Here is a 60,948-nt window from a genome sequence, read left to right as displayed (position 1 = left end):
CGGAACAGAGTCAATGTGGAGGCTATATACAGGTGTACCGGAACAGAGTCAATGTGGAGGCTATATACAGGAAGTACCGGAACAGAGTCAATGTGGAGGCTATATACAGGTGTACCGGTACAGTCAATGTGGAGGCTATATACAGGAGGTACCGGTACAGCGTCAATGTGGAGGCTGTATACAGGAAGTACCGGAACAGAGTCAATGTGGAGGCTATATACAGGAGGTACCGGAACAGAGTCAATGTGCGGGGACACAGGTGAGTCGAGGGATTCATTTTAAGCTTCTACGTCTGTGTACAGGAAAGTATTATTTGTAAGACGTAAGAGAAAATATATCTGCTTATTGTTAAATTATTATGACGTTCTTTCCAACACAAAAAGTGTAGTACCTATTGTTTCCAAACTGCGTTACCCACTCCAGCCAGCAGATGGCGATGTGCGTCTTTCAGGTGATGGTTCTTGCGTGACGTGTAATGGACTGGACGGGACGCTTCTTCAGGAACAACAAGACGCCAACTCTTTCAACCACCTCGGTAGCCTGCTAGACAACATAAAACTGAAAGATTGATTCTTTAGACCATGTTATTGTACATTAGCTAATCTCAGTGTTTTAGACAAATTTCGGTTGACGTATCTACTGGTGAACTTTAACCTAATGTGCTTGTTCAATTTGCAAACTTGTTAAAGATTGATACTGAGGTTAGCACTAGGCTAGTCGCTAATGCTAGCTAGCTAGCTAGCTAACATCCCTGACCATGAGCTCACTGAACTACTCCTCCCTTGCTAATGAAGAGGTCTGCTTTACGGAGAAAGAATCTTTCAGAATGAAAAAGGAGGAAGAGGAGGCTGTTATAGTGAAAGAAGAGAAAGAACCCTTTAGAGAGGAAGAGGGTGCTATCTCAATAAACGTGAAGGAGGAAGACGTTTTGAGAGTGAAAAAGGAGGAGACAGAAGATCCGATTGACACCAGTGAGTACTGTCTTAAAAACAGGGACACAAACTGTGCAGTTGTTGAACTAATGTGGGGTTTTTAATGGGCATTCTTACTGTAGGAATTGTTAAATGGTCAATCTGCCCATGGTTCATATACTTTTGCGACTTTTCAGTTAGATGTATTGAATTCTCCATGTGGTCGACATTAAAGTTCCCCTCATCTAGTATAACAGTCTTAAAATTCAATATTGCTGCGTATGTTCTACTTAAAATATAAAAAAGGCACCCATTTTGTGGAACAACCCTTTTACATTTGCATCACAAATATGTTTTTAGGAAATCATGATGAAAGTGGCCATTTTAGGCCCTTTTTAGACATATTCATGCCTCTTGTAAGACTCTGTGATTGTAATAGTAGATCATAAGTTTACCATCTGTTTGATGTTCTCATTCACACAGGAGAGAGACATGACTATGGTGGATCCTCTGCGGAGCCTCAACAACATCCTGATGCTGACGAGGCAGAGAAGAGTCTCTCCAGACCAGAACACCAGATGGTACAGCTTGGTCTGGTCTAGCATACAGCTTGCTCTATTGGGGTCTGGGCTGGGTTTCTGTAGAGCACTTTATGACAACAGTGACATCAGCATCCATAATGATGTGCATCTGTGTCCCCTCTTTATGGTTACTAGGACAACGCTAGCCCTTCCACCCTCCCGGAGTCCATGTGTCGTGCCTCTCCCAGTCGCACCTTACTGCTGGGTATGAAGAGGTTGTCTGTGCTGCTGGTGGACTTCAGGAAAACAACGGGGCTGAGTGGAACTGTGAGGGGAGGAGAAGAGATGAAAGGATCAGATTTGACTCATCAAAGTAAGTGCTGTAGTTTAGTTTGAACAAATACAACAGATCTGCCCATAGGTATCTGTTACCAGGACAACCAGTGGAGTTCTGTTAGTTGACAGGAAGATAGACTGGTGGATATGGATGTTATGAATATCATAACACTGAAAAAGGATTCTGCCAATGAAAAGAGAGAAACCAATAGACCATATAAAACCTTGATGAAAGTTAGCTTTAGAGAGAGAATTTCAAGATGATCCAATGTAAGGTGCTTGTTTTACAAAAACTTATCCTTAAAACATTATGGATATTACATTGCCTGTCCCAGTCAACCCCCCTATCTTTACAAGACTGTTGAACAGGCAAACTAAACTCTAGACACTGTTAATTAATTAACTAATACTGAGGAAAGCTGTGATCAGGTTTATAGGGAAGGACATTCAATAAACACAGCACTTAAAAATGACTGTTTGGCTGAGAGAAATTGATGATGATAAAAATATTGTTTGGACTGTTTTGTTAGACTTCAGTGCGACTTTTGACATTATCGATCGTAGTCTGCTGCTGAAAAAACGTATGGCTTTACACCCCCAGTTATGAAAACTTAGGACACTAAAGAGGCCTTTCTACTGAATCTGGAAACACCAAAAGAAAGATGCCCAGGGTCCCGTATGGCTTTACACCCCCTGCTATATTGTGGATAAAGTGTTAAATAAAAAAAAGCTAACCTTTATTTAACTAGGCAAGTCGGTTAAGAACAAATTCTTATTTTCAATGACGGCCTAGGACTGCCTTGTTCAGGGGCAGAACGACAGAGTTTTACCTTGTCATCTCGGGGATAAGATCCAGCAACCTTTTGGTTACTGGCCTACCGCTCTAACCACTAGGCTACCTGCCGCCCCAGAGCTACCTGTCTAACAGAACACAGAGAATGTTATTTAATGGAAGCCTGTACAACACAATCAAGGTAGAATCAGGAATTCCCCAGGGCAGCTGTTTGGCACCTACCTTTTTCAATCTTTACCAACGACATGCCAACGACATTTGAGTAAAGCCAGTGTGTGTCTGTATGCGGATGACTCAACACTGTACACGTCAGCTACCACGGAAACTGAAATGACAGCAACACTTAACAAAGAGCTGCAGTGAGTTTCAGAATGGGTGGCAAGGAATAAGTTAGTCCTAAATATTTCAGATTACCTTAAATTACATGGCCTACTATGCTAATTCTGTAGCGGTATTGTTAGAGGGGGGTAAAGAAATATTTTGTTGGAGCGCCAGGCAGGTATTGACCCTAGTTATTAAAGTTAGTTATTACCTGTTATAACATGATTATTATTAAATATTATTAAAACTGAAAGGATGAGAGTAGAATAGAGTAGCGCTTCCAGACACATTCTAAACATGGAGTCTTAAAGGAGGACTGTAGCATCTAATGATGAAACATTATGGAGTCTTAAAGGAGGACTGTAACATCTAATGATGAAACATTATGGAGTCTTAAAGGAGGACTGTAACACCTAATGATGAAACATTATGGAGTCTTAAAGGAGGACTGTAGCATCTAATGATGAAACATTATGGAGTCTTAAAGGAGGACTGTAGCATCTAATGATGAATTACTATGGAGTCTGATGCTTTAAAGGAGAAGTTTACCCAAAATCCAGAAACTCCTAGGTGATTCCATACATTGAAACTAGTCATGTGGATTTTTTCCCTCTCTCTCCCTGTAGTGCTGTACTGAAACAGCTGCTCTCCCTCTCTCTCCCTGTAGTGTTGTACTGAAACAGCTGCAAAACGTGTCTCGTGGCGTTGCTGCATGCGGGCCTCGCTCTGCTGCTTTGCCAGTTAATTTGTTATTTTATTACAGCTATGGCTTTTGTCTTTCACCTGTAGTTGTTTATTTATGTCTGAGAAAAAAAACACCTTTCAACTCATAAAACATATACAAAATAAACTCAGCAAAAATATTTACGGATCTTTTTCAGGACCCTGTCTTTCAAAGAAAATTCATAAAAATCCAATTAACATCACAGATCTTCATTGTAAAGGGTTTAAACACTGTTTCCCATGCTTGTTCAATGAGCCATGAACAATTAATGAACATGCACCTGTGGAACGGTCGTTAACCTGATGGGAAAGGTGTTCCGCTAGCGGAACCCCACGACAACATTCCGCTGAAAAGGCAGCGAGCGAAATTCAAAAATATTTTTTAGAAATATGTAACTTATGTAATATGTAATACAGCAAATGAAAGATAAACATCTTGTTAATCTACCCATGGTGTCCAGATTTCAAAAATGATTTACAGCGAAAGCACAACATATGATTATGTTAACTCATAGCCAAGTCCTAAAAACACACAGCCATTTTTCCAGCCAAAGTTAGCAGTCACAAAAAGCAGAAATATAGATAAAATGAATCACTAACCTTTGAGGATCTTCATCAGATGACACTCATAGGACATCATGTTACACAATACATGTATGTTTTGTTCGATAATGTGCATATTTATATCCAAAATCTCAGTTTGCATTGGCGCGTTACGTGCAGAAATGTTTTGATTCCAAAACATCTGGTGAATTTCCCAGAAATACTCATAAACATTGATAAAAGATGCAAGTGTTATTCACAGAATTAAAGATGAACTTATCCTCTATGCATCCGCGGTGTCAGATTTTAAAAAAAACTTTACGGAAAAAGCATAATCTGAGAACGGCGCTCAGTACCCAAAAACAGCCAAAGACAACTCCGCCATCTTGGAGTCAACATTAGTTTGAAAAAACACTAAAAATATTCACTTACCTTTGATGATCTTCATCAGAAGGCACTCCTAGGAATCCCAGTTCGACAATAAATGACTAATTTGTTCCATAAAGCCCATTTAGCCACTTGTTGTTAGCGTGTTCAGCCCAGTAATCCATCTTCATGAGGCGCGACCATTTCCTCCATGACAAAAACTCAAAAAAGTTCCGTTACAGGTCGTAGAAACAAGTCTGCAAAACATGTCTGCAATCAATCTTTAGGATGTTTTTAACATATCACCTATAAGGTTCCAACTGGAGAATTTCATTGTCTGAAGAAAAGCATTGGAACGGGAGCTAACTCTCTCGGGAGCGCGCGTCATGAGACCCAGGCTCTCTGCCAGACCACTCACTCAAATAGCTCCTATGAGCCCCTCCTTTATAGTTGAATCCTCAAAACAGGTTCTAAAGACGGTGACATCTAGTGGAAGCCATAGGAAGTGCAAGCACATCCATAACTATCAGGGATTTAAATAGGCACTGTTTTGAAATTCGACTTCTCACTTTCTGTTTGGATTTCTTCTCATGGCCTGCCATATGAGTTATGTTATACTCACAGGCATCATTCAAACAGTTTTAGAAACTTCAGTGTTTTCTATCCTGGTCTGGCGTCGTTATATGTGGTCTGTGGTTGTGAGGCCAGTTGGATATACTTCCAAATTCTCTAAAACGACATTGGAGACGGCTTCTGGTAGAGAATTGAACATTCAATTATCTGGTAACCGCTCTAGTGGATATTCCTGCAGTCAGCATGCCAATTGCACGCTCCCTCAAAACTTGAGACATCTGTGGCATTGTGTTGTGTGACAAAGCTGCACATTTTAGAGTGGCCTTTTAATATCCCCAGCACAAGGTGCACCTGTGTAATAATCAAGCTGTTCAATCAGCTTCTTGATATGCCACACCTGTCAGGTGGATGGATTATCTTGGCAGAGAATAAATGTTAACTAACAGGGATGTAAAAAATTCTGCAATCTTTTGTTTCAGCTCATGAAACATCCAACACTTTACATGTTGTGTTTATAATTTTGTTTATTGTAGTTACTATCAGTTTTAGGAACATCTTTCCAAATATTTCACCTTATTTTTTACTTTACCCAAAATATGACATCAGCGATAGTCAAAATGTTGAAAACCTGTGAACGTCTAAAACAAGAAATCGGGCCATTTAAACATTGTGTCGAACCCTTTCGACAAAGGGGAGATGTTACTGATGTGCTTTGTGTCTTCGAATTAAAAATTAGTTTTTGACTATCACACAAAATTACTTCTTTAGTTATTTTATGTTTAAGGAAGTGTGTAGGTCACATTCTGTATCATACAGCCATGAAAGTTATATATTTAGAACCACCTGTTCAATTGGAATATAGCAAACTCTGTGTCTTCAGTGTGCTAGAACTGTTTAGTTTTTTGTGTTCTGACTTGTAAAACAGGATGAATAAAATAAGTAGTGTAAACATATAAGTAATTACCAGGAAGCTCTACATGTGTTTTGCCTCAGGTTATTGAGAGATCTGGGATTTACTCTCGTAGCACTGTTGTTTTATGATGTGGAGATTTCATTTGGGTCTCTATTTAAAAAAAACACTGTCTTTGGCAGGAGAAAGACCAGACTCAGAGGAACCAGAGCCAGGGACGTCCAAACCAGCAAGACGACACCAGTGCTCCCACTGTGGAAAGGGTTGGAACAAGTTAAGTGAGCTTAAACGACATGAGATAATACACACAGGGGAAAAGCCTTATGACTGCTTCCAGTGTGGAAAGAGTTTTAAAGATTTAGGGAACCTGAAACGACACGAGAGAATTCACACAGGGGAGAAGCCTTACCACTGCTCCCAGTGTGGCAAGTTTTTCAACCAGTCAGGGGAGCTGAAACGGCACGAGAGAATTCACACAGGGGAGAAGCCTTACCACTGCTCCCAGTGTGGCAAGTTTTTCAACCAGTCAGGGGAGCTGAAACGGCACGAGAGAATTCACACAGGGGAGAAGCCTTACCACTGCTCCCAGTGTGGAAAGAGTTTTAACCTTTTAGGGAACCTGATACGGCATGAGAGAATACACACAGGGGAGAATCCTTTCTACTGCTCCCAGTGTGGAAAGTGTTTCAACTGGTTAGAGGATCTGAAAGAGCATGAGAGAATACACACAGGGGAGAAGCCTTTTTACTGCTCCCAGTGTGGAAAGTTTTTCAGCCAGTCAGGGGGGCTGAAACATCATGAGAGAATTCACACAGGGGAGAAGCCTTACCACTGCTCCCAGTGTGGAAGGAGTTTTAGCCAGAAAAACAACCTGAACCAACACAAGAAAATACACAGAGGGGAAATGCATTACCACTCCTCCCAAGGTGCAAAGCATTTGCCCATTAAGGAAGCCTGAAAGAACATGACACAGAGGAGAAGGCTTTACAGAAGCTCAGACTTTGGGAAAACATATTACTCATAACAATCACTTAAACGTCATTAGAGAATCCACACAGGAAAGAGAAATTACTTCTCTTAGCATGTATATTTCACATCTCATTGACCTACAATTCATCAGAGAACATACACAGTGCACCTGTTGTCTTATATTGTTGCCTTATAATGTGTTTACCTGTTTTTACCAGATGAAATTGCTTCTTCCAATTATTGATAAACATGTACCTGTTAAGAAACTGACTGTTAGAACTGTTAAGGCTCAGAAGCCAAAGAAATTCCCCTACCCAAGAGTGGTAAAGCGGCCTTTACTGGTTCTAACAGCAGACCTATAAACTTGCTGCCAGCTCTTAGCAACCTGTTGGAAATTGTGTTTGAACAAATACAATGCTATTTCTCTGTAAACAACTGAACAACAGACTTTCAGCATGCTTATAGAGAAGGGCACTCAACATGTACTGCACTGACACAAATGACTGATGATTGGTTGAGTGAAATTGATAAGAAGATTGTGGGAGCTCTATTGTTAGATTTCAGTGCAGCCTTTGATATTATTGACCATAACCTGTTGTTTAGGAATGTTTTTGCTATGGCTTTTCAACCTCTGCCATAATGTGGATTCAGAGCTATCTATCTAATAGAACTCAGAGGGTTTTTAATGGAAGCTTCTCTAATGTCAAACATATGAAGTGTGATGTACCGCAGGGCAGCTCTCTAGGCCCTCTACTCTTTTCTATTTTTACCAATGGCCTGCCACTGGCATTAAACAAAGCATGTGTGTCCATGTATGCTGATGATTCAACGATATAAGCACCAGCAACTTGAGGAGACTAAATTACTTGGCATTACTTAGATTGTAAACTGATATTATCTGTTTGATACTGCTGTACTGTTGGACTTAGAAGCACAAGCATTTCACTACACTCACAATAACATCTGCTAACCATGTGTATGTGACCAATAACACCTGCTAAACATCTGTATGTGACCAATAACATCTGATAACCATGTGTATGTGACCAATAACATCTGCTAACCATGTGTATTTGACCAGTAACATCTGCTAACCATGTGTATGTGACCAATAACATCTGATAACATCTGCTAACCATGTGTATGTGACCAATAACATCTGCTAACCATGTGTATTTGACCAATAACGAAGAAGACCTTAAAAATGTATTGGAAAGGAGCATCAAGCTCAACACATGCACTTTCACCACCCTGTGAAGTTCATCATTTATTTCATCTGTAGCCTAATAAACTGCATGGTTTCCCAAGTTGTAGTGGGAGGACCACACAATATATAATCACGTGACTCCAAGTTAACTAAGATATGATCGTTATTAAATCAATATTTCTGCATAAAGGATTAATGCCGCCATTTCTCATTTATACATTTTTACTGACACAAAAAGACCTCACCATGTCAAACGAAGTAACAAATCGTCTGTCGGCATTTAGAAAAGTATACAGTCATATCCTGTTTCCATCAGCCCGGTCATTACTTTGGAAATGGTTGGATCAATATCCACCTTCATGATATGGATGAAGCCTGATTTGGAATGTCTGAGTAGTTCTATCTGATGTCATAATACACCCCTCCGATAATCAAGTGATGTTCAGATGTGATGCATTTGCTCCATTGTTTACATTTAAGTTGGAGGCCCACTCTGATGATGTATGTCTTACATAGTGGGGCTTTAAATTAAAAGTATGGTGACATGTTAGTGTGGCTTATAATGAATAGGATTATTAATCATAAACTCCTATAGCAACAATACACTGTGGCTTTGACTTCAAGAAGAGAATGGGCTGATGGGTGGTGGTGCTACTCTATAGGTTAGGCTGTCCAATATGAATGTTCAATACACACAATAGGTTGATCAGTAGCCAGCTAGCTGCTACGTCTTTAGCCGGACAGCTAGCTAACATGGCTAGCTATCAACAAAGTCAAAATGGACTCCAGGCCTGGTGGTGGCAGTAGTGCAAATACAACCACTGTTTACCGGAGCTTCCTGAGTGAAAAATAATTTGGCTATATAAAGAGGGCACGACAAACCCTAATCCCCCTCAGGAGACTGAAAAGGTTTGGCATGGGTCCTCAGATCACAACGCAGGGCCAGACGGATTACCAGGACGTGTACTCCGAGCATGCGCTGACCAACTGGCAAATGTCTTCACTGACATGTTCAACCTCTCCCTGTCTGTAATACCAACATGTTTCAAGCAGACCACCATAGTCCCTGTGCCCTAGGACACCAAGGTAACCTACCTAAATGACTACCGACCCATGTCACTCACGTATGTAGCCATGAAGTGCTTTGAAAGGCTGGTCATCTCTGTGAAGATGGGAGAACCTTCCAGAAGGACAACCACCTCTGCAGCACTCTGCCAGTCTGGCCTTTATGGTAGAGTGGCCAGACGGAAGCCACTCCTCAGTAAAAGGCACATGACAGCCCACTTAGAGTTTGCCAAAAGGCACCCAAAAGATTCTCAGACCATGAGAAACAGGATTCTCTGTTCTGATGAAATCAAGATTGTACAATGGCCTGAATGCCAAGCGTGACGTCTGGAGGAAACCTGGCACCCTCCCTACGGTGAAGCATGGTGGTGGCAGAATTATGCTGTGAGGATGTTTTTCAGCGGCAGGGACTGGAAGGCTAGTCACAATTGAGGCAAAGATGAACAGAGTAAAGGACAGAGAGATCCTTGATGAAAACCTGCTCCAGAGATCTCAGGACCTCAAACTGGGGCGAAGGTTCACCTTCCAACAGGACAACGACCCTAAGCACACAGCCAAGATAACACAGGAGTGACTTCAGGACAAGTCTCTGAATGTCCTTGAGTGGCCCAGCCAGAGCCCGGACTTAAACCTGATCGAACATCTCTGGAGAGACCTGAAAATAGCTGTGCAGCAACATTCCCAATCCAACCTGACAGAGTTTGAGAGGATCTGCAGAGAAGAATGGGAGAAGCTACCCAAATACAGGTGTGCCAAGCTTGTGTTGTCATACCCAAGAAGGCTTGAGGCTGTAATCACTGCCAAACGTGCTTCAACAAAGTACAGAGTAAAGGGTCTGACGTCGGTGTAACGTAACAAAATCTGGATTTCCGAATGCTGTCCTCTCCAAATTTAGCTGTATTTTATTGGTTGGAATTGTTTTAAGATGGCCATACTGTGGATTATTTAGCTGTTTGATGTTTAATTCTAGGACCCCTTTAGGTATATATATATATATATATATATATATATGTGTAATACCAGTCAAAAGTTTGGACACTTCAAAACCTTAGTCCTTAAAAAAAAAGAAAAATCCAGTTATTAAATGTGTTTTCAATGCATTTCTATGGGCAATATTAGTAAAGCCCAAATTCAATATTTAATTTATTTATTTATATATATATATATACAGTACCAGTCAAAAGTTTGGACACACCTACTCATTCCAGAGATTTTATTTTATAGAATCATGTAGTAACAAAAAAAGTGTTAAACAAATCTGAATATATTTGATGTTTGAGAGTCTTCAAAGTAGCCACCCTTTGCCTTGATGACAGCTTTACACTCTTGGTAATGTAGAGAAAAGTTAAAATAAAGAAAAACCCTGCAATGAGTTGGTGTGTCCAAACTTCTGACTGGTACTGAATATATATTTATATAGATATATTTAAATCAAATATTGAATTTGGGCTTTACTAATATTGCCCATAGAAATGCATTGAAAAACACATTTAATAACTGGAAAAAAATACATAAATTTGTTTTAAGTAATAAGGTTTTGAAGTGTCTGTCCTATATCTAGGCGATATAAGAAAGCTCAGGTAATATTTTATATTGTTTTACATATATTTAACCCCTTATTTTGAGGGGCACAAAACTACCTCCGTACTTCCATTTGTGTGTATAGGTTACCTTCAAATGAGTTCCGATGATCAACATAGAGAACACACTTTCACAACCCTCCCAAACCTCTCTACAACATCCCCAACAAACACCTTCACAACCCTCCCAAACCTCTCTACAACATCCCCAACAAACACCTTCACAACCCTCCCAAACCTCTCTACAACATCCCCAACAAACACCTTCCAAAACCTCTCTACAACATCCCCAACAAACACCTTCACAACCCTCCCAAACCTCTCTACAACATCCCCAACAAACACCTTCACAACCCTCCCAAACCTCTCTACAACATCCCCAACAAACACCTTCCAAAACCTCTCTACAACATCCCCAACAAACACCTTCACAACCCTCCCAAACCTCTCTACAACATCCCCAACAAACACCTTCCAAAACCTCTCTACAACATCCCCAACAAACACCTTCACAACCCTCTCTACAACATCCCCAACAAACACCTTCCAAAACCTCTCTACAACATCCCCAACAAACACTTTCACAACCCTCCCAAACCTCTACAACATCCCCAACAAACACCTTCACAACCTTCCCAAACCTCTCTACAACATCCCCAACAAACACCTTCACAACCCTCCCAAACCTCTCTACAACATCCCCAACAAACACCTTCACAACCCTCTCTACAACATCCCCTACAAACACCTTCCCAAACCTCTCTACAACATCCCCAACAAACACCTTCACAACCCTCCCAAACCTCTACAACATCCACAAACACCTTCACAACCCTCCCAAACCTCTCTACAACATCCCCTACAAACACCTTCCCAAACCTCTCTACAACATCCCCTACAAACACCTTCACAACCCTCCCAAACCTCTCTACAACATCCCCAAACACCTTCACAACCCTCCCAAACCTCTCTACAACATCCCCTACAAACACCTTCACAACCCTCCCAAACCTCTCTACAACATCCCCAACAAACACCTTCACAACCCTCCCAAACCGCTCTACAACATCCCCAACAAACACCTTCACAACCCTCCCAAACCTCTCTACAACATCCCCAACAAACACCTTCACAACCCTCCCAAACCTCTCTACAACATTCCCAACAAACACCTTCACAACCCTCCCAAACCTCTCTACAACATCCCCTACAAACACCTTCCCAAACCTCTCTACAACATCCCCAACAAACAACTTCACAACCCTCCCAAACCTCTCTACAACATCCCCAAACACCGCCACAACCCTCACAAACGTCTCTACAACATCCTGACATCTGAAGATATCAGTGGTCACTCTTCATCAAGAGCAGGTATGATGAATCTCTCATCTCAGACATTACAACTAATGTGCTGTGAGATTAAATGCTGTAATGTTGGAGGAAATCAATTGTAACTGTTCATGCAATGGACAAATCTTTCTCTCTCTAGATTGTCCTGGTGCAGGACAGAGTCAGAGTGCTGGTAATTTTCATGTCTACTGATTTCAATGGTGTCAGAAGTGAGAAGTGATGCGTAGCACCAGATTTAGCCAACAGCTCATTTACATCTGTCCAAGGGAAGATTTGAGGCCATCTAGATGTGTCTCTCTGAGGCCCACCGGAAGTGATGCAACATTTGAGGTTTTGTAGAGAGCTGCTGCTGACACCATGTCCTCTGTTGCTATGACCTCTGATCACTTTCTTACTCAGTCTCTCCTTTATTATGTATCTTCTGTCTGTCAGCTGACAGACCCTACCAACCAACTGACAGACCCTACCAACCAACTGACAGACCCTACCAACCAACTGACAGACCCTACCAACCAACTGACAGACCCTACCAACCAACTGACAGACCCTACCAACCAACTGACAGACCCTACCAACCAATTGACAGAACCTACCAACCAACTGACAGACCCTACCAACCAACTGACAGACCCTACCAACCAGCTGACCAACCTTTCAACCTACCTTACCTTATTAAAATCCTTTTCGGGTTACTTTGTGCAATTTCCACCTGAAGACATACCCTAATCTAACAGCCTGTAGCTCAGGCCCAGAAGCAAGGATATGCAAATTCTTGGTACCAAAGAAAACACTCTGAAGTTTGTGTAAATGTGAATTGAATGTAGGAGAATATAACACAATAGATCTGGTAGAAGAAAATACACAGGTGTTTCTCTGTTCTTTTAATGTTGTCGCATCTTTAAAATAAACAAGAACAGCCAAACATTCAGTTATGATACTGGGGCTAATTTCAAATAAGAACATAAGTAGGCAACAGTATTTGACCAAAGTTTCAGACAGATACTTTCAGGAATGAGTGAGGTACATGCCATTGAGCATGAAGTCACCCAGGTGTCCCTCACAATGTACCCAAGTGGCCGAATTGGAACATCGAAACATTGATGCAAATAACTATATACAAAATACAAAAAATGATTCAAACATACCCGGAAAATAACAAGGGTAACTATTTACACTCAATGTTCAATAATGTGAAGACCCTCTACACAATATTGTGCTGCTGATGCCATAGCCCATAGCAGTCTCTTTCTGCTGTGAAGCAGAGGGTCACTGAACAGGTGGCGCAGCCGACAGAGGATTTCTTTTTGCAAAGAGCACAACGAAGCCTCCTTACTAAGCCCCTTTTGCACTCATTCCTGCCTGCAATAAGGAATTTAAGCATGTGCACACCACTGGTTGAAGGAGCAGAAGGGACAGAGGTAGAGGGGAATGAAGGTGCTACAGTGCTGTAGCTAGCAAGCTCCTGGATGAGCTGCTCCCTGAATGCTAGCTGTGAGATGGGGGGCTGTCCACAGCTCTTGGCCATTTCCTTCTGGAGGATGAAGGCATTCACCACAGCAATGTCAATGAAATGATAAAACAATGTCTTGTACCATTTCATGTTTTTGTGGAGAACATTATAGTATCCTATCAGCGCATATGATAGGCCCACACCTCCCCCCATGCTCTTGTTGTAGTCCTTTACTGCAGTTGGAATGGAGACATTTTTGGTGGTCCATGCCCCTGAAGCGTCCTTCACACGCCTGACGACGTGATCACCACTGAAGGACTTGTGGATAGTGGAGCACATCGCCATCTCTCTGGTGTCCATCCACTTCACAAACAGCAGGCCATCTTCACGGATCCATCTCATGGTACCCCGCTCAGCCTGCTTAGGCATGTCGTTCACCCTGGTTTTCGGAAAGCCCACTCTGTTGGTCTGAATGGTGCCACAGGCCCACATCTCCAGCTTCCTCAGGTCTGTGAACAGGGTAGGGCTTGTGTAAAAGTTATTCACAAACAGTTTGTAGCCCTTCCCTAGCAGCTGAAAATCTAATAACTGCATAACGGAGTCATAGCTAAATCCCTTACCGGTCGCACAACTGTTCTTACCCTCATAGACAAAAAAATTGCACGTGTATGCACACGCAGAATCGGCCAAAACAAACAGTTTGTAACCCAATTTAGTCGGTTTGTTACGCATGTAGTGTTTTAGGCCATTTCTGGCATTTGAGGCTACCATCCTCTCATCTATGGAAAGGTTCTGGGCAGGCTGAAAATAAGTATTACAGGCCTCAATGATGTCGAGGTAGAGAGGTTTAATTTTGCAGAGCTTATCAAACCTTGCCGTGCCTCGTTTCGTCTCGTTGTCCTTATCAACTTCTGGGTCACTGATATGAAGCGCCCCTGAGATTGTCAGAAACCTTTTGCACGACATGACCGTGGTGGGGAAAGGCAGTTGATAGAGGGGTGCAGATTTCCAGTAGTCCTTCAGGGTTTTTAGCTTCACAAGACCCATGTAAATGACCATAGAGAAGTAACAAAAAAGATCTGACCTGGAAATGGGCTTCCATGTCTCTTTCCTGCCTTCCTGCTTCTTAGTTCCGTACTTATTAGTGTTCAACACCAGGGAATCAACAACTGCCGAGGTGAAAAACAGCTGAAAAAGTTGCATGGGGCTGTACTTGGCGTTCATGTCCAGCTGAGGACCTGGTGGCCTCTTTGGTCTGAAAATTGGAGGCGGTGGAGCCACATCCTCCTCCAGCACAGAGTGCCAACGACCCTCCTCCGCACTGCCAGCAGGTTCCACACTTCCCTTCCTCCGCTTCTTTGTCACCGGCTCCACACCTCTTGATGGCCGGGCGGATGGACCAGCTTCAGTGGGGGATTTGCACCTTGGCAGTATGGGCTCCCAATCAGAATCGCTGGGACTGTGAAATAAAGACACAGATTATATATACAGTAAGTAAACATCCACTAAGGTGAGGTGTTGTATTTTATCTAAACATGGAATGGACATGTAAAAATATATGTAATATATACAGACACACAGATACACCCACAATGTAGAGCAATGTGTACTTTATACATATGTGTACTTTATATTTCATGTCATATTTTATATCTGGCAAAAAATATAAAAATATCTGAAACAACTCAAATGAATAATATTTAATATGATTCATTTCAAACAACGTTACTCACCAATCCAACACAGAATCTTCTCCATTTAGAGTGAAAAGAATAGTCACTGTCTGGTCTGACTCTTCTTGTAGTAATTCACTCTCACTATCTCTATCAATCTCATCAATGATATCGTGTAGATCTGTATACTTTGTCTTCGATTTTAAAGATTTACTTGCCATAATTATTCTCTGAAATGCTGCACGTAACCAGCTTGGCTGCCTCGTAGAGTTTTCAATGGCGAATGGTTGAACGATCGATCATATCATTGGTGCGCAATTAGGTCATTGTTTGCCGTGTTTATATCAGTTCCTTTCGGTCAATATGTCCCGGAAAAGAACCATGAAGTGTGGTTGTTTTACTAACAAACAGAGGAATGCAATGAAACCAAACATGACTCGATAAACGTCCGTTTAGATTGAGTAATTACATCGAACGTTACGTCCAAAGTTGAAGGACACGGAATTTACGACAAGTGTTTCCTGTTAGGCTATAAAAATTGATTATATCGAACAAAACGACACTATTGTTTTGTCGTGACCTTTAGTGTTGCTAAAAGAAGAAGATCTTCAAAAGGTAATTGATGAATTTTATTGCTATTTCTGATCAATAATCACATTTGCAGTAAAGCTTTTTGAATTCTGACATGGTGGCTAGATTAACCAGAGGTTTAGCTTTCATTTGGTGTATTGCACTTATGATTTAATTGAAGTTAAATATTTATAATAATGACATTTCGGGCAATTTTTGTTGAAACGTTTCCCTAGAGGAACGCCTGTCCTAGACAGGTTTTTAAACTGTCTGCTACTCAGGTCCATAAGCTAGGGTATGCATATAATTAGTAGATTTGGGTAGAAAACTAAAGTTTCCAAAACTTAAAATAATGTCTGCGAGTATAACAGAATGGATATGGCAGGTGAAAACGAGGAAAATCCAACCAGGAAGTACTATTATTTTGAAAGGCTGTTTTTCCATTGAAAGCCTATCCACCATACAAAGACTTAGGACCCAATTCATGAGCTCTATGGCTTCCTCTACATGTGACCAGTGTTTAGGCATTGTTTCAGGCTTTTACTCTGAAAAGTGAGGGCGATACAGCACTTTCAATGAGAGGACAGTGGAAATTTCCAGACATGAGCCAAGCGCGTCTTTCTTGTTTCTCCTTTTCTATTGACGAAGCTTTTCTCCGGTTGAAATATTATTTAATTATTTATGACAAAAACAACCTGAGAATTGAAGATGTCCCTTGGGGGTATCCGTACCTATGTAGGACATGCGAGGGTTAGGTTAATAAACAGGCTGGAGCTAGAACCTCGTTGTTGCGCGTCCTTATTTTAGATCATACTACATGGTGTCAGAAGTGGTTGTAAAATTCACATAAACGTGAAGGACGTACCAAGTAAATCATACATTCAGGCTGTTTCAAAGCAGGGAGGGGACAGTGTTGGAGATAAAACAGCGCATATCATTATTTTGCTAGCTAACGAGCAAGGACTAAGTTACTGCTAAGCAACATGTTGCAAGAGGAAGAAGCTGGCGGGATTTCAGGGTTTGCGACTCCAAGTTCAACGGGCTCTGGCGCAAACACGGACAGGCCAGTGGCTTGTGCTGACGGAGAATTAAATGGATCAGGCACTTTGATGAGCTTCGGATGTTTTCACTCACGAGACTCCCAGTTAGATAGCAAATGTTCCTTTTTTCCAAAAATACTATTTTTGTAGCCAAAATAACTCCGTTAGTTCTTCACGTTTGGCTGAGAATTCGACCGGAAATTGTGGTCACGACAAACATGGAAAACGTTGTTTATAATCAATCCTCAAGGTGTTTTTCAAATATCTATTCGATAATATATCAACCGGGACAGATGGCTTCTTAGTAGGAAAGAGAGAAACAATGGCTGCATTTGTCTTTTACGCACAAAACACTGAGAGACTCCAGCTGACCACTGACGCAATGTTGACGTTCAGGCTCATTTTTCAAACTAAAAGCCTGAAACTATGTATTGTGACACTAGACACATTAGGGAAGCCATAGAAAAAGGAATCTGGTTGATATCTCATTCACTGCTCAATAGGGACGCATAGGAACGCAGAGCTTTCTAAATAAGAGTCCCTTCCTGCAATATCAGTTCTGTTATGCTCAGACAATATTTTTACAGTTTGAAAATGTAGAGTGTGTTCTATCCTAAGCTGTCAATTATATGCATATTCTAGCATCTTGTCCTGACAAAATAGCCTGTTTACTTTGGGAACGTTATTTTTCCAAAAATGAAAATACTGCCCCCTAGATTCAACAGGTTAACTACAGTGCCGTTAAAGACTATTTTGAAACACATTTTGTAGGGAGACACGACATTATTTTTGAGAGAGCTAGGTTTAATATACAGGAGCAGAGTGAAACCACCGACAGTTTGATCACAGCTGTTCACAAACTACATTATCGAACAAAACAAACATTTATTGTTTAACATGGAGACCTGGGAGTGACACCAGATGATCAGAGGTAAGTGATTAATTTTAATCGCTATTTCTGACACCTCTCCTTGGTTGGAAAATGGCTGTATGGTTCTGTGGCTAGGGTCTGACCTAACAATTGTTTGGTGTGCTTTCGCCGTAAAGCCTATTTGAAACAGGACAATATGGCTGGATTTACAACAAGTTTATCTTTAAAATGGTGTATAATACTTGTATGTTTGAGGAATTTTAATTATGGGGTTTTTAATCTGGCGCCCTGCAATTTCACTGGCTGTTGTCGAGGTGGGACGCACTTGTACCAGAGAGGTTAACAAGAAATTTGTGGAGTGGTTGAAAAACGAGTTTTAAGGACTCCAAACTAAGTGTATGTAAACTTTGACTGTATGTGTGTGTGTGTGTGTGTGTATATAAATAAATATGCAACCATTTAAACAACTGCATTAGCATGAGAAGTAAAAACTTGTTTTACTTACTCAAAACTCTGGTCACTCGCAGAGTCCTCATCCATTCCTTCTGTGTCACTCTGTTGGTCAATTTCTGCAATAATATCATCAAAATGATTATACTTGGACTGAGATTTAGCTTTTCCACTCTTAGTAACCATGTTTAACTTTTTCAGACTTGAGAAGTCTGTAGAAGAGAACGAACTGCTGTGAAACGTAAACTACCGTGCATCTGGTTTCCTTTCACCAGAGAATGAACTCTGTTGTGCACAGCTCTAGCATGATGGGGCTGTTTGTCCTACAAACGACGTTCACATACTGCTGGAAATCCCAGCTCATTGGCTATCTAGCGAGGTTTCAAAACGATAGGTGGTCATTGGTCCAAGACCCTTCATGGGCTAATTCAGGTCTTGTATAGCCAATACGTAATGTAGAATTATGAAACATGTTTGGTTGCCTTCTAGAGTGTCTGAGGATTGCACAGAAACCGAACTTGACCGTGTTAAGCTATGTTTGATTGCTAACAAAATTTGATTTCATAAAATAGTTTTGTTGCAAGTTGAAAGAGTCGGAAATTCATGCAGAATGCTGTTTACAACACGGATCGTGTTAGGATATACATGTCCTTTTGTCAATTAAAATAACATTACATTTATCATAAATACAGTGTAGACATTGCTAATGTTGTAGCGGAAAATGGCTGATTATCTACATAGAGGCCCATTATTATCTACAGAGGCCCATTATTATCTACATAGAGGCCCATTATTATCTACAGAGGCCCATTATTATCTACATAGAGGCCCATTATTATCTACAGAGGCCCATTATTATCTACAGAGGCCCATTATTATCTACATAGAGGCCCATTATTATCTACATAGAGGCCCATTATTATCTACATAGAGGCCCATTATTATCTACAGAGGCCCATTATTATCTACATAGAGGCCCATTATTATCTACAGAGGCCCATTATTATCTACAGAGGCCCATTATTATCTACATAGAGGCCCATTATTATCTACATAGAGACCCATTATTATCTACATAGAGGCCCATTATTATCTACATAGAGGCCCATTATTATCTACATAGAGGCCCATTATTATCTACATAGAGGCCCATTATTATCTACATAGAGGCCCATTATTATCTACAGAGGCCCATTATTATCTACATAGAGGCCCATTATTATCTACAGAGGCCCATTATTATCTACAGAGGCCCATTATTATCTACAGAGGCCCATTATTATCTACAGAGGCCCATTATTATCTACATAGAGGCCCATTATTATCTACATAGAGGCCCATTATTATCTACAGAGGCCCATTATTATCTACAGAGGCCCATTATTATCTACAGAGGCCCATTATTATCTACATAGAGGCCCATTATTATCTACATAGAGGCCCATTATTATCTACATAGAGGCCCATTATTATCTACATAGAGGCCCATTATTATCTACATAGAGGCCCATTATTATCTACATAGAGGCCCATTATTATCTACATAGAGGCCCATTATTATCTACATAGAGGCCCATTATTATCTACAGAGGCCCATTATCAGCAACCATCAGTCCTGTGTTCCGTTGTGTTAGCTAATCCAAGTTTATAATTTTAAAATGCGAATTGAACATTAGAAAACGCTTTTACAAGTATGTTAGCACAGCTGAAAACTGTTCTGATGAAAGAAGCAATAAAACTGGCCTCCTTTAGACTAGTTGAGTATCTGGAGCATCAGCATTTGTGGCTTTGATTGTCGATGTTATTTTAATGGACCAAAAAAATGATTTTCTTTCAAAAACAAGGACATTTCTAAGTGACCCCAAACTTTTCAACGGTAGTGTATATATAGAAATACATGTTTAAAATTTGCATCAATTGATTGGTGAAAAGAACAGGTGGCTAAGTCAAACAAGATTTTTATTAGTTGGGGACAGCCCCACTGGTAAAAGATACTAGTCCATCTTCATGTCAACTAACAGAACTCCGCTGGTTGTCCTGGTAACAGATACCAGTGGGAAGATCTATTATATTTGTTCAAACTAAACTACAGCACTTACTTTGATGAGTCAAATCTGATCCTTTCTTCTCTTCTCCTCCTCTCACAGTTCCACTCAGCCCCGTTGTTTTCCTGCAGTCCACCAGCAGCACAGACAACCTCTTCCTACCCAGCAGTAAGGTGCTACCGGGAGAGGCACGAAACGGGGACTCCGGGAGGGAGGAGGGGCTAGCGTTGTCCTGGTAACCATAAAGAGGGGACACAGACACATATCATTATGGATGCTGATGTCACTGTTGAAAAAGTGCTTTACAGAAGCCCAGACCAGACCCTGAGAGCAAGCTGTATGCTAGACCAGACCAAGCTGTACCATCTGGTGTTCTGATCTGGAGAGACTCTTCTCTACTTTGTCAGCATCAGGATGTTGTTGAGGCTCCCCAGAGGATCCACAATAGTCATGTCTGTCTCCTGTGTGAATGACAACATCAAAAAGATGGTAAACTTATCAACTTCTATTGCAATCACAGAGTCTTACAGGAGGAATGAATACATATCTAAAAGGGGACTAAATTAGCCACTTTAATTGTGTGTTTTTATATATTTGTGATCAGTGGTGTAAAGTACTTAAGTAAAAATACTTTAAAGTACTATTTAAGTAGCTTTCCGGGGAATCTGTACTTTACTATTTTTGACTAATTGTACTTTTACTTCACTACATACATAAAGAAAATGTACTTTTTACTCCATACATTTCCCTGACACCCAAAAGTACTCATTACATTTCGAAGGCTTAGCAGGACAGGAAAATGGTCCAATTCACTCACTAATCAAGAGAACATCCCTGGTAATCATTACTGGCTCTGATCTGGCGGACTCACTAAACACACGTTTCAATTGTAGATTGTCAGAGAGTTGGAGTGTGTCCCTGGCTATCCGTCAATAAAATAAAAACAAACAAGAAAATGGCACCATCTGGTTTGCTTAATATAAGGAATTTGAAATTATTTATATACTTTTGATACTTCAGTATATTTTAACTTTTACTCAAGTAGTATTTTACTGGGTGACTCACTTTTACTTGGCTACTTTTCCCACCACTGTGATGCAAATGTAAAAGGGCCGTTCCACAAAATGGGGGCATTTTGCGTCCACTTGATATTTTAAGTAGAAATGCACTGTATATGATATTTTAAAACCCGGCTATACTAGAATAAGTGCACTTTAATATAGACCACATAGAGAATTCAATAAATCCATTTTTGAAGTTCCAAAAATATATGTACCAATGGCAGATTGCCCCTTAATAAACAATTCCTACAGTACTGAACAACATATTCAAGTGTAGAACTTCAGTATAATGCCCCTTTAAAAACAACTGCATAGTTTGTGCCCGTTTTTAAGACAGTACTCACTGGTGGTAATCGGATCTTCAGTCTCATTTTTCACTCCCAAAACGTCTTCCTCTTTTATTGAGATATCCTCCTCTTTTACTCCAAAAGGGTCTTCCTCCTCTTTCAATTTTACGGCATCTTCCTCCTTTTTGATTCTGAAAGCTTCTACCTCTTTTTCCACTTTGACAACCTCGTTCCCATATTCCTCTTTCACTGTAATATCATCCTCTTGTTTCAATGTGATAGCCTCCATATTCATTCTTCAAGCTTCTTTGCCTCCTTTCACCAGTTTCTTTCTCCGTCTAGATTAGTGAGTTTATGCTCCGGGAGATTAGCCTAGTGCAGTATCAATGTAACACATTTGATAATTTAACAAGCAAATTACGTTTAAATGAACCAGTAGATATGTAAACAGAATTATGTTGAAAACACTAAGAGTAATATACACAAGATTGGTCTAAAGAGCTCCAATGTTTCGGTTTTAGGTTTGCTAGCAAAGCACAGCGTGGTTAAATCAGAAGCCTTTTGTCGCGGTTGAAGAAGCCTCCTGTCCCGTCCACTAGATTATACGTCACGCAAGAAGCATCACCTAAAAAATTCATATCGCCATCTGCTGACTGGAGTGGGTAACGCAGACTGGAAAATATGAATTACAACGTTCAGTCTGGCAAGCAATGTCATAAGAAGTCATTTAAAAATAACCAGATGTTATGTTCTTACTTCTTACAGCCAATACTTCCCTCCAGGATTGGCCTGCCTATTAGGCAGGATTAGGTATGTAATATAGACTCTTTTTTTTCTACTGTGTTATTGACTTGTTAATTGTTTACTCCATGTGTAACTCTGTGTTGTCTGTTCACACTGCTATGCTTTATCTTGGCCAGGTCGCAGTTGTAAATGAGAACTTGTTCTCAACTAGCCTACCTGGTTAAATAAAGGTGAAAAAAATAAATTTAAAAAAGGTGACAGATAGAATAGTGTGGCATACTCTGAGCTAAATTGACCAAGGCTCATCGCGAACAACACATAACACTTCCTATGGTGGCATATGGGCTATTTAGGCGAGTGTTGGTGTCTCCCATCTCCACAGAGGAACTCTATATCTCTGTCAGAGTGACCATCAGGTTCTTGGTAACCTCCCAGACCAAGGCCCTTCTCCCCTGATTGCGCAGTTTGGCCAGGCGGCCAGCTCTAGGAAGAGCCTTGGTGGTTCCAAACTTTTCCTTTTAAGAACGATGGTAGCCACTGTGTTCTTTGGGAACTTCAATGCGGCATATTTTTTGTTGTTGTCTCCCTTCCCCATATCTGTGCCGGCGCTCTACGGACAATTCCTTCCACTTCATGGCTTGGTTTTTGCTCTGACTTGCGCTGTAAACTGTGGGACCTTATATAGACAGGTGTGTGCATTTCCAAATCATGTCCAATCAACTGAATTTACCACAGGTGGACTCCAATCAAGTTGTAGAAACATCTCAAGGATGATCAATGGAAACAAGATGCACCTGAGCTCAATTTCGATTCTCATAGCAAAGGGTCTGAATACTTATGTAAATAAGTTATTTCTGTTTAAAAATACATATACATTTGTAATACTTTCTAAAGGCACTGTATGTATAAACATATATTTTCCTTTGTTTTCCACTAACCCTATCACCCCTTCCCTGATTGGAGGAAACTAATGCACAACAACTTTCAGGCTTCTATGTCCAGCTTATACATACTATGTACATTTTACAGACAATGTGTTATACAATAGTTATATTTAGTTTGTTTTTAATCCTATCCTTCAGTTACCCTAAACCTCTCCCATCTATCTCTGAAGACCAGCCAGTCCTATCCTTCAGTTACCCTAAACCTCTCCCATCTATCTCTGAAGACCAGCCAGTCCTATCCTTCAGTTACCCTAAACCTCTCCCATCTATCTCTGAAGACCATCCAGTCCTATCCTTCAGTTACCCTAAACCTCTCCCATCTATCTCTGAAGACCACCCAGTCCTATCCTTCAGTTACCCTAAACTTCTCCCATCTATCTCTGAAGACCATCCAGTCCTATCCTTCAGTTACCCTAAACCTCTCCCATCTATCTCTGAAGACCATCCAGTCTTATCCTTCAGTTACCCTAAACCTCTCCCATCTATCTCTGAAGACCATCCAGTCCTATCCTTCAGTTACCCTAAACCTCTCCCATCTATCTCTGAAGACAAGCCAGTCCTATCATTCAGTTACCCTAAACCTCTCCCATCGATCTCTGAAGACCATCCAGTCCTATCCTTCAGTTACCCTAAACCTCTCCCATCTATCTCTGAAGACCATCCAGTCCTATCCTTCAGTTACCCTAAACTTCTCCCATCTATCTCTGAAGACCATCCAGTCCTATCCTTCAGTTACCCTAAACCTCTCCCATCTATCTCTGAAGACCATCCAGTCCTATCCTTCAGTTACCCTAAACCTCTCCCATCTATCTCTGAAGACCATCCAGTCATATCCTTCAGTTACCCTAAACCTCTCCCATCTATCTCTGAAGACCATCCAGTCCTATCCTTCAGTTACCCTAAACCTCTCCCATCTATCTCTGAAGACTATCCAGTCCTATCCTTCAGTTACCCTAAACCTCTCCCATCTATCTCTGAAGACCATCCAGTCCTATCCTTCAGTTACCCTAAACCTCTCCCATCTATATCTGAAGACCATCCAGTCCTATCCTTCAGTTACCCTAAACCTCTCCCATCTATCTCTGAAGACCATCCAGTCCTATCCTTCAGTTACCCTAAACCTCTCCCATCTATCTCTGAATACCATCCAGTCCTATCCTTCAGTTACCCTAAACCTCTCCCATCTATCTCTGAAGACCATCCAGTCCTATCCTTCAGTTACCCTAAACCTCTCCCATCTATCTCTGAAGACCACCCCATTTGATTTCTATTTGCCATATATTTTTAACTGTGCTGTTTCACAAAAGTTCTTGACCTTTATATTCTCATAGTTGCTGCAGATAGTAAATTAAAAATAAACATGTTTGCTAAAAGTATTATTATATTATTGATCAATTGACTATGATTTTTCAAATCCCCCAGTAGTGCTGTCTGCAGAGTTAGCTCCAGGTAAATGTTGCCATTCCTTCACCTGCGACCAAAAACAAGCTACATATGGACAGTACCAAAACAAATTATCTAAAATGATCAAATTATTCTGTCTCTTCGTAGCTAAATCTGCAGAGGTTCATAATTTTCTTTAACTAATTTTGGTCTTTAATTATTTTTATTTTTTTTCACCAAGGTATTATTTAACAAGGTAGGCAAGTTGAGAACAAGTTCTCATTTACAATTGCGACCTGTCCAAGATAAAGCAAAGCAGTTCCACACATACAACAACACAGAGTTACACATGGAGTAAAACAAACATACAGTCAATAATACAGTAGAAGAATAAGTCTATATACAATGTGAGCAAATGAGGTGAGGTAAGGGAGGTAAAGGCAAAAAAGGCCATTGTGGCGAAGTAAATACAATATAGCAAGTAAACCATTGGAATGGTAGATTTGCAGTGGAATAATGTGCAAAGTAGAAATATAAATAATGGGGGTTTAATTATTATTTTTTTTTTTATCAATTAGTAACCAGAATGTTCTGTCTTTTCTGGTGGATTAAACTGAAATTGCAACCAACTTCCTATGGCTTGTATTGTAGTACAGCCCGACAGGATGCTTTCATTGTGCATCTGTAAAACTGTGTGAGGGTTTTAGGTGACAAGCCTGATGTTGAAGAGGCTCTGTTGCACCTTCTTCACCACAGTGTGTTCTTGGGGTCCTTTCATTGTGCATCTGTAAAACTGTGTGAGGGTTTTAGGTGCCTCCTGATGTTGAAGAGGCTCTGTTGCACCTTCTTCACCACAGTGTGTTCTTGGGGTCCTTTAATGCTGCAGAAGTGTTTTGGTACCCTTCCCAAGATTTGTGCCTCAACATAATCCTGTCTCGAAGTTCTACGGACAATTCCTTCGACCTCATGGCTTGGTTTTTGCTCTGACAGTCTCATAGCAAGGGGTCTGAATAATTACTGTTATGTAAATAAGGTATTTCTGTTTTTTATCTTTTAATAAATTAGCTACATTTTCTGAAAACCTGTTTTTGCTTTCTCAGAATTGGGCATTGTGTAGATTGCTGATAGAGAATCAGTTTGGAATATGTAATTTTTTAAAAATCCATTTTAAAATAAGGCTGTAACTTAACAAAATGTGGAGAAAGTCAAGGGGTCTGAATACTTTACAAATGCACTGTACAAACATCACATTGAATATTCACCTCACGTTTGAAAAGCTCCATGAGGAAGAAAGGCTTCCTAGATTATCTTTTAGATGTTCTGTCTTCAGGATGTTCTGGGTTGATGGCTGTTTGAGAGGGAGGGGCAGTTGAGTGAGCTGGGGCCTTTTATTGCCCTGCCTCTGGGAGCCTGACAGCTTGTGACATGATGAGAGAGTGGAAGAGGGTCTACCTGTAAGATATTCAGGCAGGCAAATTTAACAATGACTTGCAGGCAGTTGGTTTAGAATAACTGATGACCAAAAATGAATACAGATTATACCACCACCCAAAAGGGCACTTCAGAGACTGGAAGGGCAAAGGGGCCTGTGCTCTACAAAGGTAGAGCCCTCTCTGTCCACGTCCTATCTGTCCTTAAACAAAGTGGGCACTGCTTCATGTGGCAACATCAACACTCACCTAAATAGCCCATATGCCACTGGGTGAGAGACGTTTTCACTATTTTTGGGCAGCATAATGTGAGGTGTTATTATGTGTTCTTACCGATGAACCTTGGTCAATTTAGCTCGGAATATGCCACCATTGTCAATCTGTCACATAATCCTAGCTAATGAGCAGGCCAAACCTGGAGGAAAGTATTGGCTGTAAGAAGTAAGAGAAAAAATAACATCTGGTTGTTTTTAAATTATTTCTTATGACATTGCTTGCCAGAATAAACGTTGTAATAGAGATTTTTCTCCAGTCTGTGTTACCCAGTCCAGCCAGCAGATGGCGATGTGAGTCTTTCAGGTGATGCTTTTTGCGTGACGTCTAATCTTAGTGGACGGAACTGGAGGTGTTTTCAACAGCGACAACACAGACTTCTGATTCAACCAACGTGGTGGTTTACTAGCGAACATTAAACCGAAACATTGAAGCGTTTAAGACAAATCTTGTGTATATTACTCTTGGTGTTTTAAACAGAATTCTGTTGGCCTATCTACTAGTTCATTGAAACGTAGATTGCTTGTTAAATTAGCAAATGTGTTAAATTGATACTGCACTAGGCTAATCGCCCGGAACATGAGCTCACTAAACTCAACGGAGAAAGAAGCCCTGGTGAACGGAGAGGAAGAAGCTTTCAGAATGAAAAGGGAGGAAGAGGATGCTTTCACATTGAAAGAAGAAGAGGATGATATTACAGTGAAAGAGGAAGATGGGAAAGAGGTTGTCAGAGTGGAAGAGGAGGAAGTAGAAGCTTTCAGAATCAAAAAGGATGAAGATGCCATAACATTGAAAGAAGAGGAGGAACCTTTTGGAGTAAAAGAGGAAGAGGAGGCTATCTCAATCAAAGAGGAAGAACACATTTTGGGAGTGAAAGCGGAGGAGATTGAAGATCCGATTAACACCAGTGAGTACTGTCTTAAAAACGGGCACAAACTATGCAGTTGTTGAACTAATGTGGGGTTTTAAAGGGGCATTCTACTGAAGTTATACACTTGAATATGTTGTTCAGTACTGTAGGAATTGTTAAGGGGCATATATCGAAGGGATGCAAAAGGAATCCATTTTGTGAAACGACCCTTTAACATTTACATCACAAACAATATTTTATGAAATCGTGACAAAAGTGGTACATTTTGGTGCTTTTAGACATATTCATGCCTCTTGTAAGATCATATAATTCAAAAGGTCATAAGTTTACCATCTGTTTGATGTTCTCATTCACACAGGAGAGAGACATGACTATCGTGGATCCTCTGGGGAGCCTCAACAACATCCTGATGCTGACGAGGTAGAGAAGAGTCTCTCCAGATCTGAACACCAGATGGTACAGCTTGGTCTGGTCTAGCATACAGCTTGCTCAATCGGGGTCTGGGTTTCTGTAAAGCACTTCATGACAACAGTGGCATCAGCATCCATAATGATATGTGTATGTGTCTCCTCTATGGTTACCAGGACAACGCTAGCCCTTACACCCTCCCGGAGTCCATGTGTCGTGCCTCTCCTGGTAGCACCTTACTGCTGGGTAGGAAGAGGTTGTCTGTGCTGCTGGTGGACTGCAGGAAAACAACGGGGCTGAGTGGAACTGTGAGAGGAGGAGAAGAGATGAAAGGATCAGATTTGACTCATCATAGTAAGTTTTGTAGTTTGAACAAATACAATTGATCTGCCCACTGGTATCTGTTACCAGGACAACCAGCGGAGCTCTGTTAGTTGACAGGAAGATAGACTGGTGGATATGGATGTTATGAATATCATAACACTGAAAAAGGATTCTGCCAATGAAAAGAGAGAAACCAATAGACCATATAAAACCTTGATGAAAGGTAGCTTTAGAGAGAAACCAATAGACCATATAAAACCTTGATGAAAGTTAGCTTTAGAGAGAAACCAATAGACCATATAAAACCTTGATGAAAGTTCGCTTTAGAGAGAAAGTTTCAAGATAATCCAATGAAAGGTTCATGTTTTACAAAAAACTTTCCTAAAAACATTATAGATGTTACATTGCCTGTCCCAGTCAACCCCCCTATCTTTACTAGACTGTAGGACAGGCAAACAAAACTCCAGACACTTCAATGTGGTCTGTATTGCTTCATTAACATCTGATCTACAAATCTTGTTAAAAATGGCAAATATTTGTTTTTAAACAAGCACCATAAGCCTTTTCTTAAAGCTGAAAATGGATTGAATGAAAAGCATATCAGTTCTGTTATACTCACAGACATTATTTTAACAATTTTGGAAACTTTAGAGTGTTTTCTATCCAAATCGACTAATTATATCCATATCCTATCTTCTGGGCCTGAGTAGCAGGCAGTTTAATTTGGGCACGCTTTTCATCCAAAATTCCGAATGCTGCCCCCTACCCTAGTGAAGTTAATATGTAACTACCCCCTACCCTAGTGAAGTTAATATGTAACTACCCCCTACCCTAGTGAAGTTAATATGTAACTACCCCCTACCCTAGTGAAGTTAATATGTAACTGACCCCTAACCTAGTGAAGTTAATATGTAACTACCCCCTACCCTAGTGAAGTTAAAATGTAACTACCCCCTACCCTAGTGAAGTTAATATGTAACTACCCCCTACCCTAGTGAAGTTAATATGTAACTACCCCCTACCCTAGTGAAGTTAATATGTAACTGACCCCTACCCTAGTGAAGTTAATATGTAACTACCCCTACCCTAGTGAAGTTAATATGTAACTACCCCCTACCCTAGTGAAGTTAATATGTAACTGACGGAAGTGTGCTGCTAACAGTTTAGTTTCCTCCACTGTCCCCACACTGGACTCAAACTAGTGATCCTCTGCTTCTCAACACACGTGACCATCCTCCTTGATAATTAACTATATTCAGAGTGCTAGAGCCACAACACTCACTACAGCACAATAAGGGGTCTGTGTATTTAACAGATGCTGAGATCAGAAACAAATCAGGTGTATTTGGTACAAATCAGGTGTATTAGTTCTGCCATGGCCAGCGAAGAGCCCGGATCTCAATCCCATTGAGCACGTCTGGGACCTGTTGGATCGGAAGGTGAGGGCTTGAGGGCAGAAATGTCCGGGAAATGTCCCCCCCCCCCCCCCCCCCTTTGTTCAGGGACACATTATTCAATTTCTGTAAGTCACATGTCTGTGGAACTTGTTCAGTTTGTCTCAGTTGTTGAATCTTGTTATGTTCATACAAATATTTACACATGTTAAGTTTGCTGAAAATAAACGCAGTTGACAGTGAGAGGACGTCAACCTAAACTCGGCAAAAAAAAGAACGAGGGGGATTTACATTTTTATTTTATTTTAGAATAATGCTGAAACGTAACAACATTTGGAAAAGTTTAAGGGGTTTGAATACTTCATGTGTGTGTGTGTGTGTGTGTGTGTGTGTGTGTGTGTGTGTGTGTGTGTGTGTGTGTGTTGAACCAAGAGCTTAACCTTGAATGAAAAACAGAGCTCTTATAAATGCTTAGTCAGGGCTGGTTCCACCCCTCCCATGCTGATCGGGGGGCATCACAGGCAGTCCTGGGTTCATGCTGTGGTGTTGTTTTAACCCCCCAACCCGGCCCAGATGCCAGGATGACTTGGAACAATGAGGGATTTTGTTCTACTCCTCTAGGCTATCTCGGTTACTACCCCCCCCCCCCCCCCACACACACACACACACACATCTTGTCTATGTAATACCAGCTTTAGGTTTTTATCAGTAAGTAATGAATCAATTGTCAGCTGAAGCTCCAGAGGCCCAACTCAGTCCCATAGACACAGATGAGAGAGTACCCATCAAAGCTATTCGATGGCTAAACAGTATTAATACAATCTTGTAATTTCTCTGTGTCCACCCTATCGACAACAGGGAAATGTTACTGGTGTTCTTTGTGTCTGTCTCCAATGTAACAAAAATATGAAAATGGACATTCCTGCAGTCAGCCAGTTGCGCGCTCCCTCTGAGACATCTGTGGCATTGTTGTGTGACAAAACTGCACATTTTAGAGTGGCCTTTTATTTTCCCTGGCACAAGGTGCACCTGTGTAATAATCAAGCTGTTCAATCAGCTTCTTGATATGCCGCACCTGTCAGGTGGATGAATTATCTTGGCAGAAAATATGTGTTAACTAACAGGGATGTAAAAAATTCTGCAATCTTTTTTTCCAGCTCATTAAACATCCAACACTTTACATGTTGCGTTTATAATTTGTTTATTGCAGTTACTATCAGTTTTAGGAACGTCTTTCCAAATATTTCACCTTATTTTTTACTTTACACAAAATATGACATCAGCGATAGTCAAAATGTTGAAAATCTGTCAACGTCTAAATAAGAAATTGGGCCACTAAAACAGCAGGTGTTGAACCCTTTCAACAACGGGGAGATTTTACTGATGTGCTTTGTGTCTTCAACTTAAAATCAAGTTTTGGACTTCCACTTAATTACTTATTTACTTATTTTATGTTTAAGGAAGTGTGTACAGTCGTGGCCAAAAGTTTTGAGAATAACACGAATGTTAATTTTCACCAAATCTGCTGCCTCAGTTTGTATGATGGCAATTTGCATATACTCCAGAATGTTATGAAGAGTGTTCAGATGAAGTCCCTCTTTGAACTGATCCCCCCCCCCCCCCCCCCCATTTTCCCTTTCCGATTGTTTGGGGCATCCGGAAAAAAGCTTGTCCGGAGAAGACAAGGAGAGCGCAACCATCAGTCCTGTGTCATGCCAACAGTAAAGCATCCTGAAACCATTCATGTGTGGGGTTGCTTCTCAGCCAAGGGTGTGGGCTCACTCACAATGTTGCCTAAGAACACAGCCATGAATAAAGAATGGTGGCTTGGGTAACAAAACATCTATATTTTGGGTCCATGGCCAGGAAACTCCCCAGACCTTAATCCCATTGAGAACTTGTGGTCAATCATCAAGAGGCGGGTGGACAAACAAAAACCCACAAATTCTGACAAAATCCAAGCATTGATTATGCAAGAATGGGCTGCCGTCAGTCAGGATGTGGCCCAGAAGTTAATTGACAGCATGCCAGGGCAGATTGCAGAGGTCTTGAAAAAGAAGGGTCAACACTGCAAATATTGACACCTCATCAACTTCATGTCATTGTAAATAAAAACCTTTGACACGTATGAAATGCTTGTAATTATACTTCACTATTCCATAGTAACATCTGACTAAAATGTCTAAAGACACTGAAGCAGCAAACTTTGTGGAAATTAATATTTTTCATTCTCAAAACTTTTGACCACGACTGTAGGTCGCATTCTGTATCATACAGCTATGAAAGTTATATATTTAGAACTACCTGCTCGATGGAATCCAGTGACGTCTGTGTCTTGAGTGTCCTAGAACTGTTTAGTTTTTTGTGTTCTGACGAAAACAGAATGAATAAATAAGTAGTGTAAACATTATCAGTAATTACCAGGAAACTCTACAACATTTGTTTTAAAATCACACTAAGATTGTTAAAACTGGCCTTAGGTTATTGAGGGATCTGATTTGGATTTATCCTCGTAGCAAGGCCGTTTTATCATGTGGAGGTTTCATTTGGGTCTCTATTTAAAAAAACACTGTCTTTGGCAGGAGAAAAAACAGACTCAGAGGAACCAGAGCCAGGGACGTCCAAACCAGCAAGAAGACACCAGTGTTCCCACTGTGGAAAGGGTTGTAACCACTTAAGTGAGCTTAAACGACATGAGAGAATGCACACAGGGGAGAAGCCTTACCACTGCTCCCAGTGTGGAAAGATGTTTAACCGGAAAGGACACCTGAAAGCTCACGAGAACATTCACACAGGGGAGAAGCCTTACCACTGCTCCCAGTGTGGGAAGTGTTTCAACTGGGCAGGGGATTTGAAAAAACACGAAAGAATACATACAGGAGAGAGGCCTTACCACTGCTCCCACTGTGGAAAGTGTTTTACCCAGTTAGGGGCCCTGAAACCGCACGAGAGAATACACACAGGGGAGAAGCCTTACCACTGCTCCCAGTGTGGCAAGTTGTTCACCTGGTCAGGGGATCTGAAAAAACACGAAAGAATACACACAGGGGAGAAGCCTTACCGCTGCTCCCAGTGTGGCAAGTGTTTCAACGGGGCAGGGGATCTGAAAATACACAAAAGAATACATACAGGAGAGAGGCCTTACCACTGCTCCCACTGTGGCAAGTGTTTCAACGGGGCAGGGGATCTGAAAATACACGAAAGAATACATACAGGAGAGAGGCCTTACCCCTGCTCCCAGGGTGCCATGCTTTTGCCCATTTAGGAAGCCTGAAAGAACATGAGACAGAGGAGAATGCTTACAAAAGGTTAGATTTTGGGAAAAGATATTACTCATAACAATCACTTAAACGTCATTAGAGAATCCACACAGGAGAGAGAAATTACTTCTCTTAGCATGTATATTGATATTTCACATCTAATTTTTCTTACAATTCATCAGAGAACATACACAGTGCTCCCATTGTCTTATATTGTTGCCTCATAATGTGTTTCCCTGTTTTTACCAGATGAAATTGCTTCTTCCAATTATTGAGTAACATGTACCTGTTAAGAAACTGACTGTTAGAACTGTTAAGGCTCCATGGATTGATGAGGAATTTAAAAACTGTATGTTTGAAAGAGTTGTGGCAAAAGGAGTGGCTAATAAGTCTGGCTGCACATCTGGCCGGCTGTTTTATGTACTGCAAATTGAGAAATTATGTGACCAAACTCAACAAAAATAATAAACTTTAATATGAAGCCAAGATCAATGATATAAAGAATGATGGAAAAAAACATAATGAAAGAAAAGCAGTGCAAGTATTGAATGTTGTAAAGTTAGTGTGGGAGAGGTGGAACAATTGGTATCGATCAATAATGACAAACCTCCTGGCATTGACAACTTAGATGGAAAGCTACTGAGGACAGTAGCTGACTCTATAGCCACTCCTATCTGTCATATTTTTAATAAGAGCCAAGAGGAAAGTCTTTGTTCTCAGGCCTGGAGGGAAGCCAAATTAATCCACTACCCAAGAGTGGTAAAGTGGCCTTTACTGGTTTTAACAGCAGACCTATAAGCTTGCTGCCAGCTCTTAGCAAACTGTTGGGGAAAAAATGGTTTGAACAAATACAATGCTATATTTCTGTAAACAAATGAACAACATACTTTCAGCATGCTTACAGAGAACGGCACTCAACATGTACTGCACTGACACAAATGACTGATGATTGGTTGAGAGAAATTGATAACAAGAAGATTGTGGGAGCTCTATTGTTAGATTTCAGTGCAGCCTTTGATATTATTGACCATAACCTGTTGTTTAAGAATGTTTGTGCTATGGCTTTTCAACCTCAGCTCTGAATCCACATTATGGCAATCTATCTACTAGAACTCAGAGGGTTTTTAATGGAAGCTTCTCTAATGTCAAACATATGAAGTGTGATGTACCGCAGGGCAGCTCTCTAGGCCCTCTACTCTTTTCTATTTTTACCAATGGCCTGCCACTGGCATTAAACAAAGTATGTGTGTCCATGTATGCTGATGATTCAACTATATAAGCACCAGCAACCACAGCTAATGAAGTCACTGAAACCCTTAACAAAGAGTTGCAGTCTGTTTTGGAATGTGTGGCCAGTAATAAACTGGTCCTGAACATCTTTAAAACTAAGAGCATTGTATTTGGTACAAATCATTCCTCAAGTTCTAGACCTCAGCTGAATCTGGTAATGAATTGTGTGTCTGTTGAACAAGTTGAGGAGACTAAATTACTTGGCATTACCTTAGATTGTAAACTGTCATGGTCAAAACATATAGATTCAATGGTTGTAAAGATGGGGAGAGGTCTAGCCATAATAAAGAGATGCTCTGCTTTTTTGACACTACTCTCCACAAAGCAAGTTCTGCAGGCTCTAGTTTAGTCTAATCTTGATTATTGTCCAGTCGTGTGGTCCAGTGCTGCAAGGAAAGACAGAGTAAAGCTGCAGCTGGCCCAGAACAGAGCGGCTGTCACGCCCTGGCCATAGAGAAGCTTTTATTCTCTATTTTGGTTAGGCCAGGGTGTGACTCGGGTGGGAATTCAAGTTTCTTTATTTCTATGTTTTCTATTTCTTTGTTTTTGGCCAAGTGTGGTTCCCAATCGGAGGCAGCTGTCTATCGTTGTCTCTAATTGTGAATCATACTTAGGCAGCCTTTTTCCACCTGTGTTTTTTGGGTAGTTGTTTTCTGTATAGTTGATTTGTCTTACAGAACTGTTCATTCTTCTCTTTGTTATTTTGTTCTAATGTTTTTTGATTAAATAAAATTCATGAACACTTACCACGCTGCGCTTTGGTCCATGCCTTCCAACGAGAGACGTGACAATTATGTGTCATGTTTTGTGTTGACCGCAGGAGGGGTAGCTGCTGCTTTTGCAACAGCTAATGGGGATCCTAGTAAAATACCAAATACCAAACTCTGTTGTTCTCTCTGAGCTCAGAAATAAAGAATCTTGGTTTGACTTGGACTCCAGCAGATCCTTATATTATAATATCCACTACAACTCACCCACAGATTGCTGTTTCATGATTGTCTCAATGAAGAGTTCCTCATTCCACTTTCCTGTGGGCTTTTACAAGCCTCCCACTGGTTGAATAAACGTTGTTTCCACGTCAAATTAAAAAACATCCTTAACATTGATGAACCTTCACTATCTTCATCCCTAAACTAGCAACATTAACTATTGTCTATTGTTATTCTCAATGACATTCCTGGCCTTATGAAATCCTAGCTAAATACAATGTTCCCACCCGTTTTCATGTCTTTGGTTATTCGATTACATTTCTCATTAAGATGAATATTGTTTTAATTCCGCATGGGTCACGCATTGCTTTGGTCATGTGTTGCCTTATGGGTCAAAGAATATAGCAATTGTGCTCTCTTCTCAATCACTTACAGTTTCTTTGGAAAGTAATCAGACCCCTTGACTTGTAGGTTTAGGTCATCAGTAAAGGGGACATCTTAAATATTACAATGACCCTTTCAAAGACAGACATCCCCCAGACCTCCCCCTATAACTATTTTTTAAAGGGTAAAATGATGTGTTTTCTATAGCATTAAGGTCAGGGCGTGGTGATGCCCACTCCAATACCTTGACTTTGTTGTCCTTAAGCCATTTTGCCACAACTTTGGAAGTATGCTTGGGGTCATTGTCCATTTGGAAGACCCATTTGCGACCAAGCTTTAACTTCCTGACTGATGTTGCTTCAATATATCCACGTAATTTTCCTACCTCATGATGCCATCTATTTTGTGAAGTGCAACCAGTCCCTCCTGCAGCAAAGCACCCCACAACACGATGCTGTCACCCCCGTGCTTCACGGTTGGCATGGTGTTCTCCGGCTTGCAAGCCCCCCCCCCCTTTTTCCTCCAAACATTACAATGGACAAACAGTTCTGTTTTTGTTTCATCAGAATAGAGGACATTTCTACAAAAAGTACAATCTTTGTCCGCAAACCTTAGTCTGCTTTTTTTATGGGGGTTTTGGAGCAGTGGCTTCTTCCTTACTGAACGGCCTTTCAGGTTATGTTGATATAGGACTCGTTTTACTGTGGCTATAGATACTTTTGTACCTGTTTCCTCCAGCATCTTCACAAGGTCCTTTGCTGTTGTTCTGGGATTGATTTGCACTTTTCGCACCAAAGCACTTTCATCTCTAGGCGACAGAACGCGTCTCTTTCCTTAGGGGTATGACGGCTGCGTGGTCCCATGGTGTGTATACTTGCATACTATTATTTCTACAGATAAACGTGGTACCTTCAGGCGTTTGGAAATTGCTCCCAAGGATGAACCAGACTTGTGGAGGTCTACATTATTTTATCTGAGGTCTTGGCTGATTTCTTTGGATTTTTCCAATGATGTCAAGCAAAGATGCATTGAGTTTGAAGGTAGGCCTTGAAATACATCCACGGGTACAACTCCAATTGACTCAAATTATGTAAATTAGAATAATCAGAAGCTTCTAAAGCCATGACAATTTTTCTGGAACTTTCCAAGCTGTTTATTAAAGGCACAGTCAACTTAGTGTATGTAAACTTCTGACCCACTGGAATGGTGATACAGTGAATTATAAGTGAAATAATCTGTCCAAACAATTGTTGGAAAAATTACTTGTGTCATGCACAAAGTAGAAGTCCTAACCGACTTGCCAAAACTATAGTTTGGTAACCTCTCTTGGGCAGGGGGCAGTATTTTCACCTCTGGTTGAAAAGCGTGCCCAAATTAAACTGCCTGGTACTCAGTCCCAGAAGATAGGATATGCATATAATTAGTAGATTTGGGTAGAAAACACTCAAGTTTCCAAAACTGTTAAAATAATGTCTGTGAGTATAACAGAATGGATATGGCAGGTGAAAACCTGAGGAAAATCCAACCAGGAAGTACTATTATTTTGAAAGGCTGTTTTTCCATTGAAAGCCTATCCACCATACAAAGACTTAGGACCCAGTTCACGAGCTCTATGGCCTCCCCTACATGTGACCAGTGTTTAGGCATTGTTTCAGGCTTTTACTCTGAAAATTAGGGAGATACAGCACTTTCAATCAGTGGCCAGTGGAAATTTCCAGACATCAGCCAAGCGCCTGATCGGGAGCGCGCCTTTCTTGTTTCTCCTTTTCTATTGACAAAGCTTTTGTCCGGTCGAAATATTATTGATTATTTATGACAAAAACAACCTGAGGATTGATTTTAAACATTGTTTGACATGTTTCTACTAACTTTAATTTTACTTTTCGTCTGGACTTTGTGCCCGAGCCTTGTGCATTCGGATTGCTGGACATAACGCGCAAACAAAAAGGAGGTTTTTGGTCATAAAGAGGGGCATTACCGAACAAAAATAACATTTATTGTCTAACATGGAGACCTGAGAGTGCCACCAGATAAAGATCATCAAAGGTAAGTGATTAATTTTAATCGCTATTTCTGACTTTTGTGACACCTCTCCTTGGTTGGAAAATGGCTGTATAGTTCTCTGTGGCTCGGGGCTGACCTAACAATCGTTTGGTGTGCTTTCGCAGTAAAGCCTATTTGAAATCGGACACTGTGGCTGGACTTACAAGAAGTTTATCTTTAAAATGGTGTATGTTTGAGGAATTTTAAATAAGGGATTTCTGATGTTTTTAATTTGGCGCCTTGCAATTTCACTGGCTGTTGTCGAGGTGGGACGCTAGCGGGTGGGACGCACTTGTACCAGAGAGGTTAACAAGAAATGGGTTAACTTGTGGAGTGGTTGAAAAACGAGTTTTAATGACTCCAACCTAAGTGTATGTAAACTTCGACTGTGTGTGTGTATATGTATGTATGTATGTACAGTGGGGAGAACAAGTATTTGATACACTGCCGATTTTGCAGGTTTTCCTACTTACAAAACATGTAGAGGTCTGTAATTGTTATCATAGGTACACTTCAACTGTGACAGACGGAATCTAAAACAAAAATCCAGAAAATTACATTGTATGATTTTTAAGTAATTAATTAGCATTTTATTGCATGACATAAGTATTTTATACATCAGAAAAGCAGAACTTAATATTTGGTACAGAAACCTTTGTTTGCAATTACAGAGATCATACGTTTCCTGTAGTTCTTGACCAGGTTTGCACACACTGCAGCAGGGATTTTGTCCCACTCCTCCATACAGACCTTCTCCAGATCCTTCAGGTTTCGGGGCTGTCGATAGGCAATACTGACTTTCAGCTCCCTCCAAAGATTTTCTATTGGGTTCAGGTCTGGAGACTGGCTAGGCCAGGTCTGAAGAGCTCCAATGTTTCGGGTTTAAATTCGCTAGCAAACAACCGTGTGGTTGAATCAGTAATCTGTTGTCGTGTTGAAGCCTCCTGTCCCGTCCACTAGATTATAAGAAGAAAGAAGAAGAAGAAGCAAGAAGCATCACCTGAAAGACTCACATCGCCATCTGCTGACTGGAGTGGGTAACGCAGACTGGAGAAACATCTCCATTACAATGTTTATACTGGCAAGCAATGTCATAAGAAGTAATGTAAAAACAACCAGATGTTATGTTTTCTCTTACTTCCTACAGCCAATACTTTACTCCAGGCCTGACCTGCCCATTAGACAGGATTAGGTGACAGATTGAAGAGGGTGTTATATTCCTAGCTAAACTGACCAAGGCTCATCTCTAACAACACATAATAACACTTCATATAATGCTGCCCAAATACGAAAACTTCTCTCACCCAGTGGCATATGGGCTATTTAGGTGAGTGTTGCTGTTGCCACATGAAGCAGTGCCCACTTTGCAAAAGGCAACATGAACAGATAGGACCCTATCTGTGCAGAGCACATGCACCTTTGCCCTTCCAGTCTCTGAAGTGCCCTTTTGGGTAATTTGTATTCAGTTTTTTCTCATCAGTTATTCTATACCCACTGCCTGCAAGCCATCGTTAAATTAGCCTCAGTGATTTGTATTTTCCAGCAACTTTGTTCCTGTTCCCAAGAAAGCGAAGGTAACTGAGCTAAATGACTATCGCCCTGTAGCACTCACTTCCTTCATCATTGAAGTGCTTTGAGAGACTAGTCAAGGACCATATCACCTCCACCCTACCTGACACCCTAGACCCACTCCAATTTGCTTACTGCCCCAATAGGTCCACAGACGACGCAATCGCAATCACACTGCCCTAACCCATCTGGACAAGAGGAATACCTATGTAAGAATGTTGTTCATCGACTACAGCTCAGCATTTAACACCATAGTACCCTCCAAACTCGTCATTAAGCTCGAGACCCTGGTTCTCGACCCCGCCCTGTGCAACTGGGTCCTGGACTTCCTGATGGGCTGCTCCCAGGTGGTGAAGGTAGGTAACAACATTTCCACCCCGCTGATCCTCAACCCCCACAAGGGTGCGTTCTCAGCCCTCTCCTGTACTCCCTGTTCACCCATGACTGTGTGGCCATGCATGCCTCCAACTCAATCATCAAGTTTGCAGACAACACTACAGTGATAGGCTTGATTACCAACAACGACGAGTCGGCCTACAGGGAGGAGGTGAGGGCCCTCGGAGTGTGGTGTCAGGAAAATAACCTCACATTCAATGTCAACAAAAGGAGAATGATCGTGGACTTCAGGAAACAGCAGAGGGAGCAGCCCCCTATCCACATCGACGGGACAGTAGTGGAGAAGGTGGAAAGTTTTAAGTTCCTCACATAATGGACAAACTGAAATGGTCACCCACACAGACAGCGGGGATGAAGAAGGCGCAGCAGCGCCTCTTCATACACAGGTGGCTGAAGAAATTTGGCTTGTCACCAAAAACACTCTCAAATTTTTACAGATGCACAATCGAGAGAGAAAAAATAGAAAATAACAGTTGTTTTTTTCTTTGTGTTATCTTCTACCAGATCTATGGTGTTATATTCTCCTACATTCCTTTCACATTTCTACAAACTTCAAAGTGTTTCCTTTCAAATGGTACCGAGAATATGCATATCCTTGCTTCTGGACCTGAGCTACAGGCAGTTAGATTAGGGAATGTCTACAGGCAGTTAGATTAGAGAATGTCTACAGGCAGTTAGATTAGAGAATGTCTACAGGCAGTTAGATTAGAGAATGTCTACAGGCAGTTAGATTAGAGAATGTCTACAGGCAGTTAGATTAGAGAATGTCTACAGGCAGTTAGATTAGAGAATGTCTACAGGCAGTTAGATTAGGGAATGTCTACAGGCAGTTAGATTAGAGAATGTCTACAGGCAGTTAGATTAGAGAATGTCTACAGGCAGTTAGATTAGGGAATGTCTACAGGCAGTTAGATTAGGGAATGTCTACAGGCAGTTAGATTAGGGAATGTTTACAGGCAGTTAGATTAGAGAATGTCTACAGGCAGTTAGATTAGAGAATGTCTACAGGCAGTTAGATTAGGGAATGTCTACAGGCAGTTAGATTAGAGAATGTCTACAGGCAGTTAGATTAGGGAATGTCTACAGGCAGTTAGATTAGAGAATGTCTTCAGGCAGTTAGATTAGAGAATGTCTACAGGCAGTTAGATTAGGGAATGTCTACAGGCAGTTAGATTAGGGAATGTCTACAGGCAGTTAGATTAGGGAATGTTTACAGGCAGTTAGATTAGAGAATGTCTACAGGCAGTTAGATTAGAGAATGTCTACAGGCAGTTAGATTAGGGAATGTCTACAGGCAGTTAGATTAGAGAATGTCTACAGGCAGTTAGATTAGGGAATGTCTACAGGCAGTTAGATTAGAGAATGTCTTCAGGCAGTTAGATTAGAGAATGTCTACAGGCAGTTAGATTAGAGAATGTCTACAGGCAGTTAGATTAGAGAATGTCTACAGGCAGTTAGATTAGGGAATGTCTACAGGCAGTTAGATTAGAGAATGTCTACAGGCAGTTAGATTAGAGAATGTCATTTTAGGTGACAATTGGAGAGAGAAAAAAGGGGCGGATCCTTCAGAGGATTCTGAGAGAAGAAACACAGGGACAAATCAGAAACCTGGAAAAACTAAACGGAGCAGAGAATACCAGAAACACAGGGACAAATCAGAAACCTGGAAAAACTAAACGGAGCAGAGAATACCAGAAACACAGGGACAAATCAGAAACCTGGAAAAACTAAACGGAGCAGAGAATACCAGAAACACAGGGACAAATCAGAAACCTGGAAAAACTAAACGGAGCAGAGAATACCAGAAACACAGGGACAAATCAGAAACCTGGAAAAACTAAACGGAGCAGAGAATACCAGAAACACAGGGACAAATCAGAAACCTGGAAAAACTAAACGGAGCAGAGAATACCAGAAACACAGGGACAAATCAGAAACCTGGAAAAACTAAACGGAGCAAACGGAAATTAGAAAAAAAAATGGAATTAGGTTAAAAATAATAGGATTTAATAGGACTTTATATATTCAGTACATTTTATCTCATTACTGGCTTATCTAGCGATAGTTTAGGGTAACAGCTGATATCCTGAAGTGACCTTTAACCTCCCTGCTCCTCAATACTTATTCCACTGGATCAAAGCTTCAGCCAAGGAGGATACATGATAGTGGCAACACATGGAGTTGGGTTGGATATAGTCATGGTAAGATACATGATAGTGGCAACACATGGAGTTGGGTTGGATATAGTCATGGTAGGATACATGATAGTGGCAACACATGGAGTTGGGTTGGATATAGTCATGGTAGGATACATGATAGTGACAACACATGGAGTAGGGTCTGATATAGTCATGGTAGGATACATGATAGTGGCAACAAATGGAGTAGGGTTGGATATAGTCATGGTAGGATACATGATAGTGGCAACACATGGAGTTGGGTTGGATATAGTCATGGTAGGATAAATGTGAATATGAATTAATGCCCCCATTTCAGATGACTCTGACATTTTTCTTGTACCCAATGATTTCTGAATGAACTTGCTTGGTCGGTCCTCATGGTGGTTTTACAGGCGTGTTTAATACGTTTTATGTACATACTGGATTAGAACACATGAAATGCACATTGTTATAATTGGTACCACTTGTTTTCCCTCCACAATATATTAGATGGGTGGAACATATGGAACATACATGAAATGGGACATCAGCCAACTCAGTGACAACAGAACACTGTACAACCTTAACTGTGGAGTGAAATGGGACATCAGCCAACTCAGTGACATCCACAGAACACTGTACAACCTTAACTGTGGAGTGAAATGGGACATCAGCCAACTCAGTGACATCCACAGAACACTGTACAACCTTAACTGTGGAGTGAAATGGGACATCAGCCAACTCAGTGACATCCACAGAACACTGTACAGCCTTAACTGTGGAGTGAAATGGGACATCAGCCAACTCAGTGACAACAGAACACTGTACAACCTTAACTGTGGAGTGAAATGGGACATCAGCCAACTCAGTGACATCCACAGAACACTGTACAGCCTTAACTGTGGAGTGAAATGGGACATCAGCCAACTCAGTGACAACAGAACACTGTACAACCTTAACTGTGGAGTGAAATGGGACATCAGCCAACTCAGTGACAACAGAACACTGTACAGCCTTAACTGTGGAGTGAAATGGGACATCAGCCAACTCAGTGACATCCACAGAACACTGTACAGCCTTAACTGTGGAGTGAAATGGGACATCAGCCAACTCAGTGACATCCACAGAACACTGTACAACCTTAACTGTGGAGTGAAATGGGACATCAGCCAACTCAGTGACATCCACAGAACACTGTACAACCTTAACTGTGGAGTGAAATGGGACATCAGCCAACTCAGTGACAACAGAACACTGTACAACCTTAACTGTGGAGTGAAATGGGACATCAGCCAACTCAGTGACAACAGAACACTGTACAACCTTAACTGTGGAGTGAAATGGGACATCAGCCAACTCAGTGACAACAGAACACTGTACAGCCTTAACTGTGGAGTGAAATGGGATATCAGCCAACTCAGTGACAACAGAACACTGTACAACCTTAACTGTGGAGTGAAATGGGACATCAGCCAACTCAGTGACATCCACAGAACACTGTACAGCCTTAACTGTGGAGTGAAATGGGACATCAGCCAACTCAGTGACAACAGAACACTGTACAACCTTAACTGTGGAGTGAAATGGGACATCAGCCAACTCAGTGACATCCACAGAACACTGTACAGCCTTAACTGTGGAGTGAAATGGGACATCAGCCAACTCAGTGACAACAGAACACTGTACAACCTTAACTGTGGAGTGAAATGGGACATCAGCCAACTCAGTGACATCCACAGAACACTGTACAGCCTTAACTGTGGAGTGAAATGGGACATCAGCCAACTCAGTGACAACAGAACACTGTACAACCTTAACTGTGGAGTGAAATGGGACATCAGCCAACTCAGTGACAACAGAACACTGTACAACCTTAACTGTGGAGTGAAATGGGACATCAGCCAACTCAGTGACAACAGAACACTGTACAACCTTAACTGTGGAGTGAAATGGGACATCAGCCAACTCAGTGACATCCACAGAACACTGTACAACCTTAACTTTTTTTTTTAAATTCTACCTTTATTTAACTAGGCAAGTCAGTTAAGAACAAATTCTTATTTTCAATGACGGCCTAGGAACAGTGGGTTAACTGCCTGTTCAGGGGCAGAACGAAAGATTTGTACCTTGTCAGCTCGGGGATTTGAACTTGCAACCTTCCGATTACTAGTCCAACGCTCTAACCACTAGGCATGGTATATGGTATATGGTATGGAGTGAAATGGGATATCAGCCAACTCAGTGACAACCACAGAACACAACTATGTATAGTTTATACAAATATTAGTCTCTTAGCTCTTATTGCAGGACTTTGACTGTGGTACATCACCTCCCCAGTCAACCTATTGTGTGTATTGAACATTCATATTGGACAGCCTAACCTATAGAGTAGCACCACCACCCATCAGCCCATTCTCTTCTTGATGTCAAAGCTGCAGTGTATTGTTGCTATAGGAGTTTATGATTAATAATCCCAATTATTTGATGTCACCATACAATTCCTTTAAAGCTCCAAGCTGAAAAATATAAATCATCAGAGTGGGTCACCAACCTAAATGTAAACAATATCACTTGATTATCAGAGGAGTGTATTATGACATCAGATAGAACTACTCAGACATTCCAAATATCACTTGATTATCAGAGGGGTGAATTATGACATCATATAGAACTACTCAGACATACCAAACATCACTTGATTATCAGAGGGGTGTATTATGACATCAGATAGAATGACTCAGACATTCCAAATCAGGCTTCATCCATATCATGAAGGTGGATATTGATCCAACCATTTCCAAAGTAATGACCGGGCTGATGGAAACAGGATATGACTGTATACTTTTCTAAATGCCGACAGACGATTTGTTACTTCGTTTTACATGGTTTATTATTTTGTTTGACAAATAAAATATCATTCTTATCCATAATAATTTCATCATGTAGCTAGCCTACCAGCACTGTATCTGTGAGCTGTTGGCTACAGTGCACGGGACAAGAGCACGTTTGCTATAGAACTCAACGTAACAAAAAGAAGATCAGTAGAGTTGAAAATGCGATGGAAACCAATTGAACTTGTATTTTTCATTCAGCACATGGGAATTCAACAGCAGGTGGATCCAACACCCACCGCTTATTCAAACCAGCCCACTGGTGTCAGTTAAACATCTAGCTTCTATTTACATGTTACATAAAGTCAATTCAACATGAAACCAACACAAGGGATTCAGGTTGCCAGTTCTGTGAAAAATATAAAAAAAAATACCTGATGTTCATGGCTTTTTACAAATCCAATCAGTTTTCCACATTAATCAAACATCATGGAATTATTTTGTTGAAATGACGTGGAAACAAAGTTTATTCAACCAGTGGGAGGTTTGTAAATGACCCCAGGAAAGTAAAACAAAGAACTCTTCATTGAGACAATGATGAAACAGCAATCCGTAGGAGAGTTGTGGTGGATATTATAAAATAAGGATCTGCTGGAGTCCAAGTCAAACCAAGATTCTTTATTTCTGAGCTCAGAGAGAATAACACATAGAGTTTAAAAAAAGGACTATTTAAACACATGGAATCTGATCTACTCTATTTTCAAACTGACAGACTCCATATTCACTTCATGGTTTCTAATAAAAACATACAAATATATGTTTGAATATACGTTGTACAATTACATTTCATCTGGTAAAGACAGGTAAACACATTATCAGTCAACAATATAAGACAACGGGAGCACTGTGTATGTTCTCTGATGAAGTCAATGTGAAGTGAAATATCAATATTCACACTAGAAGTAATTATTCTCTCCTGTGTGAATTCTCACATGACTTTTAAGTGACTGTGATGAGTAATATGTCTTCCCACAGTCTGAGCATTTGAAAGGCTTCTCCCCTGTGTGTATTCGCTCATGAGTTGTCAGCATTCCTGAGACCTTAAAACTCTTTCCACACCAGGCGCAATGGTATGGCTTCTCCCCTGTGTGTATTCGCTCATGACATTTCAGTTGTCCTAAGCGGCTAAAACTCTTTCCGCACTGGGCGCAAAGGTATGGCTTCTCCCCAGTGTGTATTCGCTCATGAGATTTCATGTTTCCTAAGTGGTTAAAACTCTTTCCACACTGGGCACAATGGTATAGCTTCTCTGCTGTGTGTCTTTTCAGGCTTCCTAACTTGGTAAAACTCTTTCCAATCTGGGAGCAGAGGTGTTGTCTTGCCGGTTTGGACGTTCCTGGTTCCGCAGAGTTTGGTTTTTCTCCTGCCAAAGACAGTGTTTATTTAAAGAGAGACCTGAATGAAACCTCTACATGATAAAACTAGCTGTATGATATAGAACACGACCTAGACACTTCCTTAAACCTAAAATAGGTAAAGAAGTAATTTTGTGTGGAAGTCCAAAACTTAGAGACAGACACAAAGCACAGTAAGGTCTCCCCATTGTCGATTTGGGAAGATGTTACTATAAAAATACAACATGTAAAATGTTGGACCCATGTTTCATGAGCTGAAATAAAAGATCACAGAATTCTTCACTTACGCACAAAAGCTTCATTCTCTCAAATTTGGTGCACACATTTGTTTACAACCCTGTTAGTGAACATTTCTCCTTTTACAAGATAATCTATCCTCCAGGTGTGGCATATCAAGAAGCTGATTAAACAGCATGATCATTACACAGGTGCACCTTGTGCTGGGGAGAATAAAAGGCCATTCTAAAATGTGCAGTTTTGTCACACAACACCACAGATGTCTCAAGTTTTGAGGGAGTGTGCAATTGGCATGCTGACTGCAGGAATATATACTGGAGCTGTTGCCAGAGAATGTAACGTTAATATCTCTACCATATGCCGCCTCCAACGTCGTTTTAGAGAATTTGGCAGTACATCAGACCGGTCTCACAACCGCAGACCACATATAACGACGCCAGCCCAGGACCTCCACATCGTCTGAGACCAGCCACCCGAGTTGTATTCCTCTTTGTAATGAAGCCTGAGGAGTATTTAGCTCTGTAACAAAGCCCTTTTGTGGGGGAAAACAAATTCTCATTGGCTGGGCCTGGCTCCGCAGTTGGTGGGCTGGTGGGTGTTTATATTTTTGTTCTGTATACACAGCTGAAGTCAGAAGTTTCCATACACCTTAGCCAAATACATTTAAACTCAGTTTTTCACAATTCCTGACATTTAATCCTAGTAAAAATTCCCTGTCTTAGGTCAGTTAGGATCAAATCAAATCAAATTGTATTTGTCACATACACATGGTTAGCAGATGTTAATGCGAGTGTAGCGAAATGCTTGTGCTTCTAGTTCCGACAATGCAGTAATAACCAACAAGTAATCTAACTAACAATTCCAAAACTACTACCTTATAGACACAAGTGTAAGGGGATAAAGAATATGTACATAAGATATATGAATGAGTGATGGTACAGAGCGGCATAGGCAAGATACAGTAGATGGTATCGAGTACAGTATATACACATGAGATGAGTATGTAAACAAAGTGGCATAGTTACGGTGGCTAGTGATACATGTATTACATAAGGATGCAGTAGATGATATAGAGTACAGTATATACGTATGCATATGAGATGAATAATGTAGGGTATGTAACATTATATTAGGTAGCATTGTTTAAAGTGGCTAGTGATATATTTTACATCATTTCCCATCAATTCCCATTATTAAAGTGGCTAGAGTTGAGTCAGTGTCAGTGTGTTGGCAGCAGCCACTCAATGTTAGTGGTGGCTGTTTAACAGTCTGATGGCCTTGAGATAGAAGCTGTTTTTCAGTCTCTCGGTCCCAGCTTTGATGCACCTGTACTGACCTCGCCTTCTGGATGATAGCGGGGTGAACAGGCAGTGGCTCGGGTGGTTGTTGACCTTGATGATCTTTATGGCCTTCCTGTGACATCGGGTGTCCTGGAGGGCAGGTAGTTTGCCCCCGGTGATGCCCTCTGGAGAGCCTTACGGTTGTGGGCGGAGCAGTTGCCGTACCAGGCGGTGATGCAGCCCGTCAGGATGCTCTCGATTGTGCATCTGTAGAAGTTTGTGAGTGCTTTTGGTGACAAGCCGAATTTCTTCAGCCTCCTGAGGTTGAAGAGGCGCTGCTGCACCTTCTTCACGATGCTGTCTGTGTGAGTGGACCAATTCAGTTTGTCTGTGATGTGTATGCTGAGGAACTTAAAACTTGCTACCCTCTCCACTACTGTTCCATCGATGTGGATAGGGGGGAGTTCCCTCTGCTGTTTCCTGAAGTCCACAATCATCTCCTTAGTTTTGTTGACGTTGAGTGTGAGGTTATTTTCCTGACACCACACTCCGAGGGCCCTCACCTCCTCCCTGTAGGCCGTCTCGTCGTTGTTGGTAATCAAGCCTACCACTGTTGTGTCGTCCGCAAACTTGATGATTGAGTTGGAGGCGTGCGTGGCCACGCAGTCGTGGGTGAACAGGGAGTACAGGAGAGGGCTCAGAACGCACCCTTGTGGGGCCCCAGTGTTGAGGATCAGCGGGGTGGAGATGTTGTTGCCTACCCTCACCACCTGGGGGCAGCCCGTCAGGAAGTCCAGTACCCAGTTGCACAGGGTGGGGTCGAGACCCAGGGTCTCGAGCTTGGAGGGTACTATGGTGTTGATCACCACTTTATTTTAAGAATGTGAAATGTCAGAAGAGAGAATGATTTCAGCTTTTATTTCTTTCATCACATTCCCAGTGAGTCAGAAGTTTACTTACACTCAATTAGTATTTGGTAGCATTGCCTTCAAATGGTTTAATTTGGGTCAAATGTTTCAGGTACACAAGCTTCCCACAATAAGTTGGGTGAATTTTGGCCCATTCAGTAGATGGTATAGAGTATATAGGAGGCCCATTCCTCCTGACAGAGCTAGTGTAACTGAGTCAGGTTTGTAGGCCTCCTTGCTCACACACACTTTTTCAATTCTGCCTATAAACTTTCTATAGGATTGAGGTCAGCGCTTTGTGATGGCCACTGCAATACCTTGACTTGTTGTCCTTAAGCCATTTTGCCACAACTTTGGAAGTGTGCTTGGGGTAATTGTCCATTTTGGAAAACCCATTTGTGACCAAGCTTTAACTTCCTGACTGATGTCTTGAGATCTTGAGATATTTCTTCAATATATCCACATAATTTTCCTGCCTCATGATGCCATCTAGTAAGTGAAGTGTACCAGTCCCTCCTGCAGCAAAGCACCCCCACAACATGGTGCTGCCACCCCCGTGCTTCACGATTGGGATGATGTTCTTCGGCTTGCAAGCCTCCCCCTTTTACCTCCAAACATAACGATGGTCATTATGGCCAAACAGTTCTATTTTATTAGACCAGAGGACCTTTCTCCAAAAAGTACAATCTTTCTCCCCATGCAAACTGTAGTGTGGCTTTTTTATGGCGGTTTTGGAGCAGTGGCTTCTTCCTTGTTGAGCGGCTTTTCAGGTTATGTCGATATAAGACTGGTTTTACTGTGGATATAGATACTTTTGTACCCGTTTCCCACAAGCATCTTCACAATGTCCTTTGCTGTTGTTCTGGGATTGATTTGCACTTTTCGCACCAAAGTACGTTAATCTCTAGAAGACAGAACGCGTCTCCTTCCTGAGCGGTATGACGGCTGCATGGTCCCATGGTGTTTATACTTACGTACTATTGTTCGTACAGATGAACGTGGAACCTTCAGGCATTTGGAAATTTCTCCCAAGGATGAACCAGACTTGTGGAGGTCTACAATTTTTGTTGGTCTTGGCTGATTTCTTTTGATTTTCCCATGATGTCAAGCAAAGAGGCACTGAGTTTGAAAGTAGGCCTTGAAATACATCCACAGGTACACCTCCAATTGACTCAAATTATGTCAATTAGCCTACCAGAAGCTTCTAAAGCCATGGCATCATTTTCTGGAATTTTCCAAACAGTTTAAAGGCACAGTCAACTTGGTGTATGTAAACTTCTGACCCACTGGAATTGTAGTACAGTGAATTATAAGTGAAATAATCTGACTGTAAACAATTGTTGGAAACATTACTTGTGTCATGCACACAGTAGATGTCCTAACCAACTTGCCAAAACTATAGTTTGTTAAACAATACATTTTTGGAGTGGTTGAAAAACTAGTTTTAATTACTCCAACCTAAGTGTATGTAAACTTCCCACTTCAACTTTATGTCCATCTTTTCAAGGGTCTGTTTCACAAGGTCCACAAGGTCCACAAAGTCCTGTCCAGTCGATGACTCAGTCAATGACCGCAATGAGTCTCTCGTGGACAACATCAGTGACATATCGCAGAACTACTGCACACTGGTCTTTGGATGTTAAATCCTGTGTTGTGCCCATTTGTACTGAGAACATCCCTGCCTTTCTCACTTCAACAGCAATTGTCTGCTGAATCGACATTCTGATGACTTCAATTACTTTATTTGCTGTTTTGGGCAAAATAATCAAATGGATTTTCAGTGCCTTTCGCTGTCCCTTTCTATTTCCCCTGTACTGGGCACTGAACCTCTCTCTCTCTGAACATCTGGTTGCTCTGAACCTCTCTCTCTCTCTCTCTCCTCTGCACATCTGGTTGCTCTGAACCTCTCTCTCTCTCTCTCTACACATCTGGTTGCTCTGAACCTCTCTCTCTCTCTCTGCACATCTGGTTGCTCTGAACCTCTCTCTCTCTCTCTCTGCACATCTGGTTGCTCTGCAGAATGAGATTAACATGGTAAATAACCTACACTTAAACGTGTATTACTTGTGCAAGTCATCGATTGTATGCCCCCAGATTACAGTCCTACTGATAATCTCATAAATAAAGCACATATTAATCTAAAATCCCCCCAAAAAGCCTAGATGTTTAGGTTTGTGCTCTTAAGTTGTACCTGAAGGTTCCTGCTCTGAGTCTGACTCTGAACTGACCACCATCTCCAGTTCAGCAGGAGCACCTGAAGCTCTAGTGCTGCTGCTTCCTTCCTTCCTCCACCTTTGCAAAGAAAATACTCTTGTCATACTCACTATCATTAGTGTATCAGTAGGCTACATTAATACATTGCAGGGAAAAATTTGAGAGACCCGATGTCCTTTTTGGCACGTGGACACTGCAACAAGAGCGTGGGAGTCGTGCCTGATGCATGGATTCTGCATCAACTCATTCCTGCTCGCTATATTAACGCTGGTCAAGTTGACCATTCATGGCAGGCCAAAACGACCCTCAGCCAAAACGACCCTCAGGCCAAAACGACCCTCAGGCCAAAATGACCCTCAGGCCAAAACGACCCTCAGGCCAAAACGACCCTCAGGCCAAAACGACCCTCAGGCCACCGGGAAATGTCCCGGTGCTCCCTACGGCCAGTCCACTGCTGTCAGGAGTTTTGCTTGCCTGTTCTACAGTCTTGTAAAGATAGGAGTTTGACTGGGACAGGCAATGTAACATCCATAACGTTCTCAGGAAAAGGTTTTGTAAAACATGCCCCTTACATTGGATCATCTTGAAACTTTCTCTCTAAAGCTAACTTTCATCAAGGTTTTATATGGTCTATTGGTTTCTCTCTTTTCATTGGCAGAATCCTTTTTCAGTGTTATGATATTCATAACATCCATATACACCAGTCTATCTTCCTGTCAACTAACAGAACTCTGCTGGTTGTCCTGGTAACAGATACCAGTGGGCAGATCTGTTGTATTTGTTCAAACTAAACTACAGCACTTACTTTGATGAGTCAAATCTGATCCTTTCATCTCTTCTCCTCCTCTCACAGTTCCACTCAGCCCCGTTGTTTTCCTGCAGTCCACCAGCAGCACAGACAACCTCTTCATACCCAGCAGTAAGGTGCTACCGGGAGAGGCATGCCACGGGGACTCTGGGAGGGATGAAGGCCTAGCGTTGTCCTGGTAACCATAAAGAGGGGACACAGACACATATCATTATGGATGCTGATGTCACTGTTGTCATGAAGTGCTCTACAGAAACCCAGCCCCAGATAGAGCAAGCTGTATGCTAGACCAGACCAAGCTGTACCATCTGGTGTTCTGATCTGGAGAGACTCTTCTCTGCCTTGTCAGCATCAGGATGTTGTTGAGGCTCCCCAGAGGATCCATAATAGTCATGTCTCTCTCCTGTGTGAACAGGGCCTAAAATGCAAATGTTAAAGGGTCATTCCACAAAATTGCCTTTTGCATCCCTTTGATATAAGTAGAAATGATGCTCCAATATTGCATTTTAAAAGCCTGTTGTATTAGACGAGGTGCACTTTAATGTTGACCACATGGAGAATTCAATACATCTCATTTGAAAGTCCCAGAAATATATGTACCAAACTGAAACTTCAACAATTCCTACAGTACTGAACAACATATTCAAGTGTAGAACTTCAGTAGAATGCCACTTTAAAACCCCACATTAGTTCAACAACGGCATAGTTTGTGTCCCTGTTTAAGACAGTACTCACTGGTGTTAATCTGATATTCTGTCTCCCCCTCTTTCACTCCCAAGACGTCTTCCTCCTTCACCTTTATTGAGACAGCATCCTGTTCCTCTCTAAAAGGTTCTTCCTCTGTTTCCTCAATAACATCATCTTCCACGACAATGTTCAGTCCCAGAGCTTCATTCTCCATACAGCAGACCTCTTCTTTAGCAGGGGAGGAGTAGTTTAGTGAACTCATGATCAGGGAAGTTAGCTAGTTAGCATTAGCGACTAGCCTAGTGCTAGGCTCAGTATCAATCTTTAACACGTTTGCAAATTAAACAAGCAAATTAGGTTAAAGTTAACCAGTTGACACGTCAACTGAACTGTGTTTACAACACTGAGATTAGCTCATGTACATTAACATGGTCTAAAGCGTCAATCTTTCAGTTTTATGTTGTCTAGCAAGCTACCGAGGTGGTTGAAAGAGAAGCCGTGTTGTTGTTCCTGAAGAAGCGTCCCGTCCAGTCCATTATACGTCATCAAGAAGCATCACCTGAAAGACGCTCATCGCCATCTGCTGACTGGAGTGGGTAACGCAGTTTGGAAACAATAGTTACGACACTTCTGTATTGGAAAGAACGTTATAATAATTTAACAATAAGCTGATATATTTTCTCTTCCGTCCTGTACACAGACGTAGAAGCGTAATATGAATATGTAGATGATTAATAAATACATCTATGAATAGGTAGTGTGTTAATACACATTTGCTCTGTTCAATTATTTACATTCGTTTTTATCTAGATGTGACGGCACTCTTCCCTGAAAGCTACGCTCTTTAAGATACAAATCATCCTGTAAACCACACGTTTTCTCCATCCCTAACAAACACAGCTGATTAATCAAACTGCATTCTAAACTGAAGATCATGATTAGGTGATTATTGGAGTCTGGTGTGTTAGCTGGGGCTGGGGTAAACAAGAGAGCAAATATATCACACGCAAATAGAACTTGATTATCAGAGGGGTGTATTATAACATCAGAAAGAACTACTCAGACATTCCAAATAGCACTTGATTATCAGATGGGTGTATTATGACATCATATAGAACTACTCAGACATTCCAAATCAGGCTTCATCCACATCATGAAGGTGGATATTGATCCAACCATTTCCAAAGTAATGACCAGGCTGATGGAAACAGGATATGCCTGTATACTTTTCTAAATGCCGACAGAAGATTGTTGGTTTGTTTTACATGGTGGGGTGTTTTTGTGTCAGTAAACATTTATGAGCGAGAAAAGGCGGTGGAAACATTTATTTATATAATAACCATCATATCGAAGTTAACTTGGAGTCACGTGATGAAATGTTGATTGTTCCTCCCACTACGATTTGGGAACCCATGTAGTTTATTAGGCTACAGATTAAATAAACTTCACAGGGTGGTGAAAGTGGAGGTGATGAGCTTGATGCTCCTTTCCAATACATTGAGGGTCTTATTCTGGTGACATGATGATTGATGCTTGGTTGCCATTTGACAAATAAAATAATATCTCTATTATGGATAAGAATCTCATCGTGTCGGTAGCCTACCAACACTGTATATGTGAGCTGTTGGCTACAGTGCACGGGACAAGAGCACGTTTGCTATATAACTCAACGGTTTTTCAAAACCATCAGTAGAGTTGAAAATGCGATGGAAACCCATTTAACTTGCATTTTTCATTCAGTACATGGGAATTCAACAGCAAAACATTTTTTCCGCGCACTACTTCATCACGCAAAGACTTTTATCTGCAATAAACCAGTTTGATGCAAACATTTCCGGTGGGAAAATGCGTATATTGTTTTATGCAGATTTGAGAATATTCACATGAAAATCTGTCGCAAATTGCATGGAAATTTAGCTACTAATGTGGATACTGATCCAACACCTGCTGCTTATCCAAACCAGCCCACTGGGCACAGACGTCAGTTCAACATCTAGTTTCTATTTACATTTCTTTGAGTCCTCAACTAAAGTGAATTCAACATGAAATCTACACAAAATGTCACCTGTCATTGGATTTAGGTTGCCAGTTGAGTGAAACACAAAATATCACCATCATTTAGGTTACCAGTTGTGTGAAAATTAATAAAAATACCTTATATAAATCCAATCCGTTTTGGTGACATGCAGATGTTATTGGTCACATACACATGGTTAGCAGATGTTATTGGTCACATGCACATGGTTAGCAGATGTTATTGGTCACATACACATGGTTATCAGATGTTATTGGTCACATACACATGGTTAGCAGATGTTATTGGTCACATACACATGGTTAGCAGATGTTATTGGTCAGATACACATGGTTAGCATATGTTTTTGGTCACATACACATGGTTAGCAAATGTTATTGGTCAGATACACATGGTTAGCAAATGTTATTGGTCAGATACAGATGGTTAGCAAATGTTATTGGTCAGATACACATGGTTAGCATATGTTTTTGGTCACATACACATGGTTAGCAAATGTTATTGGTCAGATACACATGGTTAGCATATGTTTTTGGTCACGTACACATGGTTAGCAGATGTTATTGTGAGTGTAGTGAAATGCTTCTGAAACACAGCAGCTAAGATGCAATATATAGTGAAGAATAGATAGTGAAGGATACAGTATTTACAGTTGAAGCTAAAGATTACATACACTTAGGTTGGAGTCAGTATAACTCATTTTTCAACCACTCCACAAATTTCTTGTTAACAAACTATAGTTTTGGCAAGTCGGTTAGGACATCTGTGTTAACGACACAAGTCGTTTTTCCAACAATTGTTTACAGACAGATTATTTCACAATCCCAGTGGGTCAGAAGTTTACATACACTAAGTTGACTGTGCCTTTAAACAGCCTTGGAAAATTCAAGAAAATTTTGTCATAGCTTACGTAGCTTCTGATAGGCTAATTGACATAATTTGAGTTAATTTGAAGAGCACCTGTGTATGTATTTCAAGACCTACCTTGAAACTCAGTGCCTCTTTACTTGACATCATGGGAAAATAAATACAAATCTGCCAAGATCTCAGAAGAAAAATGGTAGACCTCCACAAGTCTGGTTCATCCTTGCCCACAGGTGGCAGCATCACGTTGTGGGGGTGCTTCACTGCAGGAAGGACTGGGGCACTTCACAAAATAAATGGCATCATGGGAGAGGATAATTACGTGAATATATTGAAGCAACATCTCAAAACATCAGTCAGGAAGTTAAAGACTTGGTCGCAAATGGGTCTTCCAAATCGACAATGACGCCAAGCATACTTCCAAAGTTGTGGCAAAATGGCTTAAGGACAACAAAGTCAAGGTATTGGAGTGGGCATCACCACGCCCTGACCTTAATGCTATAGAAAACAGACCATTTTACCCTTTTAAAAATAGTTATAGGGGGGAGGTCCGGGGGATGTCTGTCTTTGAAAGGGTCATTGTAATATTTAAGATGTCCCCTTTACTGATGACCTAAACCTACAAGTCAAGGGGTCTGAATACTTTCCAAAGAAACTGTAAGTGATTGAGGAGAGCGCATAATTGCTATATTCTAATTAAAATCATTGACCCATAAGGGACCACATGACCAAAGCAATGCGTGACCCATGCAGAATTAAAACAATATTCATCTTAATGAGAAATATAATCTAATAAACAAATGTTTGCATAACCAAAGACATGAAAACGGGTGGGAACATTGTATTTAGCTAGGATTTCATAAGGCCAGGAAGGTCATTGAGAATAACAATAGACAATAGTTAATGTTGCTAGTTTAGGGATGAAGATAGTGAAGGTTCATCAATGTTAAGGATGTTTTTTAATTTGAAGTGGAAACAATGTTTATTCAACCAGTGGGAGGCTTGTAAAAGCCCACAGGAAAGTGGAATGAGGAACTCTTCATTGAGACAATCATGAAACAGCAATCTGTGGGTGAGTTGTAGTGGATATTATAATATAAGGATCTGCTGGAGTCCAAGTCAAACCAAGATTCTTTATTTCTGAGCTCAGAGAGAACAACAGAGTTTGGTATTTGGTATTTGACTAGGATCCCCATTAGCTGTTGCAAAAGCAGCAGCTACCCCTCCTGCGGTCAACACAAAACATGACACATAATTGTCACGTCTCTCGTCGGAAAGCATGGACCAAAGCGCAGAGTGGTAAGTGTTCATGATTTTTATTTAATCAAACAACATTCGAACAAATTAATTATACAGAAAACAACTACCCAAAAAACACAGGTGGAAAAAGGCTGCCTAAGTATGATTCCCAATTAGAGACAACGATAGACAGCTGCCTCCGATTGGGAACCACACTTGGCCAAAAACAAAGAAATAGAAAACATAGAAATAAAGAAACTGGAATTCCCACCCGAGTCACACCCTGGCCTAACCAAAATAGAGAATAAAAGCTTCTCTATGGCCAGGGCGTGACAGCCGCTCTGTTCTGTGCCAGCTGCAGCTTTACTTTGTCTTTCCTTGCAGCACTGGACCACACGACTGGACAATAATCAAGATTAGACTAAACTAGAGCCTGCAGAACTTGCTTTGTGGAGAGTAGTGTCAAAAAAGCAGAGTATCTCTTTATTATGGCTAGACCTCTCCCCATCTTTACAACCATTGAATCTATATGTTTTGACCATGACAGTTTACAATCTAAGGTAATGCCAAGTAATTTAGTCTCCTCAACTTGTTTAACAGCCACACAATTCATTACCAGATTCAGCTGAGGTCTATAACTTAAGGAATGATTTGTACCAAATACAATGTTCTTAGTTTTAAAGATGTTCAAGGACCAGTTTATTACTGGCCACGCATTCCAAAACAGACTGCAACTCTTTGTTAAGGGTTTCAGTGACTTCATTAGCTGTGGTTGCTGGTGCTTATATAGTTGAATCATCAGCATACATGGACACACATACTTTGTTTAATGCCAGTGGTAGGCCATTGGTAAAAATAGAAAAGAGTAGAGGGCCTAGAGAGCTGCCCTGCGGTACATCACACTTTATATGTTTGACATTAGAGAAGCTTCCATTAAAAACCCTCTGAGTTCTATTAGATAGATAGCTCTGAATCCACATTATGGCAGAGGTTGAAAAGCCATAGCACAAACATTCTTAAACAACAGGTTATGGTCAATAATATCAAAGGCTGCACTGAAATCTAACAATAGAGCTCCCACAATCTTCTTGTTATCAATTTCTCTCAACCAATCATCAGTCATTTGTGTCAGTGCAGTACATGTTGAGTGCCCTTCTCTATAAGCATGCTGAAAGTATGTTGTTCATTTGTTTACAGAAATACAGCATTGTATTTGTTCAAACCATTTTTTCCCCAACAGTTTGCTAAGAGCTGGCAGCAAGCTTATAGGTCTGCTGTTAAAACCAGTAAAGGCCACTTTACCACTCTTGGGTAGTGGATTAATTTGGCTTCCCTCCAGGTAAGAGAACAAAGACCTTCCTCTAGGCTCATAAAAAAATATGTCAGATAGGAGTGGCTATGGAAAGCTACCGAGGATGGTAGCTGACTCTAAGTTGTCAATGCCAGGTTTGTCATTATTGATCGATACCAATTGTTCCACCTCTCCCACACTAACTTTACAACATTCAATACTTGCACTGCTTTTCTTTCATTATGTTTTATTACATCATTCATTATATCATTGATCTTGGCTTCATATTAAAGTTTATTATTTTTGTTGAGTTTGGTCACATAATTTCTCAATTTGCATTATGTAAGCCAGCCAGACTTATTAGCCACTCCTTTTGCCCCAACTCTTTCAAACATACAGTTTTTAAATTCCTCATCAATCCATGGAGCCTTAACATATCTAACAGTCAGTTTCTTAACAGGTACATGTTTATAAATAATTGGAAGAAGCAATTTCATCTGGTAAAAACAGGTCAACACATTACAGTGCCTTGCGAAAGTATTCGGCCCCCTTGAACTTTGCGACCTTTCGCCACATTTCAGGCTTCAAACATAAAGATATAAAACTGTATTTTTTTGTGAAGAATCAACAACAAGTGGGACACAATCATGAAGTGGAACGACATTTATTGGATATTTCAAACTTTTTTAACAAATCAAAAACTGAAAAATTGGGCGTGCAAAATTATTCAGCCCCTTTACTTTCAGTGCAGCAAACTCTCTCCAGAAGTTCAGTGAGGATCTCTGAATGATCCAATGTTGACCTAAATGACTAATGATGATAAATACAATCCACCTGTGTGTAATCAAGTCTCCGTATAAATGCACCTGCACTGTGATAGTCTCAGAGGTCCGTTAAAAGCGCAGAGAGCATCATGAAGAACAAGGAACACACCAGGCAGGTCCGAGATACTGTTGTGAAGAAGTTTAAAGCCGGACTTGGATACAAAAAGATTTCCCAAGCTTTAAACATCCCAAGGAGCACTGTGCAAGTGATTATATTGAAATGGAAGGAGTATCAGACCACTGCAAATCTACCAAGACCAAGGCCGTCCCTCTAAACTTTCAGCTCATACAAGGAGAAGACTGATCAGAGATGCAGCCAAGAGGCCCATGATCACTCTGGATGAACTGCAGAGGTGGGAGACTCTGTCCATAGGAAAACAATCAGTCGTATATTGCACAAATCTGGCCTTTATGGAAGAGTGGCAAGAACAAAGCCATTTCTTAAAGATATCAATAAAAAGTGTTGTTTAAAGTTTGCCACAACCATTCTGGAAGAAAACCTGATGGAGTCTGCAAAAGACCTGAGACTGGGACGGAGATTTGTCTTCCAACAAGACAATGATCCAAAACATAAAGCAAAATCTACAATGGAATGGTTCAAAAATAAACATATCCAGGTGTTAGAATGGCCAAGTCAAAGTCCAGACCTGAATCCAATCGAGAATCTGTGGAAAGAACTGAAAACTGCTGTTCACAAATGCTCTCCATCCAACCTCACTGAGCTCGAGCTGTTTTGCAAGGAGGAATGGGAAAAAATTTCAGTTTCTCGATGTGCAAAACTGATAGAGACATACCCCAAGCGACTTACAGCTGTAATCGCAGCAAAAGGTGGCGCTACAAAGTATTAACTTAAGGGGGCTGAATAATTTTGCACGCCCAATTTTTCAGTTTTTAATTTGTTAAAAAAGTTTGAAATATCCAATAAATGTCGTTCCACTTCATGATTGTGTCCCACTTGTTGTTGATTCTTCACAAAAAAATACAGTTTTATATCTTTATGTTTGAAGCCTGAAATGTGGCAAAAGGTCGCAAAGTTCAAGGGGGCCGAATACTTTCGCAAGGCACTGTATAAGGCAACAATATAAGACAATGGGAGCACTGTGTATGTTCTCTGATGAATTGTAAGAAAAATGAGATGTGAAATATCAATATACACGCTAAGAGAAGTCATTTCTCTCCTGTGTAGATTCTCTAATGACGTTTAAGTGATTGAGTAATATGTTTTCCCAAAGTCTAAGCTTTTGTAAGCTTTCTCCTCTGTGTCACGCTCTTTCAGGCTTCCTAAATGGGCAAATGCTTTGCACCCTGGGAGGAGTGGTAATGCATCTCACCTCTGTGTATTTTCTCATGTTGGTTCAGGCTGTTTTTCTGGTTAAAACTCCTTCCACACTGGGAGCAGTGTTAAGGCTTCTCTCCTGCGTGTATTCTCTCATGTTGTTTCAGGCTCCCTGACCGGTTAAAACACTTGCCACACTGGGAGCAGTGGTAAGGCTTCTCCCCTGTGTGTATTCTTTCATGTTTTTTCAGATCACCTGACTGGGTGAAACACTTGCCACACTTGGAGCAGTGGTAAGGCTTCTCCCCTGTGTGTGTTCTCTCATGCTGTTTCAGGGTCCCTAACCGGTTAAAACCCTTTCCGCAGTGGGAGCAGTGGTAAGGCTTCTCCCCTGTGTGTATTCTATCATGTTTTTTCAGATCCCCTGACTGGCTGAAACACTTGCCACACTGGGAGCAGTGGTAAGGCTTCTCCCCTGTGTGTATTCTTTCATGTTTTTTCAGATCCCCTGACTGGGTGAAACACTTGCCACACTGGGAGCAGTGGTAAGGCTTCTCCCCTGTGTGTCTTCTCTCATGGTTTTTCAGATCCCCTGACTGGCTGAAACGCTTGCCACACTGGGAGCAGTAGAAAGGCTTCTCCCCTGTGTGTCTTCTCTCATGGTTTTTCAGATCCCTTGACTGGCTGAAACGCTTGCCACACTGGGAGCAGTAGAAAGGCTTCTCCCCTGTGTGTATTCTTTCATGTTTTTTCAGATCCCCTGACTGGGTGAAACACTTGCCACACTGGGAGCAGTGGTAAGGCTTCTCTCCTGTGTGTCTTCTCTCATGGTTTTTCAGATGCCCTGACTGGCTGAAACGCTTGCCACACTGGGAGCAGTAGAAAGGCTTCTCCCCTGTGTGTATTCTATCATGTTTTTTCAGATCCCTTGACTGGCTGAAACACTTGCCACACTGGGAGCAGTAGAAAAGCTTCTCCCCTGTGTGTATTCTTTCATGTTTTTTCAGATGCCCTGACCGGCTGAAACACTTTCCACACTGGGAACAGTGGTATGGCTTCTCCCCTGTGTGTACTAGCCCGTGTCGTTTCAGGTTCCCTAACCGCTTAAAACACTTGCCACAGTAAGAGCACTGGTGTCTTCTTGCTGGTTTGGACATCCCTGGCTCTGGTTCCTCTGAGTCTGGTCTTTCTCCTGCCAAAGACAGTGTTTAAAAGAAAAATAGAGACCGAAAGAAACCTCCACATGATAAAACGGCCTTGCTACGAGGGTAAATCCTAGTCAGATCCCTCAATAACCTAAGACCAGTTTTAACAATCTTTTACATTAGTTATTTATTCATTCTGTTTTACAAGTCAGAACACAAATAAATAAACAGTTCTCGGACACTCAAGACACAGACGTCACTGGATTCCAATCGAGCAGGTAGTTTTAAATATATAACTTTCATAGCTGTATGATACAGAATGCGACCTACAGTCATGGCCAAAAGTTTTGAGAATGAAATATATTACTTTCCACAAAATTTGCTGCTTCAGTGTCTTCAGATATTTTAGTCAGATGTTACTATGGAATGATGAAGTATAATTACAAGCATTTCATAAGTGTCAAAGGCTTTTATTTAC

At 41.1% G+C, this 60,948-nt stretch overlaps 4 protein-coding genes across 9 annotated transcripts in view; 2 read left to right on the top strand and 2 right to left on the bottom strand.

Annotated features, from left to right (window-relative positions):
- Positions 1-276: 276 nt before the first annotated feature.
- LOC110515527 (uncharacterized) lies at positions 277-34,863 on the top strand. Its single transcript, XM_090194579.1, has 6 exons — positions 277-971; positions 1,395-1,492; positions 1,628-1,805; positions 6,180-6,949; positions 20,399-20,435; positions 31,903-34,863. Exons 1-6 carry the CDS (start codon positions 758-760, stop codon positions 32,649-32,651), a joined length of 2,046 nt encoding a protein of 681 aa, XP_090050705.1. The 5' UTR covers positions 277-757; the 3' UTR covers positions 32,652-34,863.
- On the top strand, positions 26,750-28,215 carry LOC149978682 (uncharacterized). Its single transcript, XM_090194957.1, has 3 exons — positions 26,750-27,296; positions 27,619-27,680; positions 27,845-28,215. The coding sequence occupies exons 1-3, from the start codon at positions 26,969-26,971 to the stop codon at positions 28,052-28,054; spliced, it is 600 nt and encodes a 199-aa protein (XP_090051083.1). The 5' UTR covers positions 26,750-26,968; the 3' UTR covers positions 28,055-28,215.
- A 10,047-nt stretch (positions 34,864-44,910) lies between the features above and the next one.
- On the bottom strand, positions 44,911-52,368 carry LOC110513808 (uncharacterized). Of its 6 annotated transcripts, none has more exons than XR_016485590.1 (6): positions 52,273-52,359; positions 51,906-52,024; positions 51,415-51,527; positions 51,107-51,284; positions 50,279-50,379; positions 44,911-45,670 (listed from the first exon to the last, which is right to left on the bottom strand). XR_016485590.1 is itself a non-coding variant. In XM_036972676.2 (6 exons), the coding sequence occupies exons 1-6, from the start codon at positions 52,340-52,342 to the stop codon at positions 45,581-45,583; spliced, it is 732 nt and encodes a 243-aa protein (XP_036828571.2). In that variant the 5' UTR covers positions 52,343-52,359; the 3' UTR covers positions 44,911-45,580. The 6 variants fall into 6 exon arrangements, 4 of the variants coding, with proteins under 4 accessions (XP_036828571.2, XP_021449184.2, XP_036828570.2 ...); XM_036972676.2 differs by having other exon boundaries at positions 51,845-52,024; XR_016485589.1 differs by lacking the exon at positions 50,279-50,379.
- A 3,627-nt stretch (positions 52,369-55,995) lies between these two features.
- The window catches only part of LOC118947691 (uncharacterized), a 9,666-nt gene continuing 4,713 nt past the window's right edge, over positions 55,996-60,948 (bottom strand). The window contains exon 4 of the mRNA XM_090194889.1: positions 55,996-60,517. Coding sequence (XP_090051015.1) covers positions 59,451-60,517 — 1,067 coding nt within the window. The 3' untranslated portion in view covers positions 55,996-59,450. The remainder of the gene's footprint in view (positions 60,518-60,948) is intronic.

Source organism: Oncorhynchus mykiss, chromosome 13 (genome assembly GCF_057628025.1).
Source record: "Oncorhynchus mykiss isolate SJ-2025 chromosome 13, ASM5762802v1, whole genome shotgun sequence".
Classification (NCBI taxonomy): Eukaryota; Metazoa; Chordata; class Actinopteri; order Salmoniformes; family Salmonidae; genus Oncorhynchus; species Oncorhynchus mykiss.
Note: the sequence above shows the minus strand (reverse complement) of the source record. Positions and strands in the feature narration are given on the sequence as shown.

Coding starts and splice junctions, on each gene's coding strand:
- LOC110515527 (XM_090194579.1), top strand. CDS start 758: ATGAGCTCACTGAACTACTCCTCCCTTGCTAATGAAGAGGTCTGCTTT. Junction 1,806..6,179: donor ATCAGATTTGACTCATCAAA/GTAAGTGCTGTA, acceptor TGTCTTTGGCAG/GAGAAAGACCAGACTCAGAG. Junction 20,436..31,902: donor CAACCTCTTCCTACCCAGCA/GTAAGGTGCTAC, acceptor TTATCCTCGTAG/CAAGGCCGTTTTATCATGTG.
- LOC149978682 (XM_090194957.1), top strand. CDS start 26,969: ATGAGCTCACTAAACTCAACGGAGAAAGAAGCCCTGGTGAACGGAGAG. Junction 27,297..27,618: donor TGAAGATCCGATTAACACCA/GTGAGTACTGTC, acceptor TCATTCACACAG/GAGAGAGACATGACTATCGT. Junction 27,681..27,844: donor AACATCCTGATGCTGACGAG/GTAGAGAAGAGT, acceptor TATGGTTACCAG/GACAACGCTAGCCCTTACAC.
- LOC110513808 (XM_021593509.3), bottom strand. CDS start 52,342: ATGACGTATAATGGACTGGACGGGACGCTTCTTCAGGAACAACAACAC. Junction 51,528..51,844: donor AGAATATCAGATTAACACCA/GTGAGTACTGTC, acceptor TTTGCATTTTAG/GCCCTGTTCACACAGGAGAG. Junction 51,285..51,414: donor CCAGATCAGAACACCAGATG/GTACAGCTTGGT, acceptor TATGGTTACCAG/GACAACGCTAGGCCTTCATC.